Source organism: Haliotis cracherodii, unplaced genomic scaffold (assembly GCF_022045235.1).
Source record: "Haliotis cracherodii isolate W230 unplaced genomic scaffold, xgHalCrac1.p SCAF_12, whole genome shotgun sequence".
Lineage (NCBI taxonomy): Eukaryota > Metazoa > Mollusca > Gastropoda > Lepetellida > Haliotidae > Haliotis > Haliotis cracherodii.
Genome location: NW_027266267.1, coordinates 43,057,583 through 43,115,880, shown reverse-complemented (window position 1 = coordinate 43,115,880; position 58,298 = coordinate 43,057,583). Strand labels below are relative to the sequence as shown.

The window sequence follows — 58,298 nt, the reverse complement described above, 5'->3', positions numbered from 1 at the left end:
CTTATGTGAGGGAACAGTTTCCCATCTACACGTGCTCCAACCCTTCAGCTTCCTCTACAGAAGACCACAGTACCAGGTACAGCCTCATGTGAGGGAACAGCCAAAGGGAAACGTTTACCCTGATGTGCGATGGAAGGAAAGCTTGAGGCCCTGATGTGTCATATGCATTGTTTCAATATATCATGCGGAGGATCACATTGACATTAACATTTATGAAATATTATTGCTTTTAACAGTATTATAGAACATAGCTTGTGGCAGTTGCAGACCTCCAAACATGGTTCTTCTTTTCAACAGTTTTATATTGATTATGTTTGTTTAAAAGTGTACATATTGGTGCAGCTAGTTCTTTTATGCCTTCATTGTTGTAATTGTCGTCTGTGGTCATTACTGTGTTTGTTTTCATTTATTATTTGGCATCGTTTACTATGTGAGGGTCTCTGGAAGCCTTCTATGATTTATTTTTAACCAATAATCCGGTTTAATTTATTTCTATAGGTTTGGTATTGTCTTACTGTAAATAGTTCCACACTGATATCCTTGTATTATCCTTGATGGTAAATATTTGCTTTCATTGTGCCAGTTTTCGTTTCCTACCAAAATGACTGCTTTTGTAAAAGAAAATGGGTAAAATGGATCATATATGTATACATACAGATACAATTCAGAACAGGGTTATTAAATAGTTCCAGTTCAAAGGTTTCTTTTTCAAGTACTGAAATGGAAACATAGAAATTAACTTCTGATGATGTCACTGCTGTTTACAAGGAAATCTGTGCCAAGAAGGAATATGCAACATTTAAAATTCTATTGCAAATTGTATCACATAATCATTTCACGTTTTGGATGGTACATGGGTATGTCATATATTAATCTGGTTTGTGGACTTTGAATAGTCTCTTCAGTGGAAATACTAACATTATAAGCTGACATAAAAAAACGTGTAAATTAATAATTGTTTCAAGTGTTTGTTGATGATATATGTTCATGTCGGTTCTGACTATTCACACACATGACAGTTAGTGAACTTTCACAACATAAACAAAATAACAGGACATTGAAATTGAGGTCGAAATTATCACTCATGGTCTTTCTGTTTATGTATTAATACTTCAACTGATACAAAGAGATAAATGAATGTATTTTAAACCTTTTTTTTTTCGTTTCTATTTCCTTCTGACGTACGCTTCTGACAATTCACAATTATAGTGAGGACATACTCTTTGTATTTATGATACTGATATTGCCTATTTTAAGTCTTTTATAAAAGAACTTGTGAAATAAATCACAATGTCGCAATTATATGTCCAATGCATTCCAAGAAGGAAAGTTAGGATTGAATCGCTTTAGCCATCATGAATACTCAGTAATTGGCAACCTTCAATTTGTTCGACACACTATCAATCAGTTATAGTGATACATCTATGATAACATGCTGGATTTGAACCAGGAATTTGAAGGTAGGCAGCTTAGGATCGCAGCTGACGATTTGCGACTCGCATTCTTCAATTTGAAGAACAAACGAATATACAGTAAATTTCTTTATAGCATCTGTGTCGATAGACTAATAATAAATGTTTAATCAACTGATCTTGCCTTATTGCAATATTTGTAGAGAAAATTAACGCAAGTCAATACTGGCTATCTGCAAAACAAGGACAAAACTAAGTTTGTGGGAAAGATTGTCTTACCTGAAATCGCTGCAACACGCAAATAAGGATAGCTTCCATCGATACAACTGTTACACGCACATACTGCTATTTTCAATCGATACACACGCACGCACGCACGCACGCACGCACGCACGCACGCACGCACGCACGCACACACACACATTGTCATCTTCCTTCGACACAAGGCGCGGTTGTGTAAGCCGTATGGTTTAAGCAATTGCTTGTCACACCAAACGCCCGGGTTCCATACCCCACAAGAGTACAATGAGAGTGTAATTCATTCAGCTTGTATTTGTGTATGTTTTGCCGCTTTTCAAAACTCAGGCGTCTGTACCATATGATGTACTTGAGTAACATTAGGATCAACATTAGAATGTGCTCAGTTTACCAAAATATATATCAGAGAAAAGTAATTGTTCATTGAAGTCTTTTGTCCCTGGCTCACGGTTTCATACCTGGACCCCTAGACACAAGTCAGTACAGTACTAGAACACACAATGTGATCCATGTGTATCAGCTTCAACATTCATGATGTTTAATTATGTTGAAGTTGACTTGTCTGCAATTTAATCTTAGCTGTTCATCTTTCAACTTTTGTTTTATGTGTATAACCCTTTTTCTCATGCTAGAGCACGGTGACGGGAATGTAATGTGTTTCAGTTTCTATTTAGTGGGGGCCACGGGTGGCCCACTCGTCTTAGGCGTCGCGATTCGCTGTGCAGAATTGCGTCCCTTGAGTAAAACCAGAAACCTTTGATTGTGGGATCGAATCCTGGTTCGCATCGATTATATGTCTAGGTTTGTCATCCCCGTTACCCATGCCCGTGGGTTTCACCGGAGTCTTAAATGTCTGAGATCTGCATCACTTCGGGCTTTCCTACCACATTAAGCTGACACGCTGTGATACAACTGGAATATTGTCAAAAGCGGTGTTAAACCCAACTGACTCACTCCCTCACCAAACATTGAACACGTTCAAATTGATTATATTATAAAGACATACTGCACCCATCCTCAAAACACCAGAAAACACATCTACAATTGCGACGTTAAACCCAACTCACTCACTCATTCAATTTAGTGTGCAATTATAGTTAAATGCAGAAATGGGTGAGTAAGTGATTATGGTTTTACGCCGTTTTTAGCAATACTCCAGCAATATCAAGTCGGGGGACACCAGAAATGGGCTTCACACATTGTACCCATGTCGGGAGCCGATCCCGGGTCTTCTGCGTGACGAACGGACGCTTTAACCACTAGGCCACCCGAACTCTAAATGTAAAAATGTCATTATCTACTCGTGTGTTTTTGATAATTATGGCAGTCACGGTAAAACCATGTGAAAGCTCAGTCATGTGTACTCATGTATTTTACACATAGAGAGTTGACCTTGATACAATTTAAAGCTTCCTTTTCATAAGCTCACAAAAATGCACCAGATGCTAAACACGAGGAAGCCTCTCGTCAAGCGTGACACATGTTGTAGTCAAAATAGAAATAACATATAAAATAGTTCATACTTCCTTTTATTGACTATGTGAGCTGGTTGGTGACAAGATCAAATGCGAAGTTTGTTCAATGTTCCCGTTTACCCAAACATATGTATCCCATTATACCTGTTAGCCCTGATATGGTTTAGTAAAAGAAGGAGGACATAAGGTTTGCTTTATACAACAGCCTTACATGACATAAGGTGTAGTATCACATCGCTTCATAATTAACAGAAACATGTCTTGAATAAACATATCATTTATTCACACAGACATCCTCGAGTCGTTCACACACTTTAAAGATGGCCGCCGAGTGACGCGTACACTTACTGTTAGGGATTTAACATGCGCTTTCCATTATGCGTATTTTGCACACGGGTGACACGTTCGGGCATGCTCTCTGTATTTAATAGAGAGAGCTTTATACTCAAACCCCTGAGTCAGCACGAGATAGTTGCTGACTTGGTTGATGCATGTCATCGTATCCCAAATCCGTTGATCGATACTCACGATGTCAATCACTGGATTGTCTGGTCCAGATTCGATTATTTACAGACCTCCGTCATATAGCTGGAATATTGCTGAGTGCGGCGTTAAACAACAAACAAACAAACAAACACTAAATTCTATAAAACATCTGTCTCGATAATGGCAAGTCAAATATCTAACGGCTAACTACATGTGACCTTGGCTAAAAGACACAAAGATTTCCCTGTTGCCCTAACATGCCTAACCCAGGTGCCATCTCGCGTGACAGTCCTAAACAGTAATGACCAGTGTACTGTACTGCGTAAAGTACTGCTTACCAGGTTTAGTAGCAGAGAGACCACCTCCATTGTCTGGTGGTAGAGCGTCCGCCTGGAGAGCGGAAGGTCCGGGGTTCGATTCCCGACTGCGTCATACTAAAAGACGTTAAAAATGGTATTTGTTGTAACCCTGTCTGACATTCGGCATTAAGGGGCTAAAAGAAGGACTGGTCGGCTCGGAGTCAGTATACTGTGTCTGAGTGGGGTATTCATGTTAAACTGCGGCATGGTATCGAATGGATTGCGTACCCCTTTGATAAGTGTAAATGTAGGAATATATGAAAATATGTGGTGTTTGTTTCATTACTCTCGTTTTACCCCAGTGGTTGTCTGACGTCACTGTTTCACCGGAAATATTTCGCCGAGGCTAAATGCCCCTGAACAAAATGTTCACATTATTCATACTTAAATGAATAGGGAAGCCGAAAGTTTAACGTATGTACGCTTGACCTTGATTACCGAATGAATAAGGCTTCAATCAGGAAACTAGAGGGAGAGTAGGCGGATTTTCCAAGGTTTAACGTCATACCCATAGAGTCAAATAAGATGAGAAAATGAGGAAGTTACACTTTCAATTTTCAAAGTCAAAAGCATTCCATTCTAATGACCTTGCACGACGCCACGTGTGTTGTACTGATGGTCGCCTCAAATACAGATACACTTACTGTATTGGTTTTCCATGTGAACTCTCTATAATTAGATCCGTGAAGATCCAGGGTAGAATAGGTCTTCAGCAACTCATGCTTGCTATAAAAGGCGACTGTGCTTGTCGAAAAGGCGACTAACGGGATTCGGTGGTCAGGCTCGCTGACTTGGTTGATGCATGTCATCGTATCCCAATTGCGTAGATCGATGCTCATGATATTAATCCTGGACTGTCTGGTCCAGACTTGATTATTTACAGACCGCCGTCATATAGCTGAAATATTGCTGAGTGCGGTGTTAAACAACAAATCAACCAACCAACTTAATTATAATGATTAAGTTTACACATCACATATCAGTGAAACTTTGTATCAAAAATTAATCCGAGTGTTGAACAGGCATATGGTTTCATTAAAACCTCCTGTTTCAAATATACACTGACAACAAAGCAGACAACTGATGATGACGCAGAGAAAATGGACAGTTCCTGGGATGGATGTATCTCGAGGAATGCCTACATGTACCATTAACATATCCCACAACAAAATGACAAGAAAATATTGATATTGTTTTTATTCCGTTACAATCGGTTGATATAAAACAGTGTATAGTTATTCAATAAGAAAGATAACGTTTTGATTATATGTGTTTCTCTTTCCTTCTTCTTGCACACGGATCTAGTGATCCATATATTTGTTGAAGACAAGCAACTGTATATGTAATTAATGAAGCATACGTGTTTGATGTGGGGAATCTCATGCAAATATTTGGGTTGAAGATGGCTCTTCTAAGCTTTCTGGTTTTTAATCAGGATGGGTCTAAATATTTCAAAGACATACATTATTTGGACGAAATTGTGCATGTGGTGGCAACTTGTCATAATGTGACGTTCAGCAAGAGAGTGACGGAGAGTAGTGGATTGTATAATCGTGTTTGCCACGTCCCCTCTGGAGTCGCCTTAGGCAAGTGAACTCTGTTTACCCATCAGTTGAATGGGTACCCGGTAGAAGATGTTAATGTGACAGTCAACTAACGGTTAACCGTCTACCACCGTTAAAAATTTGAAACTGCGCTCTGTACCATTATACATAATATATTAATATACTCAACAACAAAAGTTTCCTGTGACACCAATATTTTAGTGTATTTTTCAAACAAGTAAAGTTTGGTTTTCAATATTGTAGTACATGTATGGAACCAAAACGCAACTGCTACAGAAAAGCATGCATTCCATGCAAAAGTTGACTTTCATGCAAGCTCCATGCATTTCACTATCCAAGAATGGGTATAAAAACATGTGCGTTAACAGGATTCCATATGCATTGTTTAGCATCGTGCTGACAACAACCACTCAGAAAAACAACAAAATTACGCATTTATTCAACATTACGAAATGCCACGACTGTCCGAAAATGAGCGTCTGCGATCCATTGGTATGACAAGACAATTTAACGTCCACAGAAACGCTATTTGGTGTTTATGGCAACGTTGGCAACAGACAAATGCAGTCAGAGACCATCATTGGAGTGGCAAGCCACGCATAACCAATAATCGACAAGACAACTGGATTCGAACAACACACCTACGAAATCAATTCCAGCCAGCAACAGTGACTGCAAGAAGCATCCCTGGCCTTAAACGAATATCTTCACAAACCGTATGTCGCCGCCTCAGATGTGCAGAGATTGTCGCCAGAAGACCCGCCAGACGTCCCATTTTGACAGGAAACCACCGTCAAGCACGTCTACAGTGGTGCAGACAGCGTCTACGCTGGACGGCCATGCAGCGGGGACATGTTCTATTCACTGAAGAGTCTCGTTTTCACCTCAGCCACAGCGATGGACGGATTCGAGTGTACCGACGTCGAGGTGAAAGTTACGTCAATCATTGTGTCGTGGAAGAAGATCGGTTTGGGGGCGGCAGCGTTATGGTATGGGGTGGAATTACAGCAAGACAGAGGACCCGTTTGATAGCGGTAGAGGAAAATCTCAATGGACAGCGCTACAGCGACGAGATCATCGGCCCTGTTGTTCTACCGTTTTTGCGTCGTCATGGCCCAGGCATTACCTTTCAACATGACAACGCCCGGCCTCATATTGCTCGACTTGTTCAGGATTCTTTTCAACAAAACAACGTAAATGTCATTCCCTGGCCGGCTCGCTCCCCTAATGTCTCACCAATCGAGCACATTTGGGATGAGATGGATCGGCGCCATCGACGTCAACCACGTGTTCGTCAGACACTCCAGGAACTTCGAAACATGCTCCAGCAGATAAAGACATATATCCAACAGGACTTTGTGCAATGCCTGGTCCATTCCATAAGACGAAGATGTGTTGCTTGCATCGCCACCAGAGGTGGACACACGCGCTATTGATTTGTAAATTGACATTTTGGCATGTTCATGGTTATTTTTATGAAATCACGCATTTTCTGAAGTCAGTATGGCAAATTAAACCAATTGAACGCTTATATGAGTCTGTTATTTGTTGCGAACCGAAATTGTTTCAGATTTGGTAAAAAACATATCTTTGCATTAAATCTTATTCAATGTCACAGGAAGTTTTGTTGTTCAGTGTATAACGACAGCCCGGTGGAAAAAGAACACATCTTGTGTGTCTCTCTGTTTACCCCTGTAGTCAGGAAACTGCACCAAGCTGGTGTAACACGTATTGTGATCCCCTGATTGTAGGTCAGTGGGCTCCATGACAAAAGTGTTTGGACAATTCGCCCAGTTACGTCCCTTAAGACGTGCCAGGAACCTATCATCTGAGCACAATACTTGCACTCGTTGTAAACGTCTAAGACCTGCATCACTTACATGTACGTCTTTCCCTCCTCACCCGCATCCGCTGACACGTCATATAACTGAAAACCTAACTCATTCACTCTTTTTCACAAATCTACATTATGTCCCCAGAAAAATTTGTTTCTCGTATTTTCGTGTTCAGGTTGGGTACACAATAAATATCCTCTACCTTTTTACATAGAATATATCATATTTAAGAGACCTTCTTGTTATAAGTTGAAACTCTTGTGTTAATAACGTAGCTCTGAGTTGCTGGTGTTGAGACGTTTAATCAATGCTCACACGTCAGATCGCAAAATATTAAATGTGTGTTAATGCAAATTACACGCATGGAAATCACACCCGTTAACACGGAAATATTTCATTACATCCCGACAGGGTGGAAATTCAGCTGTTGCATGTGAACACGTTCTGCAATCTCTCTCAACCCTTGATTATCTGACGTAATTATGACATATATGTATGTTATTGAAGCAGTGATCTTGTATGGAGGATTGATTCCATTTGTCAGTAAGTACTTTTACCTTTTACTCATCGCCTGTATCAGCTCATAATGTGTCTCGGGCCTATAGTGAGACTGTCCTATTTGCATATTTTACCTCTACAAAATGTCCCGTTGCGTTCAGTCCGAACCCCAGATACATCTAGAACATATATACCATGCAAACAGTATATTAAATTGACCACTTGAAACACTGGAATAATATCATCCCCCGTAGGGTGTGTAAGGAATTCCTTTGACATGCTTAGTTTCGTTAGTGTGCATCTTATTTTACGTTGCTCTAGTACGACAGCGTGTAGGTGAATGTTTTTCTTCATTTTTCCACCTTGTTTTAGCTACCAACAGAGTAACAACAATTATCTTCTTTTGACGTATTTTGTTCTGATTGGCCGGTGATTGAACCCAGGGCCTTCCGCTCCCCGGCTCTACCACTAGACCACGGATGCGGTCACAACTATGTTAGAAAACGTTGTTGTATGTTGTTGGATTTCGGCGTAGGGTTATAATGACGCACACATTAGTTGTTTATAAAGAGGTTGATAAATGTGGGTTCGAATCTCATTTTCGCTATCATATCCTTCGGCATATATTTGTCGGCTCACCACAGATATAGGACATGCATCACATAGGGGTTACCTCCCATCGGAAGCTTACACGCCTAAACTAAAACTAAAATAGCGTTCATAGCTAAAATGTTAAAAGTTAAAATGTAAAGACACCTCAGGTCCAGTACGAGGTTGCACAGTTCAATATTACTGGAAACTCTTTAAACAAAAGAACAGCCCTTCAGTGTAAAAGCTGACAGTTATATCTGAGAGAAACCTCTTCTCCCCTGTAACCAAAACATAGGGAACACTGTGGATCTTGCATTACTAAGTCAATGTCGTAATGTTCAAAATAGACTAGTAAACACTCATAAATACAAAGCACACGTTTAATAATAATGTGAGGCCCTTTAAAGGTTGTGGACGTATCGCATATATTATCGCGTGAATGATAAGATGGAATCAGGACTTGATAGAATAATATAAGTGAGTAGTTAAGTACTTCGGTCTGGAACCCCTCAGGATTCTGGAACCACTCAGGATTCTGGAACCAAGATGGCGGCACATCCGTTTCCGGTCACGTGACCTGCGCAGTGCATGATGGGACCCTGCGCGTGCGCATCCAAGATGGCGTCGCTTCCGTTTCCGGTGGCGTGCGCCTCCAAGAGGGCGTCGCTTCCGTGTCCGGTGGCGTGCGCCTCCAAGAGGGCGTCGCTTCCGTGTCCGGAGGCGCGCGCCTCCAAGAGGGCGTCGCTTCCGTGTCCGGAGGCGCGCGCCTCCAAGAGGGTGGCGCTTCCGTGTCCGGTGGCGCACGCCTCCAAGAGGGCGTTGCCACCGTTTCCGGGGGAGGAGTAGGGGGAAAACCCGGAGAAGCGCACGTCAAAGGTGAACGGGATCGACATGGAAAGAAGCGCGTCAACCATCGTTTGTGGTAGTTGTTGTTGTTGTTCTAAACATAGACGTGGTGAAGGGAGGGTGGTGGTGAAGGGTGGGAGGGAGGGAGGGAGGGAGGGAGGGAGGAAAGGAGGAGGAGACGGGTTCATGGTGTGGGTGGGAGGGTCGTCAAAGCAAAGGAGGAAAGTTGTCTTTCGGGAGAGATGGGTGGCCCTGAAAAGGGCCGTTGGAAAACAAACTGGAAACAAGCTGGACAAAGGTTGTCTCCTTGATTACATTACTTTCCTTGATCTCGATACTAGATAATAACACGGACCACCCCAACAGTCGGGTATGTCAATTCCGCGTTGAATAGTTTGTTGTAATGCTGACATAGCCTCAGACTTGTTCTTAAACCAGTGTGGGCTCTGCGATAGGATCGTCTCCGATTCACCCCGTGGGTAGCCCACTATTGTCCACGAATAGACTTTCATCCTCCGCTGGCATTGTTGACTGTCGGTCTGGCACGTCAGACAGTTGCATCGAGACGACATGGTTGATCTCTCCTTCAGTGCTCGACTGTGACGGTGTGCATGGCTTCGCTCTTTTTATAGGAGAGGCACTGACACCCTGTTTCCTGATTGGTCGAAAACGCATCGTGCTGATGGGTTCTTTCCGACAGTTGGTCTGAGCCCCTGGTTTTCTAAATCGGACCGACCGTTGTGTTTCTTTTTTTTTCATAAGAAATTGTATGGGTCATGGGAGAGATAGGAAGAAAAAAATAACAGATAAAAGAGAAAGGTCATGCTTGAAAGGATCAGTTGCCTGGTGTTAGTCAGCCAGAACACAGGATGGCATCACATGATGATGAAGAGGTCATGACCAGCCCTTTGACCCTACGCCATCCTTTTACGATGTTCATTGCGGGACCCACGGGATCAGGAAAAAGTTCCTTTGTGAAATCATGTATGGAGCAGATGCATCGCCCCGAGGTGTTGGATACGTCACCTCATCGCATCGTGTGGGTGTACAGCGAATGGCAACCACTTCATCATGAACTGGAAGAGATGGCAGACCGCTTAGGGGTCGCTCTTGAGTTTGTCCACAGCATGAAAGAAGCGGATCGTGCCTTGCCCGAAAAAGGGGTGGCCCCACATTGGCTGGTCATCGATGATTTGCTGGGGGACAATACAAAAGAAGAAGAAACCGAAGTACTGCGATGGTTCACCAAGAAAAGTCATCACCGAAACACATCTGTGCTGTATCTCACTCAGAACTTGTTTGCTCAATCGCCGCAACATCGCACCATCAGTCTGAATGCTCACTACATGGTCCTCTTTAAAAATCCGAGAGATGCATCGCAGATCGACAGTCTGGCTCGCCAGGTGTTTCCAGGCAAAGTTCCTTTTCTGCGTGAAGCCTATGAAGACGCTACCCGAGAGCCTTACGCTTACCTGTTCTTGGACTTGAAGCCCACCACGTTGCAAGACCATCGCGTACGCGCCCGCCTGTTTTCGAGATCCGAATTACCCCTCGTGTATGTGCCGATCCTATGAGATGAAGAGACTTTCATAAAAGGAGGTGAACCCTCAGACCTTCCTTCAGTTGACCTACATCCATCATGGGGCAAAGACGGAAACAGATTCATCCTACGAAGGGAAAGAACAAAGACAAAGAGATGGTGAATGATGTCTATGACAGTATGGTCTCCCCCTCATCGCTACAGGGACTTGTGACCTCTGTATTTCACAAGACTCCTTCACCTCCAGGATCGTCTCCCTCTTCAATGGTACCCGTGAACATACATCGTCAGCAGCACCCATCACCACGTCCTTCAACATCATCAGCACCTTCGCCACCCTCGTCACCACATGATCTTCAACGCTTTCAACCTCTGCAACAGCAACAGCAGCAGCAGCAACAGAAGTCCACGCCAGGTCCGTCTTCCTCTTCGATGGTACCCTTGAACAAGCATCGTCAGGAACAACAACGGTCTTCCTCACCAGCACCCTCACCCCCACTCGATCTTCAACGCTTTCAACGTCTGCAGCAGCAGGACACCCCACAAAGGAAGAAAAAAGACAAGAGACCGTCTATTTTTCCGACAAGGGATGCGACAACCCTTGCCGTCAAAGGAAGAAATCGTCTTTTGCAGTGGTTTGCGATTGTCGTGCGGAACCTGAGAGCAGGACACATCCCATTGAAAGCTCAACATAAGACGTGGTTGCAGAGACATAATGATACCCTGGCTAAAATTGTCAATCCACGTTTGCCTATGGATGAACGTCTTGACTACCTGATGCAACGCAGTGGTAGTGGAACACTTGCAGGGGTCTTGACACGCATTCTGTTGCAATGGCAAAATTATCTTCAAGCACCACTCCTTAAACAGGGTAACACCAGGCGACACCGACCTACAACAACAACAACAACAACGATGACTACTAAGCCAAAAGTAAAGGCTCATGAAAATGTCATGAAAGCATATCAAGCTGATGCTCTCAGACGATTGGTGCACATGCGGACCCAAAGAAAGTCCAAGAAGTCAGATCAACAGTTGCAACTCCCTCCTGCCACTGCCTGATAAAAGAGAGAAGCTGCAGATCAGGTGACTCATTCAGACTAACACCTCCATGCAAGAAAGATGTCTCAGTGCCTCAGGAAACAGAAACACGCTCTGTGTCATTTGTGTGCTGCCGCTCCAGCGATGCGCAAAGCCATTCTCAAACATGCTCCTACCGATCTCATCCGTGCCCTTTGTGAATGTGTGGTGAACTTGTATGCAGGCAATATTCCCATGACCACGACGCAACGTCAAAACTTGCAACGACACGGTAAAGTCTTGAATACGCTCATGAAAAAACAAGTACCTCTAAGCAAGAAACGTAAACTTCTTCAACATGGAGGAGGATTATTAGGAGGACTCATACCTCTTATTGGTTCTGCCCTAGCCTCGTTGTTTGGAGGAATGTAATAAATGGTCTGACACCAGGAAGGTTGGGATCAGTGTGTGGTGTGCCACCATGAAGTACGCACGCAAGATGGTGTTGGTGCCTGAAGACACATGGCAAAGTCTACAAGCCACCAAACAACGTCATCGACAGACACTTCACACCCCTCTCTTGGAAAAGAAACGTCTCCAAAATTTGGAAGAGATGGACGCGTTGATGCAGAGGTCACAGCAGCCTTTTCACATGCGGGAACAAGAATACAACCAACTGTTGCAACACATGCTAGAGTTGCAGCGCCAACAGCACAACAACAACAACCACAACAGCAACAACAACACCATCAAACCACTACAACCCAAAGTGACACCACCACTACCACCGTCATCACCATCAACAATGGACACCACAGGTAGACCTGCCCCTCCTCAACAAGTGATAGACGAAGTGGTCATGAGTGTTCCTAAAGCCATGTCCAGTAAAGCCATGAATTTGATGACAAGGATTCAAAACAATCCCGACTTGAGTTGGACTCCAGAGGGAACCCTGACCGTGGAAGGGAAACCTGTCCCTGGCACACACATGGTGGACTTGATCAACGATTTAGTGCGTCACCGGAAAACCAAAGAGGGACCTGCAGGTTGGACCATTTTGAGTCACCATTTGGCCAACAGTCATGTCCCTCATGAAATAATTGGAAATCCTCAACGATGGCAATGGTTGCAGAAGCAGCAGCAGCAGCAGCAGCAGCAACACCATCCTCATGCCACACCAGAAACACCCATAACCCAGTTCTCCCTCCCCACGTTCTCCCCGCAAAGTCACAACGAGAGAAAAAGAAGGAGGAGGAGGCGGCAGCTGGATCCACAAGCGGAAGAAGAAGAAGATGAGATGCCACCCCCACCTCCTTCGTGGCAACTGGATCCACCAGTGGAGGAAGAAAAAGATGTGATGTCAACCCCATGGTTGATGACTCCACCTCCATCTGATACCAAACAGGACAGAGTCATCAACAGGCGAGGTTCATGGATACCCTTTAGCACCACCTAAGAAAAACAAATAAATCTCTCCCCTTCTCTATAAAAAGGCCATTCATGTAGGAAGTGGCATCAGTCTGAGAGAAATGAAGCGACAAGCCAAGACGCGACAGAGCATTCTTCCCTCTGCTGCTGCAGGGAAACAAAACAAAGGATTTCCTACTTCCCTTTGGACGGCCTGGTTGGAAAAAACCTACTTTCATCCTGAACATCCTGCAAGTTTTGGAGGCTGGCGACCTTTGTGGAAAGCAGCACGCATCCACGCTCAAGATGCAAGAACCAGTAAAAGCAAGAAGAAAACCATGCCATCGCAAAGTCAAATCAAGCGTTGGTTGCAAACCAAAAGTACCTACACCTTGCACAAACCAGCCAGACGCTCCTTTCCCAGAGACCACTATCGTGTGGGAGGGGTCGATGAACTGTGGCAAGCAGACTTGAGTGACATGATTGCCTTTCAAGACGACAACGAAGGATTCAAATATCTGCTGTGCGTGATCGATGTGTTTTCAAAGATGGCATGGGTGCAACCCCTGAAGGCCAAGAGCAGTTCTGCTTTGACAGAAGGTTTTCAAACCTTGCTGATGCAACAAGCCAAAGATCGACTCCCTGCTCAATTGCAAACAGACAAAGGCAGAGAATTTGTCAACCGTCCTTTCCAGGCTCTCATGACGAAGCATGGCATTCATTTCTACACCAGTCAAAATCCTGAAACGAAAGCAGCCGTGGTGGAACGGTTTCAAAGGACTCTGAAAAATAAAATGTGGCGATACTTTACACAGCATGGGACCAGACACTATTTGAAAGTCTTACCCCAGTTGATCAAGTCTTACAACCGTCGTGTGCATCGGACCATTGGCCAGCGACCTGTGGACGTCCTCCCAGGAGATCCCCTGTCAGAAATTCGGGTGTTAGACTACATGGAGGAAAAACAACAACAACAACAACAACAACGGCTTCAGCGCAAAAAGAAAATAACAGCTCAAAGACTGTCGTCCCCGAAGACAAGATCCCCCTCTCTTTTACTGCCGGGCACCCGTGTACGTCTGAACAAAACCAAAGGCACCTTTGAGAAAGGTTATCTCCCCAATTGGACCACCGAACTGTTTACGGTGGACCGGTTGGTGACAGGGAGAACACCACCTGTGTATCGGATCAAAGATGATCATGGTGAAGTCCTCCAAGGAACTTTTTACCCTGAAGAAATACAACCCATCTTGAAAACAGACGATGTGTATGCCGTGGATCGCGTGCTAAAAAGACGTCCAGGACCGAAACAGGGTCAAGAAGAGGTCTTGGTGAAATGGACTGGTTACCCTGCCAGTTTTAATTCGTGGATCCCTGCAGATCATTTACAGATAAAATAAGGAGCATGCTGTCTCTCAGACTCATTCAGAGGGTGGACACACGCGATGACAGAACCGCCACCACCACCACCACCACCACCGTCATCACCTCTGCAGAGAAGCCTCTCAGCATCCGTGGGTACCGATGAACCACCCCTTGCTGCTGCACCTCGTCATCACCAGCGCCGACACTCACCTTGGTGTTGTTTTGGCATGACGTTACCCCGCAGTGAAGTCGTGTTTTTTGCTCAGATCATTGTGATATATGGCGTGATCATCATGATCATGGTACAGTTGGCCTTGGATCACGGAGAGAAACAGTTGTGGACAGCCCTGCTCTCCAGTTGTTTGGGATACATACTTCCACCACCCACCTTGGCCACCTCACCAGGCATACCCACGACGACCCCGTCCACCAGAAGACTTCAACTTGATACCTCATCCACCCAGAGTTTTCTACCCTAACTCACGTCATCATGGCTGCCACCTTTTTTTCGAAACAAGACTTTTACATGACCCTGCCCAGTGATGCCTCCATGCACATCTATCCAAACAACACCGTCAATGCGTATGAAATCAAGTTGCCTTATCCTCTGCATCTGGACCGTCAACAGTGGGAGGTGGGCGTCAGCGAAGTTCACTTTCCGATGACATGGTACAACGTCGCCCCACCCTTTGACTGGTTTGCGCTGAACCTCAAACTGAAAAAAGACACCCTTGTGTATGAAAGCGCGGGGAGCGCTATACCACAGCCACAGTATGGTGTCGTCCATTATGAAAGCAAGAAGATTCCTATCGACAAAGGCGTCTATTCATCTGAAGATTTGGTGAAAACCCTCAACCGTTTGATTCAGGAACATATTACGGATGTCTTGAAAGAACAGCCCTCAGACAGCGTCCAAAGTGATGGAAGACGGTTTGTCATTGATGTCAAGTATCCCGCAGATAGTCTTCGATTTGACATGCTTGAAGATGGAAAGGTGCGATTCCAAGCCCCTCAAGAAGTAGCAATCAATCATCCTCTCATGGGAAATACTGGTGGACCACTCTATTCCACGGAAGTGATCATGCCAAGTCCACTCTCGAGAATGCTCGGATTTGTTCAACTACCGCTCCTCGGTGAGGAGGACTATAAAACCTACACAGAGACGGCCGTTCCCTTGACTGCCTTGGCCCATTGGCAAGTGGGGGCTACTCCCATGACCGGTGGCTATGTGGAAATCACAGGTGACACAAAAGCACATCGTCTGTCAGGATTCGATACTGTGTACATTTACACCAACCTGGTCGAAGATCAAATTGTGGGCAATACAATGGCTCCCTTGCTGATCTACGTGCCTGTGTCAAAGAAGATGATGCAAGACAGTGTGGTGATTAAAAGCCCTCAGCACATTCACTACCTTGGGTTGCGTCATGGTTCCTTTGACGGTATTAAACTCTATATCATGGACGACACAGGGCGACCCGTGCCATTTCAAATGGGAAAAGCCATCGTGACACTTCACTTCAGACGCCGCTACTAACGCAGAAAACAACATGTTGGGACACGCAATGGCACACCAGATGAATCGAGGACAGTTTGGCCAGCGTGGGAGTGGTATCAAAGTATACAAAGGACGTTATCATCAACGTGGCAGTGGTCTTGGAGGTATCTTGAAGATGGCGTTGCCTTTCCTTAAATCTGCCGGAACATCGGTGCTCAAGATGGGTAAAAAGATCCTGCCTGGGTTGGTGAGTGATGTGGTTGGAGGCAAACGCAAATGGTCAGAGAGTTTGAAACATCGCGGCACAGCAGCCCTGATGGATGTCTTGGAGGAACGTGAGGACCCGAGACCCCCCAAAAGCCGTAAAGTCGTCCCAACCACCACCACCACCCCCACCCACCACAAACAGCGTAAAAGAAAAAGAAAAACGGTTTAAAGGTCAGTCCTCATCAGACTTTCAACCTGACCAGACGTCCTTCAAGGCAGAGAAAAGGGTGAAACATCCATCATCATGATGCGCCGAGATGCTTGCGAATGTTCAAAGGCCCAGTTGGATCTCTTTACTGTACCCCCTGTGTCCACCTCTGTGCAAGAGGGTCAGTGGATTCGCTATAGTCCCTTGGCACCACCCTCTGTAGCAGGACCACTCCAGTTTAACATTTCCAATCCCGTGAACGCTTACATTGATTTGAAACAGTGCTACCTGAGAGTATGTCTACGCGTGACGAAAGATGATGGCACGGATACCGTTCTAGCAGATAACCCCGTATCGACAGTCAACAATGTGATGCATTCCCTGTTTCGCGAAGTGCGGCTGCAAGTAGGACACAATCAGTTGGAGATCACACCCTCCATGGGCACTTACCCTTACAGAGCCTACTTGGAAACCCTTCTGAGTTATGGTACAGGAGCCAAAACATCTCACCTTCGATGTCCTGGATGGTTCACCGACGATGCTGGTAAAATGGACGTCTTCAATCCTGATGCAGATGCGAACACTAGAAACACAGGTGTCAGAACGCGACGCGATCTTATCGTACCCACCAAAGAAGTGGAACTTACAGGCCGTCTACACTGTGACCTGTTTCTACAAGACCGTTATCTACTGGATGGTGTCCCTATGAAACTGGAATTGCTACGAAGTCCCGATGAGTTCTTCTTCATCTGTGCTGCTGATGGTGCCTACAAACTAGCGCTGACCAAAGCCGAATTCTATGTGCGTCAGCTCAACATCGATCCTGCTGTCCGAGAAACACACGTGTCCAGTCTGAACGCTGGGGTGACTGCCAAGTATCCCCTTTCACGTGTGCATGTGACTGCCGATGACATCCCGAGAGGCGGTAGGGACTTTCACAAGGATCACCTCATCGGTGGCCAATTACCAAAACACGTGGTCCTGGGACTGGTGGACAATAGTGCCTACGTAGGAAGCAAAGAGAAGAATCCGTACAACTTCAAACACAATCATGTCACCATGATGAAGCTCAAAGTCAACGGCCAGGAAGTCCATGGCACGGAAATGAAAAGCGACTTCAGCAACAACAGCGCCAATTTGAAACAAGTCTACATGAATCTGTTCCGAAATACGGGGCAGCTATGGCGACCTGAGACCTGCGAACTGACTCCCAAGGCCTTTACTCAAGGTTACACCTTGTGGGTGGTGGATCTCACCCCAGACCTTGGCGCTGATGAAGGCATCAACTACCCTCGACACACTGGCAAGCTGGCTTTGGAAATCCAGTTTGGACAAGCTCTCGAGGACCCAGCCACCCTCATCTGCTATGAGGAATACGAAAATGTTCTGGAAATAGATCGTTTCCGGAATGCGATGATGGTATAAAAAGAGCAGCGACAGACGGTCATGCCACACTTTTTCTCCTCCTACAAGGAACCATGGATGAACCACTCGGGTTGAGCACCTTGGATTTAGAAGCCCTCGTGGCTGATGACGAACCACTTCATGCCATCTACCGGGGCACCCTGGCCAGAGATGACTTTGCCAGACTGGGATGGCAACAGGATGACCCCTTTTACCCCAAAGCCTACGTGATCAACACGGATTTAAGCGATCAACCTGGCACACACTGGGTGAGCATCTATCGTCCAGCTCCTGGATCCGTGGAAATGATGGATAGCTATGGACTGTATTCATTACCCCTGTTTAAAGAGACTTTGAATCGCATGGGTCAGATTCAACAACGATGGAATACACGCCCCTTACAACATGGATACAGCACGTTGTGTGGGGTGTACTGTCTCTACATGCTGACCTATCGCGTGCGTGGGTGGACTTTTAATCAAGTGTTAGATACGTTGGACTGGAAGGACACCACCATGAATGATGCCACGGTATTAGCATGGTTTCATACCAAAGTGTCTACCTCCGTTCCTGTGGATGAGATGCCTGCCTTTCGACTGAGTGCCCAGACGCGTACCCTACATCAAAAGAACCAACCTTTCTGCCCTTATTGACCTGACACTTGTTCACTGAACCTACGATCACCTGACTGTCAACATTCCTGATTGAGGAGTGTACATACGTTCACTGCGTTTTAGGAATGTACATACGTTCACTATCAAAGTGGCAAAAGTTCTTTTTTTCTTTTTCAAACTGTACATACGTTCACATACGTTCACATACGTGTACATACGTTCATGTTCACAAAAGTCACAGGGACGCCCCTAATCCTGTGACTTTTGTTTTGTTGTGTTGGTTCATGTGAGCGGGGGATTAAAAAAAGTTGAACCCATAGTCGTGTTGTGCGGTCTGTAGGATGAAGAAAAACAAAACAGGATCGCCATCTCTCCCGAAAGACAACTTTCCTCCTTTGCTTTGACGACCCTCCCACCCACACCATGAACCCGTCTCCTCCTCCTTTCCTCCCTCCCTCCCTTCACCACCACCATCACCACCACCACCACCCTCCCTCCCTCCCTCCCTCCCTTCACCACGTCTATGTTTAGAACAACAACAACAACCACAAACGATGTTTGACGCGCTTCTTTCCATGTCGATCCCGTTCACCTTTGACGTGCGCTTCTCCGGTTTTCCCCCTACTCCTCCCCCGGAAACGGAGGCAACGCCCTCTTGGAGGCGTGCGCCACCGGACACGGAAGCGCCACCCTCTTGGAGGCGCGCGCCTCCGGACACGGAAGCGACGCCCTCTTGGAGGCGCGCGCCTCCGGACACGGAAGCGACGCCCTCTTGGAGGCGCACGCCACCGGACACGGAAGCGACGCCCTCTTGGAGGCGCACGCCACCGGAAACGGAAGCGACGCCATCTTGGATGCGCACGCGCAGAGTCCCATCATGCACTGCGCAGGTCACGTGACCGGAAACGGATGTGCCGCCATCTTGGTTCCAGAATCCTGAGTGGTTCCAGAATCCTGAGGGGTTCCAGACCGAAGTACTTAACTACTTAAGTGAGTCGTACCCTCAGCCTCAACGCACACATTTAGGTCAACTCAGTCCACATTTTTTCAGACTTAAAGGGCAAGTTCACACGGAAATGAACCATTTTTTCTTGTACTTTTTCCACATCAAATGTGTTAACATAGAAGTGTCATTGACAAAAATATAAAAACATCATATTTAATTAACATATTTTTTGCACTAAAACGATTTATATTTTTCACATTTACCAAGTGTTCTATTTCCATAACAAAAACACCATGGCTTATGCCCCTTGCAATATGACGTCATTGGTGCCAATTGATAAACATTATGACGTCATCATGCTTTGTTAGAGCCGCTTCACGTGGTGTAGGTACAGTTTTGTGATTCTAGCATCTCAGATGCCAGCCAGAATTGTGTTATGCTGAGTCACCAATGCGCCGGAGTGTGTCGTAGACCATGTTGTTTTACCGCAAACTGGTCCTTGATATCTTTTGCGTTGAGAATAGACAGGGACCCAGTTGAATTGGCACCAATTACGTCATAATCTAAGGGGGATAACTCAGGCCTATTTCGCTCGTTCAACGAAGGCCTCATAACGGCATATCACTTTCACACTATTGTGAGCTTCCTACTTTCACTGTGAAAAAAAATTAGTGTATATTTTCAAACACAGATACTAACTAATTCTAAAATTGCGTTTTGTTTAGAAAAAGAAAAAAAGTGATTTTTGCGTGTACACTTCCCCTTTAAGTTTGTGGAAAGCGAAATGTGACGATGCACCGTCAGTATGTCACATTACTCACACACGGTAGAGTACATCCCATGTAGTTCCGTACTCGTTTCAATGAAGAATCAAAGTCCGGGGTCTCGTGGACCACAAATAACTTGATAATTGTTGTTTGTTATATGTCTGATACCAACATTTTAACTAATGCTGTGTAAGGAATTATGTTCGTGCGTAAATGCAAGAAGGTAAATAGGAGAAAATATTAAAGGAAATGTTTATAGTCAGTAATGTTAAACCTGATCTGAACTTCAGGTAAATCTGATACCGTCATAGTAAGCATTGTCCTACAGTTCTGAAGTTACATTTGACTTCACCAACTGTATAGTGATGTTTCTAATGTGTTGTTTCAGCCTCCCAGAACAACACTGTTGCCCGTGTCGGGGAAAGAGTCCACATGTCCTGGAGTGTACTTCCAGCTGTCCCGGAGTTTGAGATTGTGTCTGTCAGACCTAATGGAAAGCTCAGGCCTGATCATTCCATGGTCCTGTTCGATGTGGAGGACTATACACATGTGTTTACATATATCAACACACATACCGAGAACGGGACAAGAATTCAGCTGAGTGTCACTCCATCCCTGCAAGGAAGGATGGTGGTCAGTCTCCTCTTCCACAGTGTCGACGTGCAGGACGCCGGAGTGTACCAGTGTGTTACCTACGACAGTGACAGGTCTGCTAACACGTGGACTCAGCTTCTCATTGTACTGCGTAAGTATCGAGATAATCTGAGTATGATCAGTTCATCTCCCAAATAGACTATTCCATATTGGACGCTCGTTTTTGTGACACAATGAAAGGAATATTTTACCTGACTTGTAAATGATGCAAGGGTAAATTCATCCACACCTAAAGATGAGTTTTCCATTATCAGTTCAGGACTTTAGTTGAAGAGATTGTTTTCAAGGAAGGCGCTGTGGGGACATGATAGGATAGCGAGTAGTGCACTAGAAATGGCATTTATACTTCGAACACGTGTGTGTGGCAAACTGTAACATCGATGAGACATAATACAAGTGATAAGTGAGGATGGGCTAACTGTGACTGCTATCTTTTGTCAACAACCACATCTATCACAGAGAGTGATTTGTATTACGGATATGGATATGGGCATTTGCTGAGGAAAATAACAAACATGACTGGGGCTAATAAACAGCGCTTGGTAAGGTGAGGTAAAATAGAGATTAAAGTCGCGTTAAAAATTATTGCATTGACATAGCGACGTGCATGTGTGTGTGTGTGTGTGTGTGTGTGTGTGTGTGTGTGTGTGTGTGTGTGTGTGTGTGTGTGTGTGTGTGTGTGTGTGTGTGTGTGTGTGTGTGTGTGTGTGTGTGTGTGTGTGTGCGTGTGGCTGCTTGTGCTAGTCTGGGCTAATGCCAGTTTTATAGCCCACTGAGAAACCTTTCGACATATTTAACATGGGTACTCCACTTACATACAGTATACTGACTCCGAGCCGACCAGTCTTTTTTCTATTGATGCCGAGCGCCAGGCAGGGTAACATCTTTTAACGTCTTTTGGTCTGACGCGTCCGGGGATCAAACCACCGACCTTCCGTTCTCCGGACAGACGCTTTATCCACTAGTCCACAGAGGCGGTAAACAGTACTTGGACATTAATTTGTGAATTCAGTATTTATTCCCTATGTAGTTATTGACTCTCGCAGAAATGGATAGAAAATCACATATATGATCTTAAGATGTTTGTTATTTAACGCAAAATTCCAGTTATAAGACGGCGGTCTGTATATAATCGTGTCTGGAACAGACAATCCAGTGACTGACATCATGAGCATCGATCTACGTAAGACGGGTACGATGACATGCATCAACCAAGTCACCTCAATTCAAACCCGGATCTTCCAGGGGGGATTGTTACAGACACATTGACTGATTCGAATAAATATTCCAGGCCAGCTAACAATGTGAAAAGTGGGTTTGAGTCCCGACGAAGTGTGTGTACACATTCTTTACCTTAAGGTTCTCTTTTAAGTCATACAGTGAGTCGACCATTATTAGATAGTTCTCTTTCACACTGTTCTCAGAGAAACCATCACAACCGAACATCAGCACGACATCTGCCGACCCTGTATCAGGTGGTCCTGTGACGCTGACCTGCACCTCCACCTCCCGGAGTCTTCCTCTAGACCGGTCTCTGTACCCGTATACCCTGAACACGTCCTACACCTGGAGGAGAAACAACAGGAGGATGGAGAGCGGAGTACACGTGGAAGGGGGCAGTCCTGACTACAGACAACGTCATCAAGGGGGACAAGGGTGTCTACACGTGTCAGTCTGAAGAAGAGGGCGTCCTGTCCGACTGGAGTCAGGGATACACTCCGAATGTTCTGTGTGAGTCGAATTTAGTTTGTGTGGAACTGATATTAAAAGCATCGTGTACAGAAGGTGCATGTTTGTATATAATGCATATCGTTTATGCTATTGTTTAATATTGTTTTTCATTGTGTAAAATGTCTGGATATACGGAACTACATGGTACCGTGTACAGGTAGACTTTTAGGTAACATGTACACTGTGAAATCCCTTTCTTGTTCACTTTCAATGGTACAGTGACCTTTGTGAGTACGTACATGGCATTGTATTCACACTCTCTACTTTAGATGACAGTCATTATACAATTAATGGATGATTTTAGCCCACCTGACGGAAAGTCAAATGGGCATATTGCGTGATTAGTTGTCCGCCCGTCCATCAGTATCATTTGCATATTCAACATTACTTCTGACCTACAAGGCTACAATGATCTTAGTTTTTATATTTCTACAGTGCCCTGGGACTCCGATCTGATGTAACACATGGCCACATAACACATTTAAGGTTATTAATCGTCCCTCTTCTTTCAAAATGTATTGCAATTTGGCCTGGGTGTATAGTCAGTAATGGGGCCTAACATATGTGTTCAATGTACTGTGATCTTATGAATTTTGTGTTAAAAGTAAAATACTTTCACGGGCAACCAAAATCAAAGTAGGAGCAACACTAACAAAAATTAGGTATTTCGCGAAAGGTTGCCATGGAAACTTGAAGCTTGAATAAAAAAATGGTTCGAGGAACATTAAAAGAGGCTGTCGGTAGGATGGTCAGGACATGTTGTCACCGTACATTGCTTTTGGATACAGCGGGACAGCGTTTTTGCTGACAATTTCGTTGACTTGTATGTTATTTACCCCATGGTTGATCAAAGTAAAAACCGTAATTTGCTTCGGCCATCCTGGCAAGGGTTAGGGACGACAACGCTCTAAAGTTGGGTTCATTCTTGTGGCGGACTACTTATGGTGCATGACCTTGTGACCCCCAACACTAGCGATACTGACTTTTACACTTGAAAGACCAGCGATATCCAAGCTTTATGACGGCGGCTATGGCTGTGTGGCCATCAGTTATGTAAGGAAAATGATTACATTATTTATGTTATTCAGATGGACCAGACACGGTACAGTTTAACGACAGAAGAGACAACGTGTCTGCAGTAGAAGGTGACCCACTCACAGTGAGATGTTCTGCTGACTGTAACCCCGCCTGCACTGTGACCTGGTGGGACACATCCAGACAGAGGGTGATCACGGGACAGAGGGAGGCTGAGTTGTATATACCAGCTGTAGACAGATCTGTGTCTGGACAGTACATCTGTCACGTCAACAACAGATATGGGAATACATCACGGAACCTGACGCTGGACGTTTTCTGTAAGACTTCTACAACATTAGCGACAGACTTTAGTAACAGAATCAGTGGCATACAAACATTTATTTATATCATCTCAGCTGGCGTAAACGCTGTTGTTGCGAAATTTCAGAGTTATTATTGAAACGAGTATGTCATTAATGCATTATTTAAATTACCATGTGACACATAAATATTCAACCTTATTTCGTGTGAAACATAGCTTATTCAGTATAAGGCTACCGATAAGCACAACAAGAAAAAACACCACACCTGGCAAAACATGTGCAGATACAGAATAGCTCTGGTATGATATATTCCGAGGATCAGCCGTTCTCATTGTACCACCCACCCCCATTCATTTAACAATATGGATCAAGCGCCGAACACACACACACACACACACACACACACACACACACACACACACACACACACACACACACACACACACACACACACACACACACACACACACACACACACACACACACACACACACACACACACACACACACACACACACACACACACACACACACACACACACACGATCCTAGAAGTTATCTCTCCTAAGCAAAATAAGATTAGAAACATAATAAACAGCGAGTATTGTATTTTGAATGTTCCAGCACGAGAGGTTACTGGAGTTGTCGTCGCTTCGACCATCCCTGTGGGTGCTGTCTGTTCTGTCCTGATCGTCGTCACAGCTGTGATCGTCATATTTCTTGCTCGTAGAAAACAGAAACGTGAAGGTAATATTGTGTGGTGTGAGTGTGAATGAGCACAATGTGAGAGTAACATTAAATATTCTACCATAATATTTTAGAATCCTGCATTCTGATTGGCCCCCAGCAGTATTGGATCCACTTTAGGCCATGAAGATCATATTACCGCGAACAAAATATTCAGAAGCACTTTTGGGGAAAACCCGCCCGTTTGGCAATTTCAAATATGGATCTCACTTCATTAACGTTGCTAAATAACGTGTTGCGGTTTCTACATTATGACCAGTTAATGTGGCAGTATATTTCAGGAGACACACGTTAAAACAAATATTTAGAGAGTGCAAAGAGTTATCGCGTTCGGTTTCGAATATATGTTACAAGTTTCAAATCTACGTTCGGAAAGCTCTATATCCATCACTCTAGGTTTATCTTCTTAATGAATACATGAATCAACTTGTTGTTTGCACATCCACCAGGCATTGTTGGCTGTTGCTCACATTAGTGACCATTGATCAAGATATTAGAAACCGCCCTTCAGTTTCGTTAACTGCGAATGAGTCCTGTTTTCAGCTGATCGTTTTATGTCAACAAAACAATTATTTTTCCTGACCTAAAATTGTAAATTGTACAAGATATTCTGGGTTTAAAATTCTTCCTGGAGTTTAATGTAATCACGGTATGTGGTGTGTACAACTAAGTGTTTGTGTCATCACGCGGGAATAGTTCGAGTCTCAATATTAAAGTAGAATCAATAAAAAAAAAATGATCAATACGATAGACGCGAAACAATGACGGCATTGTTGTTTTCACTATTTAATGCTGTGTAAGGTTGTTGTTGTTGTTATTGTTGGTGTTGTTAACCACAGTGTCATACCATTAGAACAACATGAAAATGACGGTTTTGGTGAGGGTAGTGTGTGTCTGGTTTGGGAGGGGGATTGTAAAGATCATCATTGTTATTAATATTACTGGGTTTAATCAGTTATTTAGGTATCTTCCTTGTCGTTGACTTTGAATAAACGAAAAGACGGCTATGCTTCCCTGTCCTTGATATTCAAAACCAAGTTGTGTGAGGACAGTGAGTCTGACACCAGCGTTTAAGGAAGAGTATTACCGCTGAGATTATGCATAACCTTTCACTCTCGTAAATACAGTAGGTCAGACGCGATGTTAAGAATGGAATAAAATAAATATATATTATCATTTCACAGGTACACAATGAAATAAGTAATAAGCCTATCATCTATTTATCTTGAAATATGTATCCATAATTATCTAAAGACATGTCTAACTTTCAGAGAGGGGATACATTCATAACTGGTGAGTACATGCTGTCCATCATGTCACTAACCTTGCATAGTCAGATGAATAAAACTGTATATATACAGTTAAACTGATAGTGTATCACAGATTATCTGATGACTAGTTTGCCTTGATTAGTTCCTTCTGCTTTAATCATTTTGAATTCCTTTCCCTCAGCGTGGTCACATATACCCGGGACGAGGAAACAGATGGAAGCTACCAGGAAATAGAAGGTTGGTGTCGTAAATAATAATTAGTCATTCAACGCCATTGCAATTATATCGGATTACGCTTCTTAAATATTACAGGGTATTCGCGAATCATTTAATCAATAATGTAATCAACCGTTGCTTGAAAACAGTTCGTATTCTTTGATTTGGATAACTTTTAATGGACATACTGTTAAGTCATAACTTATCACTAATATTAATTTGTTTTTGTCATCAAGTTGTGACTTCTGAGAAATGTTAAGCACTGATTGACCTTTTACAATCATAAGCCACACTGGCTCTTTTACCCCAGTGCAGCTTTATTTAAACTTCTTTATCGCGAAAGAGGAAACGAGTCACATATCACAGCATACGTCAACCTATTTATCATTAGTTTAAAGGTATGCAATGACAAGGAGTCATCTGTTATTCATCTTGCATTTTGTATACATAATTACCTGCCCAACGTTATAATTTTCAGAGGGAGGATCCATTCACAATCGGTGAGTATCTGCCATCGATCTTCAAGTGAAATGAATAAAAAGTTACTCTGATATGGCCTTGCGTGGCCATAACGGCGAAACTCTCTAACAAGCTGTTTAACACATTGTAACTTGAAAATGTATCACAGCTTATCTGAAGGCTAACTTGTCTCTTATTTCAATCTTTTTTAATATTCATTGTCACCAGCGTGGTCTCATTTGCCCGGGATGAGGACAAAGATGGGAGCTACCAGGAGATAGAAGGTTGGTGTCTTTAGGTTGTCTACCGGTTTGATGGTGTAATGACCAGGGCCCACTTGCAAAAAGCGATCTTAGCGCTAAAATGATCGTACCTCCCATACTTTAAGATAGGCTTACGATAGTCTTAGCGGTAAGAATGCTTTGTGCAAGTGGGCCCTGATCTAACGACTTATTATAAGTCAACCTGTCTCCCGTCTAAAGCCGAAATGCAAAGACCAGGGCCCACTTGCACAAAGGGATCTTACCGCTAAGATGATCTTAACTACCATACTTTAACATTGGCTTACACTAGTCATAGCAGTAAGATCGTTTTGTGCAAATGGCCCCAGGAGTCAAATCATCAAGGATGGCATACTGTAAAAAACGAGAGGAAAATAATTATCATTTGCTTAACGGTATTCATGGAATGCCACTGGACATTAAATAGTTAGGGAAACACATTAACGGGTAAAAACAAAAATTGTTTCATATAAAGTTCACTGAAAATTAATTTATTCTGAATTTAAATAATGCATCTTTCAATACATATCCATGAAGACATCTCATTGACTTTGATGTCGTGATTCACAATTGCACATGAATTTTCATGCACGGCGCACAATTGGGATATTCGTTGGGAGCATGATACTCCCACACGTGTTATTTAATGTAAACAGTTCACAATGAATGTTTAGCTGTGAGGTGCTCATAAAATTAACGTCCACGTGCCGTGGGTAAGCCGCGAACAAGAATGGCGCAAAAAAGTTTGAAGAAACTTATATGTTCACTGAAACACAATATCATATCTATTGATAATGTCACGTGTGACTTCACGTCAACAAAACAAGCAATTCGGTTTGTGTATCGACGGAATCGATACCAAACTGACACATGAACATCTCGGACAATTCTTTGGTTTTGTTAAATTAGTGCGCAGCCGGTTCAGGAAGCACAATCTTTGCTTGACATTAGGAACAACATCCCTAGGCTGTATTCAATCATCTGGCGTCTTCAAGGCGTCGTCGCTGCCTCGCATGCATCAACGCAAATGGTGGTCACACCCCGTTGTTAATTGAGTGTTTCTTTCAAGGCTTGTTTCTCTGTCTCTTTTTCCCAATTATGGGTTTTGTGAATGAATTTGTTATGATAAAAAATTGGTCAGACGAATGTCCAAACCATATTACATTTTTAATTACGCAACATTTACATCACTTCATATGAAGCACAGTTATTTTCCCCGTTAGTAAACGTATATGCGAACGTTCTTATCTATTTGTGAAAGGGTGTTATTGATGTAACTGTTCCGCACTTTAGGTAAATATATTTAAACAAATGATTTATTATACTTTTATGCAAAATGATTATCTGATTACCTAAAATGCACACACATCCCTTGATTATTCATTTGGATGTTTAGATCAAGCAATAACAATTATACAATAACTATCATAAAATAGGTTAAATAGTCTTCAAATATCCGCAGACATCCCGAAGTCATATCATGTTATTTTAAAAACCATAATTTGATCTCTTGATGACACCTTTAAACATATAAGTGAGCCATCGTGAATCATTACTTGGGTTATGTAATACGCCATGTTCGAGAAACGGATAGTTGTATTGGTCATACGCATTGTCATTTCATACGACATTAATCCCTAATGTTTGAGACATGTCACTGCACGGTAGATATTTTCCTGTGAAGTATCATATTGACTATACATGTGTGTAACTTTTGTCTTACACCAGAAGAGGTCAACGTAGACGACATCGCCCCTCTTGTAGCTGTCTACACTGTCATGCTCACGGCTGTGGCAGTTGTGGTGGCAGCAGTTGCTATTCTTGTCTGCAAGGACGTAAAAGGTAAGGAAACAAATTACTCTCTTACAATTCAATCAACCTTAAGTTAACCTTTTGTCAAGTATCTAGAAACGCTGAAGTCTTGTTTTGTCAGTGTTGTCTTTTTTGGGTGAAAATATATATTTTGCGCGAAGTTTCATTCGTTAAAGAATTTGACACGTACAACGTTTCTTTACTTTCAGATGGTCACAGCAGAAGGTACATACATTTTGTATTGTTGCAAGTGAAATATTGGAGTTGTATGTTATAGATAGGTCTCGGGGTAACTTCATATCGTTGGTAAAAACCCACCGATATTTCTCCTGTTTCTATTTAATGTGTGAAGCAACATACTTTAAGTCACCTGAGACAATAATAATACAATAGTTAAATGAAACAATAGCTGTATTTTTATTTGTATCTTGTGATGGTAATTACTCAAGTGAATGTATGCTATGTATGTTTTTTACAGAAGGGTGGGAAAATGTTAAAGTTGTGTTTGTTTTAAGACGGTTTTCCTTCATATAACAGGTTGTATTGCCAGCCGCATTTAAACAACATACATGTATCCTTCACTGTCTGTGCAAGTCAATTTCATATGTAAGGTACAATTTGTGATATAAGTTTTATGTTGTAATTATAGATGTGGTGAATATCTCACTGTTGTGGGGGAGAGACTATCCTGTGACATCAGTGATGCACCGTACGCTTCCATCAATGAGGAGGATGCCTTATCCTTGCATGATCATGAGCGACTACTGAGGGAACAGTTTCACAACTACAGGTCTCTCAACCCTTCGGCTTCCTCCACGGAGGACCACCGTACAAGGTGCAGCCTTATGTGAGGGAACAGTTTCCCATCTACACGTGTCTCAACCCTTCAGATTCCTCTACACACATCCACAGTACAAGGTGTAGCCTAATGTGAGGGTTCAGTTCCACATCCACACGTCTGTCCATCCTTCGGCTTCCTCTACAGAAGACCACAGTACAAGGTGTAGCCTAATGTGAGGGAACAGTTCCACATCCACACGTCTGTCCATCCTTCAGCTTCCTCTACAGAAGACCACAGTACAAGGTGTAGCCTAATGTGAGGGAACAGTTCCACATCCACACGTCTGTCCATCCTTCAGCTTCCTCTACAGAAGACCACAGTACAAGGTGTAGCCTAATGTGAGGGAACAGTTCCACATCCACACGTCTGTCCATCCTTCAGCTTCCTCTACAGAAGACCACAGTACAAGGTGTAGCCTAATGTGAGGGAACAGTTCCACATCCACACGTCTGTCCATCCTTCAGCTTCCTCTACAGAAGACCACAGTACAAGGTGTAGCCTAATGTGAGGGAACAGTTCCACATCAACACGTCTGTCCATCCTTCAGCTTCCTCTACAGAAGACCACAGTACCAGGTACAGCTTCATGTGAGGGAACAGCCAAAGGGAAACGTTTACCCCGATGTGCGATGCAAGGAAAGCTTGAGGCCCTGACGTGTCATATGCATTGTTTCGATATATCAAGTGGAGGATCACACTGACATTAACATGTATGAAATATTATTGCTTTTAACAGTTTTATAGAACATACAGTAGCTTGTGGCAGTTGCAGACCTCCAAACATGGTTCTTCTTTTCAACGGTTTTATATTGATTATGTTTGTTTAAAAGTGTACATATTGGTGCTGCTAGTTCTTTTATGCCTTCATTGTTGTAATTGTCGTCTGTGGTCATTACTGTGTTTGTTTTCATTTATTATTTGGCATCGTTTACTATGTGAGGGTCTCTGGAAGCCTTCTATGATTTATTTTTAACCAATAATCCGGTTTAATTTATTTCTATAGGTTTGGTATTGTCTTACTGTAAATAGTTCCACACTGATATCCTTGTTTTATCCTTGATGATAAATATTTGCTTTTATTGTGCCAGTTTTCGTTTCCTCCGAAATTGACTGCTTTTTAAAAAGGAAATGGGTAAAATGGATCATAAATACAAATTCAGAACAGGGTTATTAAATAATTCCAGTTCAAAGGTTTCTTTTTCAAGTACTGAATTTGAAATATCGACATTAACTTCTGATGATGTCATTGCTGTTTACAAGGAAATCTGTGCGAAGAAGGAATATGCAACATTGTAATCTTTATTGCAAATTGTATCACATTATCATTTCACGTTTTGGATGGTACATGGGTATGTCATATATTAATCTAATTTGTAGACTTTGAATAGTCACTTCAGTGGAAATACTAACATTATAAGCTGACAGTAAAAAAACGTGTACATTAATAATTGTTTCAAGCGTTTGTTGATGATATATGTTCGTGTCAGTTCTGATTGTACTATTCACACACATGACAGTTTGTGAACTTTCACAACATAAACAAAATAACAGGACATTGAAATTGAGATCGAAATTATCATTCATGGTCTTTCCGTTAATGTATTAATACTTCAACTGATACAAAGAGATAAATGAATGTATTTTAAAGCTTTCTTATTTCGTTTCTATTTCCTTCTGACGTACGCTTCTGACAGTTCACAATTATAGTGAGGACATGCTCTTTGTATTTATGATACTGATATTGCCTATTTTAAGACGTTTATAACAGAACTTGTGAAATAAATCACTTGAATGTCACAATTATATGTCCAATGCATTCCAAGAAAGAAAGTTAGGATTGAATCGCTTTAGCCATCATGAATACGCAGTAATTGGCAACCTTCAATTTGTTCGACACACTATAAATCAGTTATAGTGATTCATCTATGATAACATCCTGGATTTGAACCAGGAATTTGAAGGTAGGCAGCTTAGGATCGCAGCTGACGATTTGCGACTCGTATTCTTCAATTTGAGGAACAAACGAATATACAGTAAATTTCTTTATAGCATCTGTGTCGATAGACTGATAATCAATGTTTAATCAACTGATCTTGCCTTATTGCAATATTTGTAGGGAAAATAACGCAAGTCAATAGTGGCTATCTGCAAAACAAGGACAAAACTAAGTTTGCAGGAAAGATTGTCTTACCTGACACGCAAATAAGGATAGCTTCCATCGATACAACTGTTAGACGCACATACTGCTATTTTCAATCGATACACATGCACACGCACACACGCACGCACGCACGCACACACACACATTGTCATCTTCCTTCGACACAAGATGCGGTTGTGTAAGCCGTGTGGTTTAAGCAATTGCTTGTCATACCAAACGCCCTGGTTCTATACCCCACAAGAGTACAATGAGAGTGTAATTTATTCAGCTTGTATTTGTGTATGTTTTGCCGCTTTTCAAAACTCAGGCGTCTGTACCATGTGATGTACTTGAGTAACATTAGGAGCAAGATTAGAATGTGCTCAGTTTACCAAAATATATATCAGAGAAAAGTAATTGTTCATTCAAGTCTTTTGTCTCTGGCTCACGGTTTCATACCTGGACCCCTAGACACAAGTCAGTACAGTACTAGAACACACAATGTGATCCATGTGTATCAACTTCAACATTCATGATGTTTAATTATGTTGAAGTTGACTTGTCTGCAATTTAATCTTAGCTGTTCATCTTTCAACTTTTGTTTTATGTGTATAACCCTTTTTCTCATGCTAGAGCACGGTGACGGTGATGTAATGTGTTTCAGTTTCTATTTAGTGGGGGCCACGGATGGCCCACTCGTCTAAGGCGCCGCGATTCGCTGTGCAGAATTGCGTCCCTTGAGTAAAACCAGAAACCTTTGATTGTGGGATCGAATCCTGGTTCGAATCGATTATATGTCTAGGTTTGTCATCCCCGTTACCAATGCCCGTGGGTTTCACCGAAGTCTTAAATGTCTGAGATCTGCATCACTTCGGGCTTTCCTACAACATTAAGCTGACACGCTGTGATACAACTGGAATATTGTCAAAAGCGGTGTTAAACCCAACTCACTCACTTCCTCACGAAACATTGAACACGTTCAAATTGATTATATTATAAAGACATACTGCACCCATCCTCAAAACACCAGAAAACACATCTACAATTGCGACGTTTAACCCAACTCACTCACTCATTCAATTTAGTGTGCAATTATAGTTTAATGCAGAAATGGGTGAGTAAGTGATTATGGTTTTACACCGTTTTTAGCAATACTCCAGCAATATCAAGTCGGGGGACACCGGAAATGGGCTTCACACACTGTACCCATGTCGGGAGCCGATCCCGGTCTTCTGCGTGACGAGCGAACGCTTTAACCACTAGGCCACCCGACCACCCTAAATGTAGAAAAGTCATTATCTACTCGTGTGTTTTTGATAACTATGGCAGTCACGGTAAAACCATGTGAAAGCTCAGTCATGTGTACTCATGTATTTTACACATAGAGAGTTGACCTTAATACAATGTAAAGCTTCCATTTCATAAGCTCACAAAAATGCACCAGATGATAAACACGAGGAAGCCTCTCAACAAACGTGACACATGTTGTAGTCAAAATAGAAATAACATATAAAATAGTTCATACTTCCTTGTATTGACTATGTGAGCTGATTGGTGACAAGATCAAATGCGAAGTTTGTTCAATGTTCCCGTTTACCCAAACATATGTATCCCATTATACCGGTTAGCCCTGATATGGTTTTGTCAAAGAAGGAGGACATAAGGTTTGCTTTATACAACAGCCTTACGTGACATAAGGTGTAGTATCACAACTCTTCATAATAAACAGAAACATGTCTTGAATAAACATATAATTTATTCACACAGACATCCTCGAGTCGTTCACACACTTTAAACATGGCCGCCGAGTGACGCGTTCACTTACTGTTAGGGATTTAACATGCGCTTTCCATTATGCGTATTTTGCACACAGGTGACACGTTCGGGCATGTTCTCTGTATTTAGTAGAGAGAGCTTTATACTCAAACCCCTGAGTCAGCACGAGATAGTTGCTGACTTGGTTGATGCATGTCATCGTATCCCAATTGCGTGGATCGATACTTACGATGTCAATCACTGGATTGTCTGGTCCAGATTCGATTATTTACAGACCTCCGTCATATAGCTGGAATATTGTTGAGTGCGGCGTTAAACAACAAACAAACAAACAAACACTAAATTCTATATAGCATCTGTCTCGATAGTCGCAAGTCAAATATCTAACGGCTAACTACATGTTACCTTGGCTAAAAGACACAAAGATTTCCCTGTTGCCCTAACATGCCTAACCCAGGTGCCATCTCGCGTGACAGTCCTAAACAGTAATGACCAGTGTACTGTACTGTGTAAAGTACTGTTTACCAGGTTTAGTAGCAGAGTGACCGCCTCCGTGGTCTGGTGGTAGAGCGTCCGCCTGGAGAGGGGAAGGTCCGGGGTTCGATCCCTGACCGCGTAATACCAAAAAGACGTTAAAAGATGGTATTTGTTGTTACCCTGTCTGACACTCGGCATTAAGGGGCTAAAACAAGGACTGGTCGGCTCGGAGTCAGTATACTGTGTCTGAGTGGGGTATTCGTGTTAAACTGCGGCATGGTATCGAATGGATTGCGTACCCCTTTGATAAGTGTAAATGTAGGAATATATGAAAATATGTGGTGTTTGTTTCATTACTCTCGTTTTACCCCAGTGGGTGTCTGGCGTCACTGTTTCACCGGAAATATTTCGCCGAGGCTAAATGCCCCTGAACAAAATGTTCATATCATTCATACTAAAATGAATAGGGAAGCCGAAAGTTTAACGTATGTACACTTGACCTTGATTACCGAATAAATAAGGCTTCAATCAGGAAACTAGAGGGAGAGTAGGGCGGATTTTCCAAGGTTTAACGTCATACCCACAGAGTCAAATAAGATGAGAAAATGAGGAAGTTACACTTTCAATTTTCAAAGTCAAAAGCATTCCTTTCTAATGACCTCGCACGACGCCACGTGTGTTGTACTGATGGTCGCCTCAAATACAGATAAACTTACTGTATTGGTTCTCCATGTGAACTCTCTATAATTAGACCCGTGAAGATCCAGGGTAGAATAGGTCTTCAGCAACCTATGCTTGCTATAAAAGGCGACTGTGCTTGTCGAAGAGGCGACTAACAGGATCGGGTGGTCAGGCTTGCTGACTTCGTTGATGCATGTCATCGTATCCCAATTGCGTAGATCGATGCTCATGATATCAATCCTGGATTGTCTGGTCCAGACTTGATTATTTACAGACCGCCGTCATATAGCTGGAATATTGCCGAGTGCAGTTTTAAACAACAAATCAACCAACCAACTTAAATATAATGATTAAGTTTACACATCACATATCAGTGAAACTTTGTATCTAAAATTAATCCGAGTGTTGAACAGACATATGGTTTCATTCAAACCTCCTGTTTCAAATATACACTCACAACAAAACGGACAACTGATGATGACGCAGAGAAAATGGACAGTTCCTGGGATGAATGTATCTCGAGGAATGCCTACATGTACCATTAACAAATCCCACAACAAAATGACAAGAAAATATTGATATTGTTTACATTCCGTTACATTCGGTTGATATAAAACAATGTAGACTTATTCAATCAGAAAGATAACGTTTTGATTATATGTGTTTCTCTTTCCTTCTTCTTGCATACGAATCTCGTGATCCATATATTTGTTTCCGACAAGCAACAGTATATGTAATTAATGAAGCATACATGTTTGATGTGGGAATCTCATGTAAATATTTGGGTTGAAGATGGCTCCTCTAAGCACTCTGGCTTTTAATGAGGATGGGTCTAAATATTTCAAAGACATACATTATTTGGACGAAATGCCTTGTTAATTGTGCATGTGGTGGCAGTTTGTCATCAGGTGACGTTCAGCAAGAGCGTGACGGAGAGCAGTCGAATTATTAATCGTGTTTGCCACGTCCCCTCTGGAGTCGCCTTAGGCAAGTGAACTCTGTTTACCCATCAGTTGAATGGGTACCCGGTAGAAGTTGTTAATGTGACAGTTAACTAACAGTTAACCGTCTACCACTGATGTAAATTGGAAAGTGCGCGCTGTACAATTATACATTATATATTAATATACTCAACAACAAAAGTTCATGTGACACCAATATTTTAGTGTATTTTTCAAACAAGTAAAGTTTGGTTTTCAATATTGTAGTACATGTATGGAATCAAGTCACAAAAACGCAACTGCTACAGCAAAGCATGCATGCCATGCAAAAGTTGACTTTTATGCAAGCTCCATGCATTTCACTACCCAAGAATAGGTATAAAAACATGTGAGTTAACGGGATTCCATATGCATTGTTTACCATCGTGCTGACAACAACCACTCAGAAAAACAACAAAATTACGCGTTTATTCAACGTTACGAAATGCCACGCCTGTCCGAAAATGAGCGTCTGCGAGCCATTGGTATGCTTGAAGCAAGATCGAGTCAACGTGATGTTGCAAGACAATTTAACGTCAACAGAAACACCATTTGGTGTTTATGGCAACGTTGGCAACAGACGAATGCAGTCAGAGACCATCCTCGGAGTGGCAGGCCAAGCGTAACCAATAATCGACAAGATTAGAACAACACAAATACGAAATCAATTCTAGCCAGCAACACTGACTGCAAGAAGCATCTCTGGCCTTAAACGAATATCTTCAATAATCGTACGTCGCCGCCTCGGATGTGCAGAGATTGTCGCCAGAAGACCCGCCAGATGTCCCATTTTGACAGGAAACCACCGTCAAGCACGTCTACAGTGGTGCAGACAACGTCTACGCTGGACGGCCATGCAGTGGGAACATGTTCTATTCACTGAAGAGTCTCGTTTTCACCTCAGCCACAGCGATGGACGGATTCGAGTGTACCGACGTCGAGGTGAACATTACGTCAATCATTGTGTCGTGGAAGAAGATCAGTTCAGGGGCGGCAGCGTTATGGTAATGGGTGGGATTACAGCAAGACAGAGGACCCGGTTGATATTAGTAGAGGGAAATCTCAATGGACAGCACTACCGCGACGAGATCATCGTCCCTGTTGTTCTACCGTTTTTGCTTCGTCATGGCCCAGGCATTACCTTTCAACATGACAACGCCCGGCCTCATATTGCTCGACTTGTTGAGGGTACTCTTCAACAAAACAACGTGAATGTCATCCCCTGGCCCGCTTGCTCCCCTGATCTCTCATCTATCGAGCACATGTGGTATGAGATGGATCGGCGCCTTCGACGTCAACCACGTGTTCGTCGGTCACTCCAGAAACATGCTCCAGCAGATATGGACATATGTCCCACAGGACTTTGTGCGACGCCTGATCCATTCCATGAGACGAAGATGTGTTGCTTGCATCGCAACCAGAGGTGGACACACGCGCTCTTGATTTGTAAATTGACATTTTGGCATGTTCATGTCTTTTTATGAAATCACGCATTTTCTGAAGTCAGTATGGCAAATTAATCCATCTAAACACTTACAGGAGTCTTTTAGCTGTTGCAAATAGAAATTGTTTCAGATTTGGTAAAAAACATAACTTTGCATTAAATCTTATTCAATGTCACAGGAAGTTTTGTTGTTAAGTATATAACGACATCCCGGTGGATAAAGAACACATCTTGTGTGTCTCTTTGAGTTGCGTCCCTTAGGCGAGCACGAAACCTATGATTGTGGGTTCGAATCCCGGTTCGCCCCGATTATGTTTCTAGATTTGTCAGCACTGTACCCGTGCTCGTGGGTTTCAACGAAGTGGTAAACGTCTGAGACCTCCATCACTTCGGGCTTTCCTCCCACATTAAGCTGACACACTGTCATATAACTGTACTACTTTTAAAAGCGGTGTTAAACACAACTCATTCACTCACTCTGTTTACCCCTGTAGTCACGAAACGGCCCAAGCTGGTGTAACACGTATTGTGATCCCCTGATTGTAGGTCAGTGGGCTCCATGACAAAAGTGTGGGGACAATTCGACAAGTTACGTTACTTAAGCGTGCCAGGAACCTATCATCTGAGCACAATAATTGTCACTCGTTGTACACGCTAAGACCTTACATGTATGTGTTTCCCTCCTCACCCGCACCTGCTGACACGTCATATAACTGAAAACCTAACTCAATCACTCTTTTCCCGAATCTACATTAGGTCCCTAGAAAAAAATCGTTTCTCGTATTTTCATGTTCAGGTTGGTAACTCAATACATATCCTCTACCTTTTTTTGCATAGAATATATCATATTTAAGAGAACTTCTTGTTATAAGTTGAAACTGTTGTGTTAATAACGTAGCTCTTAATTGCTGGTGTTTAGACGTTTAATCAATGCTCACACGTCAGATCGCAAAATGTTAAATGTGTGTAAATACAAATTACACGCATCGAAATCACACCCGTTAACACGGAAATATTTCATTACATCCCGACAGTGTGGACATTCAGCTGTTGCACGTGAACACGTTCTGCAATCTCTCTCAACCCTTAATTATCTGACGTAATTATGACATATATGTATGTTATTGAAGCAGTGATCTTGTACGGAGGATTATTTCCATTTGTCAGTAAGTACTTTTACCTAGCTCATCGCCTGTATCAGTTCATTATGTGTCTCGGGCCTATAGTGAGGCGGTCCTATTTGCATATTTTACCTCTACAAAATGTCCCGTTGCGTTCGGTTTGAACCCCAGATACATCTAGAACATATATACCATGTAGACAGTATTGAAATGACCACTTGAAACACTTGAATAACAACGTCACCCGTAAGGAGTGTTTGGAATTCGTTTGACATGCTTAGTTTCGTAAGTGTTCATCTTATTTTCCGCTGCTCTAGTACGACAGCATGTAGTTGAATGGTTTTCTTCACTTTCTCCACCTGTTTTTAGCTACCAACAGAGTAACAACAATTACCTTCTTTTGACGTATTTTGTTCTGATTGGCCGGTGATTGAACCCAGGGCCTTCCGCTCCCCGGCTCTACCACTAGGCCACGGATGCGGTCACAACTATGTTAGAAAACGTTGTTGTATGTTGTTGGATTTCGGCGTAGGGTTATAATGACGCACACATTAGTTGTTTATAAAGAGGTGGATATTGTTGAACCAGTCGTCTCCGGCACTGCAATTCGTTGTGTAGAAATGCGTCCATTGGTCGTTCAATTATCAGACAAAAGTGGGTTCGAATCTCATTTTCGCTATCATATCCGTCGTCATATATTTGTCGGCACCTCACCACAGATGTAGAGATGTACACATGTACACATGTAGGACATGTATCACATACATGTAGGGGTTACCTCCCATCGGATGCTGACACGCCTATACTAAAACTAAACTAAAATAGCGTTCAAAGCTGAGCTAAAATGTAAAGACATCTCAGGTCCAGTACGATGTTGTGCAATTCAATATTACTGGAAACTCTGTAAACAAAAGAACAACCCTTCAGTGTAAGAGCTGACAGTTATATCTGACAGAAACCTCTTCACCCCTGTAAACAAGAACATATGGAACACTGTGAACCTGACATTACTAAGTCCCGTTAATTTCGTAATGTTCAAAATAGACTAGTAAACACTCATTAATACAGGCCCTCTACAGGCTGTAGGCTTATCGCATATATCATCGCTGGAGAGATAAGATGGAATGAGGACTTGATAGAATAATACATGTGAGTCGTACCCTCAGCCTCAACGCACACATTTAGGTCAAATTTGTCCACATTTTTCAAATTTAAGTTTGAGGAAAGCGTAATGTGACGATGCACCGTCAGTATGTCACATTACTCACACATAATCCAAGAAGGTACACGGTAGAGTACATCCCATGTAGTTCCGTACTCGTTTCAATGAAGAATTAAAGTCCAAGGTCTTGTGGACCACAAATACCTTGATAATTGTTGTTTGTTATATTTCTGATACCAACATTTTAACTAATGCTGTGTAAGAATTTATGTTCGTGCGTAAATGCAAGGAGGTAAATAGGAGAACATATAAATGGAAATGTTTATAGTCAGGAATGTTAAACCTGCTCTGAACGTCAGGTAAATCTGATACCGTCATAGTAAGCATTGTCCTACAGTTCTGAAGTTACATTTGACTTCACCAACTGTATAGTGATGTTTCTAATGTGTTGTTTCAGCCTCCCAGAACAACACTGTTGCCCGTGTCGGGGAAAGAGTCCACATGTCCTGGAATGTACTTCCAGCTGTCCCGGAGTTTGAGATTGTGTCTGTCAGACCTAATGGGAAGCTCAGGCCTCATCATTCCAAGATCCTGTTCGATGTGAAGGACTATACACATGTGTTTACAACTATCAACACACATACAGAGGACGGGACAAGAATTCAGCTGAGTGTCAATACATCCCTGCAAGGAAGGACGGTGGTCAGTCTCCTCTTCCACAGTGTCGACGTGCAGGACGCCGGAGTGTACCAGTGTGTTACCTATGACAGTGACTGGTCTGCTAACACGTGGAGTCAGCTTCTCATTGTACTTCGTAAGTAACCAGATGATCTGAGTATGATCAGTTTATCTCCCAAATAGACAATTCCATATTGAACGGTCGTTTTTGAGACACGATAAAAGGAATATTGTACGAGACATGGAAATGATGTGAGGAGACATATATCAACTGAAGAGATATATTCTATCAGTTTAGTTTTGTTGAAGGCAATGTTCTTTTGAAAGAAGTCGTTGTGGAGATTAAGACAGCGATGGTATTAGCATCAACAATTGGTGATTGGGTATTGTACTTAGTACACATTTGAGGGCAACTACTACGATTCAGGTGATAGTGAGTGAGTGGGTGAATGAGTTGTGTTTAACCTCACTTTTAACAGTATACTATACATATCACGGCCTGTCAGCTTAATGTTGGAGAAAAGTCCGTAGTGATGCAGGTTTCAGACGTTTACCACTTCGGTGAAACCCATGAGCACGGGTATGGTGCTGACAAACCTAAAAACATAATCTGGGCGAACCGGGATTCGAACCCACAACCATAGATTTCTGTAGTGCCAAAGGGACGGAACTATGCACAGCGAATTGCTGCGCCTCAGACGACTGGGCAACCCGTGCCCGACTTCTGGTGATAGAACAGAGATATAATACACTGGATAATGGAGGATGGATCAGTCACATCTATTTGAGATGGGCGTGCGTGCGTGTGTGTACGCGTGCGTGCTTGCTTTCATAAGTCAGGATTGAATCTGGTGTAATAGTGCTAGTCAGGTGATATACCATGTCACGGAGTAACATGAATATTCCACTCAGATACAGTATTCTCACTCAGATATATATACTAGTACTCACTCAGAGCCGACCAGTCCTTGTCGTATACCCTTAATGCCGAGCTTCAAGCAGGGTAACATCAAATACCATATTTTAACGTCACGTGTTATCACGTGGTATGGGAACGAATATCCAGGCAGATGCTCTGTCAACAAAACAGTAGTTTGACAATGCTTTGTAAATTCCCTATTCATTCGTTTAATATATGTTGGCTTTCGCGGGAATGAATAGGAAACAGGTCAAAGATCACTTAGAAGTTTTTAGACATATTGACTGATTTGAATTAATATTCGAATCCAGCAAACATTCTGACAAGTGGGTATGTACATTATTTACCTAGAGTTTCATTATAATGCCATGCAGTAATGCCGACAGATATCAGATAGTTCTTTTGTCACGTTGCCCTCAGAGAAACCATCACAACCGAGCATCAGCACGACATCTGCCGACCCTGTATCAGGTGGTCCTGTGACGCTGACCTGCTCCTCCACCTCCCGGAATCTTCCTCTAGACCGGTCTCTGTATCCGTATACCCTGAACACGTCCTACACCTGGAGGAGAAACAACAGGAGGGTGGAGAGCGGAGTACACGTGGAGGGGCCAGTCCTGACTATAGACAACGTCACCAAGGGGGACAAGGGTGTCTACACGTGTCAGTCTGAAGAAGAGGGCGTCCTGTCAGACTGGAGTCAGGGATACACTCTGACTGTTCTGTGTGAGTAGAGAAGCTGTTTTGTCAAAACACGTGTTAGTGTTTAAGGCTGGTACCATAACTATTTGATAGTTATTCTTATAAACAAGTTCATGATATAGTCGGAATCGTACAATTGACTCTGCTTTTGGCAGAGATCGCTGATGAATATAGAAAGGGATATACAACCATGGTAAATATCATGATCACAGGTATCAGCTATGGTAGGCCAAAAAATCAAATTATTTATGTTATTCAGATGGACCAGACACGTTACAATTTAATGGCAACATAGACAACGTGTCTGTAGTAGAAGGGGACCCTCTCACAGTGAGATGTTCTGCTGACTGTAACCCCGCCTGCACTGTGACCTGGTTGGACACATCCAGACTGAGGGTGATCACGGGACAGAAAGAGGCTGTGTTATATATACCAGCTGTAGACCGATCTGTGTCTGGACAGTACACCTGTAACGTCAACAATACACACGGGATGTCATCACGGAGCCTGAAGCTGGCTATACAGCGTAAGACTATATTGAAATTATACTACATAAACTTAATAGGAATCACATCTTACCTATTACTTATAAAGCATTACTCCATGTGTTCCCGTTAACTCATATATGTACATACATATATGATATTGTTACGTCTTGACTACCAAATTGAAACAATAAGTAAATTCAGAATTCGGTGTGTAACCAACAAATATTAAAGAAATGATATAATATTGCGTTATAGGATTAACTTGGTATGCACACCAACACAAATAACTGCAAAGTAATTACAATGGCAACACCAAAAATTAAAGTATTTCTTTAAAAGATATTGCTGCTATAGTCGACCAGTATGTTGTATACACCATCTGCAGACAGATCTGTGGCAACACGTAAGGGAATACATCACGGGGCCTGACGCTGGAAGTTTTCTGTAAGAATTTCACAACATTGCTGGTGATAGACTGTGGTAACAGAATCAGTAGCATGAAAGCATTTATTTGGAAAAAAACATATCATGATTGATTCCATGTTCATTCACGCGCGCACACACAAACACACACACACACAGAAACACACAGAAACACACAGAGACACAGACATAGACACACACACACACACACACACATTCCTAGAAGTTATCTATGCAGGGGAAAACTGCACGTTTTCCATTTTGCAATTTCCAGCACTAGCTGTGACTGGGGCTGGGTTCGTGTCCATTGTCCCTGTGACTGCTGCCTGTTCTGTCCTGATAGTCACCATCGCTGTGGTCGTCATATGTGTTGTTCGTAGAAAACAGACACGTGAAGGTAATACTATGTTGTGTGAGTGTATGCGCACAACGTGAGTCACATTAACAGTTTTACCATAATATTTTAAAATCCTGCTTTCTGATTGGTCCACCGACAGGCCAATCACTTTAGGCCATAATTTTGCAGATGACCACATTACCTCGAACGAAATATTCAGAATCACTTCTTTCGGAACCCGCCCGCTTAGCAATATCAAATATTGATCTTACTTCATTAACGTTGCTGAAAAACGTGTCGCGGTTTCCACATTATTACCAGCAAGTGTGGCGGAATATTACAAGCTGAAAACGTTAAGAACAAATATTTACAGAGTGTAAAGATCCGAATACGTATTACAAGTATTAAATCTACGTTTGTAAGTTCTATATCAATTACTCTAGGTTTATAATGAATACTGTAAATCTGGAAATTAATGCGTCTCCAAATAAAGGACCCTAGCCAAAAATGCGACTCAATATCAATGCGACTCAACAAGCTTGACACGAGCGGGTAGAACTCATCGGATGCCAATTGTGTAATTCCTATTCTTTAACTGACATTGTTATATACTTGTTACAACTGCTGCACAATAAACCATGTTTGTGTATATATTCAAGTTGGTATTTCCGCCATTCAAAGTGTGCAGTGGGGCGGTCTTATTGTTGGATGCGCATTTGGAGACATAAATGCGATGTTAATTAAAGCGAGCAAACACCACTCGCATTTAATTCACGCTCGCGTTAATTTCAAGAGTTACAGCATGTTAAGAAATTGGTTGTTTGCACATGCACCAGGCAGTGTAGGCCGGCATAAGTGACCATAGGTCAAGATATCAGAAAGCGCCCTACACTTACGTTGACTACGAATGAGTCGTGTATTTTTCTGATCGAATCATGTCAACGAAACAATTATCTTTCCTGACCGCAAATTGTACACAAGATATTCTGGGTTTAAAACTCTTCCTGAAGTCAATCACGTTATGTGGTGTGTAAAGCTAAGGGTGTGTGTCGTCACGCGGAAATAGTTCATCCGAGTCTCAATATTAAAGTAATAGCAATTAAATGAAAAGATACTATTATTAATACGAAATACGCGCAACAAGGTCAACACTGTGGTCTTAAAGCCCCACCCTGACTATAAATAGCCCGCAAGGTGGCGGTGTTTCAGTTTCGAACAATGACTGACAATGTAAACACAACCGAGTGTCGGGAGAGGTTTTTTGAAAACCATACGGGAACAAGATCACCATTGACCGTCAAACTTCGTATCAACTTGAATGACAAACCATGGATACAATAAATGGCTCCATATTAAGATATTAGTCAATAAATTTTCTGTAGTTTTATCATAAAAAATCGAATCGATCGTGTTTGGCGTCTGCATCGATCACAGTGGGCGGAGCTTATTTACGTTAGCGCTATAAATAGCAAAGCACATGGTCAGATGTACATGTGACACATTCAATGCATTTGTGGTCAAAGGGAATTGTGTTGCATATTTTTACGGCAGAACAGCAGCAGAACATCAATTTCGGTTAATGTAACCGTAACGATACTTAAATACGAAATTGACGACGCGATTCTTTCAGTTCAATTCCGAAAATTACAGATATTTGTTTAGTTTTGGTCATTTGCATTCAACAGTTAGATTTGTGCCACACAATAATCAGTTTATATTCATAAAACTTATATTATTACACAGATTTTCACCTAGTGTTTAGGAAGGGGCCTAATTTGAAGCACCAGAAGTTCCGCCAATATTTATCAGTTTGACTACAATAGATGAATATGTCACGTGTATCAACATAACAATGCACATAAGCAACTGGTAAATAAGTAACGAAATATACTTGATTTTTTGACCTACAGAAGGCGTATCCAGATAATATTGTACTTACGATAAACGAAAACTCCAATACATAATTATATTCCAAGACAACTTTAATTATGAATTTCCTTTTCTTTCACAGAATTTTCACACACAAAACTGAGTTTGATCATTAGATCCACACTTGTCCCATGTATATGTTTGTTCGGGGTATTTGGATACATTTCGCGCACAAGTTTTGAAATACAATCTGGGATCCCTTTCCCGTTTTGTCCACACAAATCCTTCATCTGCTGCAACGTTTAATTACGTTTCTTCAAGTCCAAGTATCTACGATGTCTCCAAACACTTCGTTTATTTAGCTCAGTCCAGAAGCAATGTGTTCAAATCCACGAATTTCTGCAACATGGTGGTCGCACCATTCCCCAACTGCGATTGTCTGTGCCGTGTCACGCATGGTTGACAAAAGAAGTGTGAACATACATATTCGGCTTCATCTGGTTCCACAATGAAATCTAGCTGTCACATTGATTCACTAATCCCAAGAATCGGCACTGAATTTATCAAAGTTTCTGTTGCACTTGCAAGGGCGGGAAGAGAGGCGCCATCTTGTCGATTCGAGTTGTGAATCGGAATGATGTCATCTTGAATTGGAACTTTCTCCACGATAAAGTCACCAATGTCATAATCGAAATGACCAAAGGCTCCCTGAATATCTCGAACAAATCTTCGTCAAATTAGGCTTCACATGAAAATGTTTTGTTGCTCATATTGAAGACAAGCGAAATTGCAAAGTTCTTGACAGTTGTAAGCAGCAACTCGATGCGCTCATGGGGCGTGGTTGCTAGGAGATCGCGTGGTCAGAAAGGGGAAAACAATTTTTTTTAGAAAGTAATAAAAGAAATACGCAGTGCAATCCAAAAGTACCATGTACAGGATAGTTTTTAATAATAATATTCACGAAAAAAAATCTTTTCTAAAAATGCAAATTAATTTATTAATTTATCCAAAGGTCGTAACCCTGAACACGTGGTGGGTATTTGGAAGGAATTTTTGCGATGACGCCGTGAATGAGGCCGTGTGTATTACATTGTTGAATTCAACTGCCCAGGAAGATTGTTGAGGCATTGAAATTTTGACAGATGTTCGTCATGAATGGAGAGAAAAATGTATCTGAGAGAAACATTGTTGCTTTGAGCCTCGAGACAAAACATGTGTTAATGCCGAAGTAGCCAGCGACCTGAATGTAAGCTTGATGAAAATAATGTTAAAACCCATTTTCACATGACAGAATTAATGTGAACTAATATTTATCTGAACATCGTTTCGAAGTCTGTGAGGCTGTCCGTATTTTATTATTTATATCTCCATTCCGAAGTGAAATAATATGTCTTCGTGTCTCAATTTTGCTGACGCTGTGGAAAATTGCGCACCGATCTAATAAAAGAAATACTACTAGATTTACCATTGCACCGTCATAAAAGAACCAGGTCAACTTTATCTTTGTTCCGTTGTTTATTAAAAATTCGTTTCCGAAGCAAAGCGAATCGATCTACATCATAACTTAATTCATAGACTAGATTCTAGTACCAAGTGTTAAACACTTTTTTTAAATGTCATAAAATACTTTACACAATTATTGAAAGAGATTTTTTTATAAGTAATATATTTTATTTCGTCCGCCCGCTCTCTGGTTAGTTTAGGCTTGAGGAGAGAAACACATACAAACAATATGGATGGCCTTATGCAAATGACACTTGGCATGCCAATCAACAGGGATGTGGGTCACTGGGACCCGCCAAGTTTCACGGATCGAGTTACTTCAGCATAAGGGCTTCATCGGACAAGTGTGACTTTGCCAAAATACATTGCTAGATCTACTTGGCAATGAAAGAATGTCACGGAAACGACAAAAAACTACTTTTATCACTTGAAAATATGTTTGACCATTACCAGGGTTTTCTACACGATCGTTGTCATCCAGATTCCAGATGAGGCAAGATGAACACAACGAAGAAAAACATTGTTGAAATCACCGATTGCCGTATATATTGTGAGAAATGCTATTTATAAACTGCAGATATACCGTACATCACAGGATAACGATTGGTGCCCCAACACATATTATGTTTCTTGTTCATTTACGCTGCTCATATGCATCACGACAAACGTATTTCGTTCTCGTCCAGAGATCTATAGAAATATAATTTGTGTGTTGGACTGTGTTGGATAAATCGTGGATATTCCACTGTATCATTTTATGAAGATGTGAAGACGACATGGCAGGTAGGTTTTGAAACCAAAGACGTACGCGTTTGTTGAAAAGTCTTGGAATCGTTTGGTAGATATTAATATTACCATTAAAACTTACGTCCTTGTTGTCAAACGACCCACGTGGGTGGGTGTTTACATGACGTCACCCGTTTACGCATTAACCAATGAAATGTATGTGTTATCATGACGTCATATTGACCTGTCAGATCACTTGTATAAGCTCCGCCCACTAGAGTGCGGTAGTTACTACCGCAGATGGGGCTTTAAGCATTTATTTTGGATGAACAGCTTTTTTGAGGTTGCTGTTAACCTCCATGTCATACCAATAAAACAACATGAAAATGACGGTCTTGGTGTTGGTCGTGTGAGTGGGTCGGGTTCTAATGATCATCTTTATTATTAATATCACCTTTTGTAATCAGTTGTTTAGGTTTCTTCCTTGTAGTTGACTTTTAATAAACGAAGAGACGGCAATGTTTCCCTTTCCTTGATGGCCATTATAAGTAATCATCATGGATCAAAACCGAGTCTGTGTGAGGAAGGGGAATCTGAGACCGGCGTTTAAGGGACAGTATTACTAATGAGGTTACATGCATAACCTATCACTCTAATAAATACAGTACAGTAAAATACGGTTATAACGAACTCAAAGGGACCACTTTTTTTAATTCGTTATAACCGTAGTTCGTTATAAGGAAATGTACGAAATATACACAGCAAAAGGACAGGACCAAAAAATAGTTCGTTATATCCGCCAGTTCGTTATGCATATAAGCGTGTTCGTTATAAACGTAGTTTACTGTATGTTAGAGAAGATGTTAAGAATGGAATAAAAAGCTCACTTGAAAAGTTAGATCAGGTGATGAGATGAATTAAAAGGCATCTGGGATGATATGTACTTGACAGTGTCTCTTCTCTCATTCAACCCAGTTTAGCATCTCATCATTTCTCTTACGTCACTGTAAATTTATGCATGAACTGTTCATAAACAACAGAACAATGGAAAAAAAATATATCGCATGCATACATTTAGTCAATGTCATAATACCCAAATGATTTTGAGATAATCGACTTTTGTCAATTATGATGCAAAGCGATTTGAATTTATTTTAGTAATTTAGACGATGTTTGGTCTGGCACTTTTGTCAGTTACATATTTCTGAACATTTGTGTTCTGTGTCTTTGCTGGGACGTTGAGTTATATCCATCTTACCAGGGAATTCTTTGTAGGTATGATAGAAAACCTCAGTTAAATATGCAATGCAATGTCATGGTGTTACTTCGAACAAATGTATAGCACAGCTGGGCCTTCTGCCAGTAGATATTTATACTGGCTTTATGATATAGGTACTACTTCTTTGATACTTTTTCTACAACTAGGATATACAGGCAGATAGTGTTGTCCGAAGTTGAAATCATTTAGTAATTTATCAAATGTATGCAATGATACAATTATTTAGTTTATCTGTTATTTATCTTGAAATATGTATCAGTAATTATCTACACACAATTATAACTTTCAGAGAGGGGATACCTTCATAACCGGTGAGTATCTGCTATTCATCAAGTCAAAAGGGTAAAAGGTTCATGTAAAAACACTGATTTCAATAACACTGTATCTATACAGCTGCCTTGATTAGTTACTTCTACTTCAATCATGTTAAACGTTCCTCTTCCTTAGCGTGGTCGCATATACCCGGGACGAGGAAACAGGCGGAAGCTACCAGGAAATAGAAGGTTGGTGTCATAAATAATAATTAGTCATTGCAACGCCATGTTAATTATATTGGATGAGGTTTCTTAAATTTTACAGGGTAATCGCGAATGAAAATGTAATCAACCCTTTCTTGAAAACAGTTTGTATTCTTTGATTTGGATAACTTTAAATGGACATTCTGTTAAGTCATAACTTATCACTAATATAACATTAATTTGTTTCTGCCTTCTGAGAAACGTTTAGCACTCATTCACCTTTTAAAATCACGAGTCTTTTACCTCAGTGCAGCTTTATTTAAACTTCTTAATCGCGAAAGAGGAAACGAGTCACATATCACAGCATCCTTCAACCTATTTACCATTAGGTGATAGGTATGCAATGACAAGGATTCATCTGTTATTCATCTTGTATTTTGTATGCATAATTACCTGCCCAACGTTGTAACTTTCAGAGGGGGGATCCATTCAAAATCGGTGAGTATCTGCCATCGATCTTCAAGTGAAATGAATATAAAGTTACTCTCTACGCCATGATATAGACTTGCGTGGCTGTAACGGCGAAACTAAATACAAGCTGTTTAACACAATGTAACTTGAAAATGTATCACAGCTTATCTGTAGGCTAACTTGTTTCTTATTTCAATCTTTTTTTTAATATTCATCGTCACCAGCGTAGTCTCATATGCCCGGGATGAGGACAATGATGGGAGCTACCAGGAGATAGAAGGTTGGTGTCTTTAGGTTTTTTGCTGGTTTGATTGTGCAATGACCTGATCTAACGACTTATTGTGAGTCAACCTATCTTCCTTCTAAAGCCGAAAGGCTAGGTCCAGGAGTCAAATCATCAAGGATGGCATACTGTATAAGATGAGAGGAAAATAATTACCATTTGCTTAACGGCATTGTTTGAATGCCACTGGACATTAAATAATGAGAGAAACACATTAACGGCTACAAAATAACTTTGCTTCATATAAAGTTCACTAAAAATTAATCTATTCTGAATTTAGATACTGCATCTTTCAATACATATCCTGAAAACATCTTATCGACTTTAATGTCGTGATTCACAATTGCACATGGATTTTCATTCACGGCGCACAGTTGGGATATTTGTTGGGAGCATGATACTCACACACGTGTTTTTAATGTAAACAGTTCCCAATGAATGTTAATCTGTCAGGTGCTCACAAAAGTTAGAAGAAACTTTAATGTTCACTGAAACACAATATTGTTTCTATTGAGACGGTGTCTGCAGCAGCACAACACTAATGCCACGTGTGACTTCACGTCAACAAAACAAGCAATTCGGTTTGTGTATCGACGGATTCGATACCAAACTGCAACATGAACAGCTCAGACAATTCTTTGGTTGAGACCAATAAGTGTGCAGCCGGTTCAGGGTACACAATATTTGCTTGACATTAGGATCAACATCCCAAGGCTATATTCAATCATCTGGCGTCTTCAATGCGTCGTCGTTGCCTCGCATGCATCAACGCAAATGACGATCACATCCCATTGTTAATTGAGTGGTTACAGCACCCCTCTTTTAGGGCGCGTTTCTCTGTCTCCTTTTGCCAATTATGGGTTTTGTGAATGAATTTGTTATGATAAAAAATTGGTCAGACAAATGTCCAAACAATATTCAATTTTTATTAAGGTAACATTTACATCACTTCATATGAAGCACAGTTACTTTTCCCCGTTAGTATACATATATGCAAACGCTCTTATCTATTTGTGAAAGGGTTTCATAGATGTAACTGTTCCGCATTTTAGTTAAATATATTTAAACAAATGTTTTATTATACTTTTATGCGAAATGATTACCTGATTACCTAACATGCACACAAATCCCTTGGTTATGGATTTGGAAATTTAGATCAAACAATAACAATTATACAATAACTATCATAAAATAGGTTAAATAGTTTTCACATATCAGCAGACATCCCAAAGTCATATCGTGTTATTTTATAAGCCATAATATGATCTCTTGATGACACCATTTAACATATTAGTGAGCCATCGTGAATCATAACCTGGGTTATGTAATACGCCATGTAAGTTCGAGAACTTTTTATGCGAACTGATTACCTGATTACCTAACATGAACACAAATCCCTTGGTTATGAATTTGGAAATTTAGATCAGACAATAACAATTATACAATAACTATCATAAAATAGGTTAAATAGTTTTCACATATCAGCAGACATCCCGAAGTCATATCGTGTTATTTTATAAGCCATAATATGATCTCTTGATGACACCTTTTAACATATTAGTGAGCCATCGTGAATCATAACCTGGGTTATGTAATATGCCATGTAATCTCGAGAAACGGATGGTTGTATTGGTCATACGCATTGTCATTTCATACGACATTATTCCCTTATGTTTCAGATATGTCACTGCACGGTAGACATTTTCCTGTGAAGTTTCATATTGACTATACATGTGTGTAACTTTTGTCTTACACCAGAAGCGGTGAACGTAGACGACATCGCCCCTCTTGTTGCTGTCTACTCTGTTATGCTCACGGCTGTGGCGGTTGTGGTGGCAGCAGTTGCTATTCTTGTCTGCAAGGACGTGAAAGGTAAGGACACAAATTACTCTCTTACAAGTCAATCAACCTTATGTTCACCTTTTGTCAAGAATCTAGAAACGCTGAAGTCTTGTTTTGTCAGTGTTGTCTGTTTTGGTGAAAATATATATTTTGCGCAAAGTTTCATTCGTTAAAGAATTTGACACGTATAACGTTTCTTTACTTTCAGATGGTCACAGCAGAAGGTACATACATTTTGTATTGTTGCAGGTGAAATACTTGAGTTGTATGTTTTAATTAGGTCTCGGGGTAACTTCATATCGTTGGCAAAACCCAACCGATATTTCTCCTGTTTTTATTTAATGTAAAGCAACATGATTTTGAGTTATAGCGGTATTTTCATGTGTATCTTGTGATGGTAAATACTCAAATGAATGTATGCTATGTTTGTTTTGTGCAGAAGGGTGGGGAAATGTTAAGATTGTGCTTGTTTGAAGTCGGAGATGGATAATTTGTTAGGAACAACAAGGTTTCCCTTCATATATTAGGTTGTATTGCCAGCTGCATTTAAACAACAAACATGTATCCTTCACCGTCTGTGCAAGTCAATTTCATAGGTACAATTTGTGATATACGTTTTACCTTGTAATTATAGATTTGGTGAATATCTCACGGTGGTGGGAGAGGGACTATCCTGTGACATCAGTGATGCACCTTGTGCTGCCACCAACGACGAGGATGCCTTATCCTTGCATGATTATGAGCGACTACTGAGGGAACAGTTCCACCCTTCAGGTTCCTCCACAGAGGACCAACGTACCAGGTGCAGCCTAATGTGAGGGAACAGTGTCCCATCTACACGTGTCTCAACCCTTCAGCTTCCTCTACAGAGTCCACTGTACCAGGTGCAGCCTTATGTGAGGGAACAGTGTCCCATCTACACGTGTCTCAACCCTTCAGCTTCCTCTACAGAGTCCACTGTACCAGGTGCAGCCTTATGTGAGGGAAAAGTTTCCCATCTACACGTGTCTCAACCCTTCAGCTTCCTCTACAGAGTCCACTGTACCAGGTGCAGCCTAATGTGAGGGAACAGTTTCCCATCTACACTTGTCTCAACCCTTCAGCTTCCTCTACAGACGTCCACTGCACCAGGTGCAACCAAATGTGAGGGAACAGTTTCCCATCTACACGTGTCGCAACCCTTCAGCTTCCTCTACACACGTCCACTGCACCAGGTGCAGCCAAATGTGAGGGAACAGTTCCACATCCAAACGTCTGTCCACCCTTCAGCTTCCTCTACAGAAGACCACAGTACCAGGTACAGCCTCATGTGAGGAAACAGCCAAAGGGAAACGTTTACCCCGATGTGCGATGCAAGGAAAGCTTGAGGCCCTGATGTGTCATATGCATTGTTTCGATATATCAAGCGGAGGATCACATTGACATTAACATTTATTAAATATTATCGCTTTTAACGGTAGTATAGAACATAGGTTGTGGCAGTTGCAGACCTCCAAACATGGCTCTTTTTTTCAACAGTTTTATATTGATTATGTTTGTTTATAAGTGTATATATTGGTGCAACTAGTTTTTTTATGCCTTCATTGTTGTAATTGTCGTCTGTGGTCATTACTGTGTTTGTTTTCATTTATTATTTGGCATCGTTTACTATGTGAGGGTCTCTAGAAGCCTTCTATGATTTATTTTTGACCAATAATCCGGTTTAATTTATTTCTATAGGTTTCACATGTCTTACTGTAAATAGTTCCACACTGATATCCTTGTTTTATCCTTGATGATAAATATTTGCTTTCATTGTGCCAGTTTTCGTTTCCTACGAAATTGATTGCTTTTTAAAAAGGAAATGGGTAAAATGGATCATATGTATACATACAGATAAATTTCAGAACAGGGTTATTAAATAATTCCAGTTCATAGGTTTCTTTTTCAAGTACTGAAATGGAATTATGGAAATTAACTTCTGATGATGTCACTGCTGTTTACAAGGAAAGCTGTGCGAAGAAGGAATATGCAACATTTGAAACTTTATTGCAAATTGCATCACATAATCATTTCACGTTTTGGATGGTACATGGGTATGTCATATATTTGATTTGTAGACTTTGAATACTCACTTCAGTTGAAATACTAACATTATAAGCTGACAGTAAAAAAACGTGTAAATTAATAATTGTTTCAAGCGTTTGTTGATGATATATGTTCGTGTCGGTTCTGATTGTACTATTCACACACATTACAGTTTGTGAACTTTCACAACATAAACAAAATAACAGGACATTGAAATTGAGATCGAAATTATCATTCATGGTCTTTCAGTTAATGTATTAATACTTCAACTGATACAAAGAGATAAATGAATGTATTTTCAACCTTTCTTATTTCGTTTCTATTTCCTTCTGACGTACGCTTCTGACAATTCACAATTATAGTGAGGACATGCTCTTTGTATTTATGATATTGATATTGCCTATTTTAAGTCTTTTATAACAGAACTTGTGAAATAAATCACTTGAATGTCACAATTATATGTCCAATGCATTCCAAGAAAGTTAGGATTGAATCGCTTTAGCCATCATGAATACTCAGTAATTGGCAACCTTCAATTTGTTCGACACACTATCAATCAGTTATAGTGATTCATCTATGATAACATCCTGGATTTGAACCAAGAATTTGAGGGTAGGCAGTTTACAATCGCAGCTGACGATTTGCGACTCGCATTCTTCAATTTGAGGAACAAACGAATATACAGTAAATTTCTTTATAGCATCTGTGTCGATAGACTGATAATAATTGTTTAATCAACTGATCTTGCCTTATTGCAATATTTGTAGGGAAAATAACGCAAGTCAATAGTGGCTCTCTGCAAAACAAGGACAAAACTAAGTTTGCAGGAAAGATTGTCTTACCTGACACGCAAATAAGGATAGCTTCCATCGATACAACTGTTACACGCACATACTGCTATTTTCAATCGATACACATGCACACGCACGCACGCACGCACGCACGCACGCACACACACACATTGTCATCTTCCTTCGACACAAGGTGCGGTTGTGTAAGCCGTGTGGTTTAAGCAATTGCTTGTCACACCAAACGCCCGGGTTCCATACCCCACAAGAGTACAATGAGAGTGTAATTTATTCAGCTTGTATTTGTGTATGTTTTGCCGCTTTTCAAAACTCAGGCGTCTGTACCATGTGATGTACTTGAGTAACATTAGGAGCAAGATTAGAATGTGCTCAGTTTAGCAAAATATATATCAGAGAAAAGTAATTGTTCATTCAAGTCTTTTGTCTCTGGCTCACGGTTTCATACCTGGACCCCTAGACACAAGTCAGTACAGTACTAGAACACACAATGTGATCCATGTGTATCAGCTTCAACATTCATGATGTTTAATTATGTTCAAGTTGACTTGCCTGCAATTTAATCTTAGCTGTTCATCTTTCAACTTTTGTTTTATGTGTATAACCCTTTTTCTCATGCTAGAGCACGGTGACGGTGATGTAATGTGTTTCAGTTTCTATTTAGTGGGGGCCACGGATGGCCCACTCGTCTTAGGCGCCGCGATTCGCTGTGCAGAATTGCGTCCCTTGAGTAAAACCAGAAACCTTTTATTGTGGGATCGAATCCTGGTTCGCATCGATTATATGTCTAGGTTTGTCATCCCCGTTACCCATGCCCGTGGGTTTCACCGAAGTCTTAAATATCTGAGATCTGCATCACTTCGGGCTTTCCTACAACATTAAGCTGACACGCTGTGATACAACTGGAATATTGTCAAAAGCGGTGTTAAACCCAACTCACTCACTCCCTCACCAAACATTGAACACGTTCAAATTGATTATATTATAAAGACATACTGCACCCATCCTCAAAACACCAGAAAACACATCTACAATTGCGACGTTAAACCCAACTCACTCACTCATTCAATTGAGTGTGCAATTATAGTTCAATGCAGAAATGGGTGAGTAAGTGATTATGGTTTTACGCCGTTTTTAGCAATACTCCAGCAATATCAAGTCGGGGGACACCAGAAATGGGCTTCACACACTGTACCCATGTCGGGAGCCGATCCCGGGTCTTCTGTGTGACGAGCGAACGCTTTAACCACTAGGCCACCCGACCACCCTAAATGTAGAAATGTCATTATCTACTCGTGTGTTTTTGATAATTATGGCAGTCACGGTAAAACCATGTGAAAGCTCAGTCATGTGTACTCATGTATTTTACACATAGAGAGTTGACCTTAATACAATGTAAAGCTTCCTTTTCATAAGCTCACAAAAATGCACCAGATGATAAACACGAGGAAGCCTCTCAACAAGTGTGACACATGTTGTAGTCAAAATAGAAATAACATATAAAATAGTTCATACTTCCTTGTATTGACTATGTGAGCTGGTTGGTGACGAGATCAAATGCGAAGTTTGTTCAATGTTCCCGTTTACCCAAACATATGTATCCCATTATACCGGTTAGCCCTGATATGGTTTTGTCAAAGAAGGAGGACATAAGGTTTGCTTTATACAACAGCCTTACATGACATAAGGTGTAGTATCACAACTCTTCATAATAAACAGAAACATGTCTTGAATAAACATATAATTTATTCATACAGACATCCTCGAGTCGTTCACACACTTTAAACATGGCCGCCGAGTGACGCGTTCACTTACTGTTAGGGATTTAACATGCGCTTTCCATTATGCGTATTTTGCACACAGGTGACACGTTCGGGCATGTTCTCTGTATTTAGTAGAGAGAGCTTTATACTCAACCCCCTGAGTCAGCACGAGATAGTTGCTGACTTGGTTGATGCATGTCATCGTATCCCAATTGCGTTGATCGATGCTCACGATGTCAATCACTGGATTGTCTGGTCGAGATTCGATTATTTATGACCTCCGTCATATAGCTGGAATATTGTTGAGTGCGGCGTTAAACAACAAACAAACAAACAAACACTAAATTCTATATAGCATCTGTCTCGATAGTCGCAAGTCAAATATCTAATGGCTCACTACATGTGACCTTGGCTAAAAGACACAAAGATTTCCCTGTTGCCCTACATGCCTAACCCAGGTGCCATCTCGCGTGACAGTCCTAAACAGTAATGACCAGTGTACTGTACTGTGTAAAGTACTGCTTACCAGGTTTAGTAGCAGAGAGACCGCAACCGTGGTCTGGTGGTAGAGCGTCCGCCTGGAGAGCGGAAGGTCCGGGGTTCGATCCCTGACCGCGTAATACCAAAAAGACGTTAAAAGATGGTATTTGTTGTTACCCTGTCTGACGCTCGGCATTAAGGGGCTAAAACAGGGACTGGTCGGCTCGGAGTCAGTATACTGTGTCTGAGTGGGGTATTCATGTTAAACTGCGGCATGGTATCGAATGGATTGCGTACCCCTTTGATAAGTGTAAATGTAGGAATATATGAAAATATGTGGTGTTTGTTTCATTACTCTCGTTTTACCCCAGTGGGTGTTTGGCGTCACTGTTTCACCGGAAATATTTCGTCGAGGCTAAATGCCCCTGAACAAAATGTTCATATCATTCATACTAAAATGAATAGGGAAGCTGAAAGTTTAACGTATGTACGCTTGACCTTGATTACCGAATGAATAAGGCTTCAATCAGGAAACTAGAGGGAGAGTAGAGCGGATTTTCCAAGGGTTAACGTCATACCCATAGAGTCAAATAAGATGAGAAAATGAGGAAGTTACACTTTCAATTTTCAAAGTCAGAAGCATTCCTTTCTAATGACCTTGCACGACGCCACGTTTGTTGTACTGATGGTCGCCTCAAATACAGATACACTTACTGTATTGGTTCTCCATGTGAACTCTCTATAATTAGACCCGTGAAGATCCAGGGTAGAATAGGTCTTCAGCAACCTATGCTTGCTATAAAAGGCGACTGTGCTTGTCGAAAAGGCGACTAACGGGATCGGATGGTCAGGCTCGCTGACTTCGTTGATGCATGTCAACGTATCCCAATTGCGTAGATCGATGATCATGATATCAATCCTGGATTGTCTGGTCCAGACTTGATTATTTACAGACCGCCGTCATATAGCTAAATTACTCACTAATTTGAATGAATAAAAAGGTATGATTATTATCTCGTCTGCAAACTTTATCAAGAGATCTTCTGTATCGAGCAATTTTATGCCTTTTACTAAGAAATATGTGTGGCGAGAGTGGGCCACCTTGCCTGCATCCTCTCGTAGCTTTCAAGAAATCTGCTGAAAATCCATTAACCAAAACACTTGACATTATATTATTGTAGGATGTCTTTATACATTTTTGGATTGAAGGCCCAAAATTAAAGAATCAAAGCAAAATTCTACAAGTTTTCATTCAACTGAATCAAATTAAAAGCTTTCACGAAGTCAGTCAATATAGGTAAGCCTTGTATTTTCATGTATTCTGTATGATCCGCAATGTCGTACATACGTCCTTCCATAAAACCTTTTTGATCGTCACTAATGAGAGTCAAAAGTATATTTTTTTAATTCGAGCTGCTCTTGCTACTGATGCTATCTTATCAGAAATTTTCACAAGAGAAAAAGGGCGGTATTTTTATATTCGCTCTCTTTATTTTATCTTTCTTAGGTATACATGTTATAAGACCTTGCTTTTGACTGATCGAGAGTTCAGCTTTTCGGTAGGCTTTATTTATAGAATTTATTACGAATTCGTTAATATCTTTCCAAAAAGAGTGGGACAATACACCCGTGAATCCGGATGGGACAAGAGTTTCTAATTTTTCATGTTTTTTTCAAAACCCCAAAGCACTTCTTCGTATTGTAATTCCCCCTCGCTCGATTGAGTCGGTTGGTTGGTTGGTTTGTTGTTTAACGCCGCACTCAGCAATAT

General features: G+C 41.6%; 2 protein-coding genes and 1 pseudogene across 2 annotated transcripts; all 3 read left to right on the top strand.

Moving 5' to 3' along the window:
• Positions 1-16,330: 16,330 nt before the first annotated feature.
• Positions 16,331-17,995, top strand: LOC139457418 (uncharacterized protein F54H12.2-like). The gene is made up of 2 exons (XM_071238818.1): positions 16,331-16,517; positions 16,626-17,995. Exons 1-2 carry the CDS (start codon positions 16,331-16,333, stop codon positions 17,993-17,995), a joined length of 1,557 nt encoding a protein of 518 aa, XP_071094919.1.
• Positions 17,996-18,048: 53 nt separating this feature from the next.
• LOC139457417 (uncharacterized) lies at positions 18,049-29,663 on the top strand (annotated as a pseudogene).
• A 6,488-nt stretch (positions 29,664-36,151) lies between these two features.
• On the top strand, positions 36,152-52,558 carry LOC139457416 (hemicentin-2-like). Its single transcript, XM_071238817.1, has 13 exons — positions 36,152-36,191; positions 39,891-40,247; positions 41,451-41,756; positions 41,992-42,258; positions 42,918-43,040; positions 48,647-48,668; positions 48,805-48,860; positions 49,292-49,313; positions 49,511-49,566; positions 51,328-51,441; positions 51,620-51,635; positions 52,046-52,177; positions 52,489-52,558. Exons 1-13 carry the CDS (start codon positions 36,152-36,154, stop codon positions 52,556-52,558), a joined length of 1,581 nt encoding a protein of 526 aa, XP_071094918.1.
• Positions 52,559-58,298: the final 5,740 nt, after the last annotated feature.

Bases quoted from the DNA above. Each gene is read 5' to 3' on its own strand.
- LOC139457418 (XM_071238818.1), top strand. From the start codon at position 16,331: ATGGCGTTGCCTTTCCTTAAATCTGCCGGAACATCGGTGCTCAAGATG. The intron at 16,518-16,625 runs GTAAAGTCGTCC...CAACCTGACCAG, and splicing joins CCCGAGACCCCCCAAAAGCC to ACGTCCTTCAAGGCAGAGAA.
- LOC139457416 (XM_071238817.1), top strand. From the start codon at position 36,152: ATGCCACGCCTGTCCGAAAATGAGCGTCTGCGAGCCATTG. The intron at 40,248-41,450 runs GTAAGTAACCAG...CGTTGCCCTCAG, and splicing joins TCAGCTTCTCATTGTACTTC to AGAAACCATCACAACCGAGC. The intron at 41,757-41,991 runs GTGAGTAGAGAA...TATGTTATTCAG, and splicing joins ATACACTCTGACTGTTCTGT to ATGGACCAGACACGTTACAA.